The sequence below is a fragment of the Spinacia oleracea genome, chromosome 4, assembly GCF_020520425.1.
Source record: "Spinacia oleracea cultivar Varoflay chromosome 4, BTI_SOV_V1, whole genome shotgun sequence".
NCBI lineage: Eukaryota > Viridiplantae > Streptophyta > Magnoliopsida > Caryophyllales > Amaranthaceae > Spinacia > Spinacia oleracea.
In genome coordinates this window covers 125,195,943-125,268,031 of record NC_079490.1, presented here as the reverse complement: position 1 = coordinate 125,268,031, position 72,089 = coordinate 125,195,943, and the positions used below count along the sequence as shown (strand labels likewise).

At 36.8% G+C, this 72,089-nt stretch overlaps 1 protein-coding gene across 3 annotated transcripts; it reads left to right on the top strand.

The window, feature by feature from the left end:
• Nucleotides 1-24,744: 24,744 nt before the first annotated feature.
• On the top strand, nucleotides 24,745-43,209 carry LOC110793695 (acetyl-CoA carboxylase 1). Of its 3 annotated transcripts, none has more exons than XM_021998598.2 (32): nucleotides 24,745-24,936; nucleotides 29,956-30,379; nucleotides 30,629-30,835; nucleotides 30,922-31,083; nucleotides 31,295-31,387; nucleotides 31,521-31,616; nucleotides 31,807-31,980; nucleotides 33,027-33,120; nucleotides 33,215-33,402; nucleotides 33,500-33,550; nucleotides 33,633-33,672; nucleotides 34,271-34,395; nucleotides 34,489-34,605; nucleotides 34,723-34,797; nucleotides 34,882-34,938; nucleotides 35,046-35,150; nucleotides 35,680-35,766; nucleotides 35,843-36,034; nucleotides 36,115-36,303; nucleotides 36,461-36,571; nucleotides 36,704-36,790; nucleotides 36,880-37,056; nucleotides 37,454-37,531; nucleotides 37,649-37,771; nucleotides 37,953-38,222; nucleotides 38,313-38,632; nucleotides 38,859-39,096; nucleotides 39,227-39,561; nucleotides 39,655-39,868; nucleotides 40,313-40,489; nucleotides 40,661-42,817; nucleotides 42,882-43,209. In XM_021998598.2, the coding sequence occupies exons 2-32, from the start codon at nucleotides 30,032-30,034 to the stop codon at nucleotides 42,936-42,938; spliced, it is 6,744 nt and encodes a 2,247-aa protein (XP_021854290.2). In that variant the 5' UTR covers nucleotides 24,745-24,936; nucleotides 29,956-30,031; the 3' UTR covers nucleotides 42,939-43,209. The 3 variants fall into 3 exon arrangements, with proteins under 3 accessions (XP_021854290.2, XP_056683536.1, XP_021854288.2); XM_056827558.1 differs by lacking the exon at nucleotides 24,745-24,936 and adding an exon at nucleotides 28,401-28,556; XM_021998596.2 differs by lacking the exon at nucleotides 24,745-24,936 and adding an exon at nucleotides 29,112-29,448.
• Nucleotides 43,210-72,089: the final 28,880 nt, after the last annotated feature.

The window sequence follows — 72,089 nt, the reverse complement described above, 5'->3', positions numbered from 1 at the left end:
GCGGTTCAGTATTAATTAACAAGTTAATAATTCAGTGAGATCAAGTGAGCTGAATGCCTAGCTAGAGGCCGCTTCGGTTCAAGTGGAATTAATGATATTAATCCACAGCTTACTCTTGACTGAACCCGTAGGGTCACACAAATAGTACGTAAACGGATCAAGTATTTAATGGCATTAAATACTCTATCTATGGATATTCGGAATCGACGGATCTTGGTTTCAGTGGGAGCTGAGATCGTCACAAGCAAGAAATGAATACTCCGGAAACGATGATATTGCCGGAAACGGAAATATGGATCGTATCGGAAATATAAATATTATCCAAGTCGTAGATGTTACCGGAAACGGAAACATGGTACGTATCGGAAAATATTATCGGAAATGGAAATGTTACCGGAATCGGAAATATTGCCGGAAACGGAAATATTGTCAGAATCGGAAATATTATCGGAATCGGAAAATAATTCCGGAAACGGAAATATTAAATATTTGTTCGAAACGGAAATTGATTCCGGAATCGAAAATATTAAATATTGTTCGTATCGGAAATGAATTCCGGAACCGGGAATTTTATCGGAAGCGTATCGTACGAATAAGCATCGGACGAGGCCTGCCGGACGAAGGCCCAGCACGAAGCCAGGCCATCGCCCAACAAGCAATGGCGCGCCACAACACAGCCCAAGGCTGCGGCAGGCCTACCGCAAGGCAGGCCCAGCGCGCAGCTTAGGCCATGGCAGCCTCGTGGGCTGCGGTAGCTCGCATGGGCTTCGTGGGCGTGTGGGCTGTGCGCGGGCATGGCCTGCATGCTTGCGGGTTATGCTCGTGTGTGTGTTTGTGTCCATGCATAATTCCTAAAACTATTAGGATTTGATGTATGATTAAATTCCTATTCCTATTAGGATTATTTAATTAAATAGAGTCCTTGTAGGATTCTAAGTTTAATTAAATCGTATCCTCCTAGGATTCCAGTTCCCTTTCCAAACCTCTATAAATAAGGGCCTAGGGTCATAATTTATACGAACGATTGAAGTATTCAAAGGGTAAGTTTTTGAAAGAAAATTTAGCCGCACTCTTGCACAATAATAACCGAAATTCCTAAGCACCTTGAGGGCGATTCTAGTTGGTCAATCTTGAGGCGGATCCGGACGTACTGTGGACTATCTACGGAGGGACGACACTTGGAGTCCTAAAGACTTGTTCTTGTTCGGTTCGGGCGCAGCTAAGGAAGGCACGCTACAAAGTGTATGCATCTATACTATGCTAAATGATTATGTGTAAATAATATGCTTTCCTGGCTTTATGGTTTTTCCGCATGATTTATGTATTGTCATATGTATCATAACCTAACACGCCGTGCCCAGCCCCTCGTCGTGAGCCACCACCTACCAGTCGGCTGAACCTCTCTCCTCTTTCGTTCTTGGTTATTTCTTAAACCCTAAGTAACTAATTATTTTAAATTAATTATAATTGTTGATTTAAATTATGTTCTTGATATTAAATTCATAATTTTTATGGTTTGAACATGATTTTCAGATGTTGGTTGAGTTTATAAACGAATTAATTTCAAGTTTTGGTTGATTGAATTATAAGTTAGGGCTTATTATGATTTATTAATTTGAATTATGTTTCCTTGGATTAAAGCTATGGGTTTTGTGATTTAAGTTATAAATTTAAGATTATATGAAATTTATAATAAAGTTATTAATTTTCAGATTATGTAATTGCATTGAAATATTGGTTTTGATTGTTTAAAGTATGAAATTCAAGGTTTTTATGATTATTAATCATGATGAGTTGAGTGTGGATTATTGAATTGATTGTTTTGAGATACTAGGAACGTAGATTGACCATGGTGAAGCTTTTAAATGAATTTATATTGCTGAAAATTTTAAGTACGATGTTTGCAAAAGTTTTTAACGAATTTCAATCACTAATTCAATAATTATGATGCTAGGAAATCAAATGTTTAAGTTTTGATATTGGGGAAAGTTCTAAATATGTTTAGGATGCATTTAGAATGCTCTCTTATGGTTATCAATGAGTAGGAATTGATTGGGAATATTTGTTGGTTGTTTTAGGCGGAGAATTCTCTTTAGGCGACTTTTGAAAGTGTTAAAGTGGCCTATCAATTTGTTTATACAAGGTACGTACATACCCGCGTGCTTGGAATGTGTGCTAATTGTTGAAATCATGTTGATATTATTGTTGAACTTGGTGATGTTGATATTATAGACAAACTTGGTTATATGGAATGTGCATGTTTAATACTGTTGGACAAACTTATTGAACTTGTTTTGCACTAAGAGAACTGTAACATGTTGGTTTGGATTATTGGTACAAACACGTTGGTTGGGAACACTAGATTATTCTATATGATTGGTTTGGATCAATTGGTTGTTGTTCCCTTTTTAGGTTTTCACTACTTTATGAGGGCCGAGGACCTTGTTTAGTAAGTTGAAACTTTATACCCATATACAGGGTTGATCATGGTTAAAGGAAAGGTTGGGTAAATTGGAATGAGTCTTGATTGATGCCTTTATGATCACGTACTTAATTCCAAGATAAAAACAGTTGTGAACGAATGTGGATTATATGCCTTATGTGACTGTTGAGTCATAACAGAGTATCAATTTGTAAATCATGTAAAGTGAAACTGAGTAGCAATAGCTTTAGACTGTGCGTTGCGATTAGATCGTTTTGAAATTTTAATTTGAAATTTTCAGTTTACGTAATTTTAATTAATTTTAAAATTAATAATTTAAATTATTTTCTTGGATTTTAATTTTGAATACTGTAATTATAATAAATTTTATTTATTGTAATTATTTTACTAAAATTAAAATCATGAATTAATTTAAATACGACTGAAATTAAATTAAACTTTTTGGATTCAATTATAAATTTATATGAGCTTTAAATTTTAATTAAATTTGTATGTTTCCGGTTAGACTAGAAATACATTTTTATGTTTAAAATTAGTAAAGCATATGAATTTATTGGTTTAAGTGGGAGCCCTTTTTAGTCATATACTCTTGATTAGGTCTACAAATCCTTAAGGTTAAAACAACTTGATTAGAATTAATAAGGACTGAATAATTGTAGATTATTGGTGCCCTTGATTAATTGCTGCAAATGTTTATGTGATGCATAATGTGTTTTACTAACCAGCTATGTGGGCCATTCATGATAATGAATGGGTGAATGGTATATATTGTATATGTACTGTTTTGCAGGTTATGAAGTGACTAGTATGGCCCAAATAGGATAGAAAATATGGTCTGCGTACCATTAATTTGAATGTAATTGGTCTAAAGTACCAAAGTTGTTTTTCAATTCAAATATGGTCTGCGTACCATCAAATAGTTGTAATTAGTTTTAATTATAGCTTATCCTATTTGAAGAAAATGGTTCCTCCCATGGAGATTTTCAAGACGGACTTTGAAGTTAAAGCTTCAAGATGAAGTCGGGCCATACTAGATCACATTTATCTTATGCATGCTTTAAGTTATTTATTGCTTTAAATATGTCTTAATTATGCATGAGATTGTGGCTTAATTATGTTGCATGATTAAGGATTTTAGTTCACTTAAAATCTAACCAACATAGTAAGAGCCTTAAGTTCCAAACTTAAAAATTGAGTTAAAAGGTGCCATGCCAAAATATACACTTGCTTGGATATCCTTTACATCAATCTAGTAATAGTTTTCGCTCAGCGAGGTGTTACTTATTGGTCCTAAAGGGGCAAGGTACACAAATAATTGTGAGTACATGTTAGTTTTGGTGAAACTCAACGATATAAGTAAGGAGTCCTTTTATGTCATGGCAAAATCGATAGGTTTACCTAATAAGTTCTTAGACGTACCTATCAACCAAGAATAGTTTCTAGACTATTAGCAAAAGGCTTTTGCTTACCTAAAATGTTTTAGAATTGAGTCGACAAACTGTGCTTAATTCTTCAATGGTTTTAGGATCTTGGAATCATTTTATTCGCACCTGCCGGAACAATAAATTCGAATAAAATGCTAATAACTTATTTTAATTGCATGATTGCTTTAATTTTCAAGTTATTATTCATGATAAATGTTTAGACTTTGCATGCTTCAATGTATGTTTTAATTATTGTTTATAATTAAATATCTTGCACTGCGGTAAATCCTTTTAGAAAGGTAACAGTAAATTTCTTCGATTGGTAGTGAATCCAAGAACGATTCACGGAAATGAGAGAAAATGAGCAATTTAAAATGTACGTTTCTTTTAGCGACTTTTATGGTTGTTTTCGAATATCAAAATCGAATGGCAAACCAATTGGTGCTTGTGAATTCAAAATACACTGTAGTTTTGAGATCATAAAGCATTGAGCTTAAACGCTCAGCTTTACCAATGGTTAACAACCTAATATCTTTGTCCATTTAATTCTCGAATGAGTCTAGTCCCTAGACATTCGAATAGATCGATGCTTAGAGAACTTTAGAAGCTTCTGGTAAGATCATCTAGTTGAAACAGAATATTCAACATAAATTAAATGGAAAGAACCTTGTTGGAGTGACATTGGACATGTCTAACAAAATATAAAAGTCAACACTAGAGAATTCAATTCTTAAGGCTATAAGAAAGGGTACAAGAAATAGGAAAACAAAGGAACAGATGAAAGGAATTTACAATTCCGTTTCTACCTGTAAGTTTATGTTTAAAGAAAAGTGACCTAGCAATCAAACTTCCTTGGTATCATATACCGCTTGAGGTTCTTACTTCGGTAATAACTCAAACAATGGAATCTAGGATACACTAATGACCTACAAGTGGAAAATGAAGCATGGAAATGCTACATTAGTTGTAGGGTCATCTAGTTTGTTTTAAGTCCTTTCAAAGGCTGGAACTTAATGGCTATTTTGTTCCATAATCAGCATACCTAAATTTCTGTTTCAAACACAGAAAGACTCACATTCAAGAAAACAAAAACAATGTTTGTTTGTTTATTTGAATGAAATGGTCAATTACGGGTTGAGTCAATATGCTTGATTAAAACAAACAACTCTTTAACAATAAAACTTTACTAGGTTCAAATCAACCCCTTGATTTGAGTTCCACTAATCTTTGGCATTGTTGCTTAGACCATATCAACAAGTTAACATTCAAAAGCTCTATTTTGATGGACTTTTGAAAGTTGATTGATTTCTAGATAAATTTAAGACAACTAGTCTTACTTGTTGAAAGTAACAAAAGATATGAACTATTGTTAGAACGCCTAGACGATAGAGTTCAAAGCTAAAGAAAGATTTTATGACTTTATTATTTCACATGGATTTGAGTGAATATAGGTTTATTTACTCAAATGTGATATAAGTTGAATCTGTTTGGCTAGTTCAAAGATTCAGAAGTATAAAATCCACTTAGCAAGAAATCATAAAGATCTAGGTTAGATCATGTTGATGATTACTTGAGACCAAATATGATCATCAATGATTGTGTGTTGTAATTTCACAATCTAGCTCCATAAGATATGGCATATCTACGTTGGAATGATCGAAGTCAATTAGTACTTGATTCGATCAATGATGAATCATAAAGACTTTTCCTATAATTTCTAAAACAAAATGCTCAACTACCACCAAACTAAACCAAATTCGTCAAAGCTATTGAAAAGTAATTTCAGAATATCTTTTCATAATATATCTAAAGAGTTCCTAAACTCAGTGGGAGCTTAGTGTTTGTTATTCAACAAACTAAGGCCCAAGTATAGATATATGTTTCATTGTGATTTATTCAAATGAGACACAAGGGTATTGTTTCTACCACGAATTTTTGAGAACATAATGTTTGTTTGCTCGAAATAATGTCCTTTTGGAGATTCGTTTCCAAAATGACAAGTGGGAGAAAATAGACCTCGAAAGTCTTCGAGGCGAACAACAAACATAAACGGACATTCCGGAGGCTTTTCGAAGTGCTTCAGAAAAACCGAACTTATTCTTTAAGGACTTTAGAAGTGGCTTTAAAGAATAGACATCTCTTAGAAGACTTTACAAGTGCTTCAAAGAGAATAGAATATTCAAAGGACTCTCAAAGTGCCTGTTGATATTCTATTGTTTGATGTTCTATACCCAAGTAGGCATAGAGTTCAAGTCACTGGAACTATGAGATTCTTCTATTAGATAGTAAAGAAACATAGAGTTCTGGTCAATGAAACTATGAGATTCTTCTATTAGATAGTGAAGAAACCTACAACTTGCAGTCAAACTATTATCATGTAGATTAATGAGTTTGTGACTTGTAAGAAAGCTATGACGAAACCTAGATTCCCTAAAATGGTTAGAGGCCATATATAGACTCAAATGTTTTAAATGGTTAGAGGCCATAAAACGTACTCAATGCTTTGATGACAAAATTGAAATTTTGTTGATTTGCAAGAATAGGTTCACACCTATTGGTTGCAAGTTTGTTTTAAGGATAAAAACCATCAAACATGAAATTGTGTTCACACACAAAGCGAGATTAGTTGCTAAAGGTTACAAGCAAATTCATGGTGTGAATTGTGTTGAAACCTCATGCATAATCGTAATGCTCAAGTCTATAATTCAAGCAATGATTGCATATTGGTACATATAGCAATTGGATGACAAAATGTATTCCTCAATCAAATGTTGGAATAAACTATGTACATGGTATGTCATAGGATTTGTGGATCCAAATAAATGCTTGAAAGAGAAAGCTAGCTTATAAAATCTAAGTACAGATTTAAGCAAGCAATTGGGAATTGGAATTATATTTTAATGAAGCTAATAAGTATTTTAGTTTCATAAAATATACATGATTCTTATAGATATATAAGAAGTTTAGTGGGAGTACATAAAAACTTAATTGGTCCTATGTGTATCACACACATATCTCTCTATTGTAAAATAACATTCAAATGCTAATGACTTAGATTTGAGATTATTCATCAATGATGGACCATGGCGAAACTTAGTACATACTGGGTATTAAGATCTATTTACAAAGATCTTATGATATTGTTTTGGATTAAGTAATGGCATTTACTAAATCAAACACGAAAGTCTCCATTGGAGATATTCGACCCATGTGAATAAATCTAAGTAAAGGATGTTTGAACTATGTATAAGCATTTACTAAGTTAAACATCAAAGAGTCTAAATGAGATTCTTAACCTATATTATATGTCAAAGAATTTAGCTGAATTTAGTATCTACTGAAACTAGATAAGCTAAAGTTACATGAATAGAATTCAATTGGGAGTTATTCTGCAAAAGAATTTATCATGTATGATATAATATGAGGATCGCCAAAAACGTATCGTATGACTTTAGGCATGACGAACATATACCAATCTCTATTGATCTAAGTGAAGATCAACTAGATTGAGATCAAGAATACTTATGGTACTTGAAAATGTACATAGGAATAGTTCTTGATTCAAGGAAATAAAGATATGCTAAATATTGATGCTACACGCATAAACACTGGCAAAGGATCAAGCAAGACCCTTTGGAGTTAACCATTGATAAGGACGAGCTATAGAGCATCGTGTTTTGAAATGGCAACATGGATTGGAGACCATGAGTTGTTGCGTGGGATATTAAAATATTAATTTCTATGTTCTAAGATACAGCTGGAAAGTATTCCACATATATGTGAACTGCTTGGATAAGTAATTCCAAACAAAGCATCACTAGCAACCTATAAAGTTGAAGTAAAAGTACTTATTGCCTAAGAAGCAATAAAACAGGGCTGTTTATGTTAAAGAGTTCTTCACTGAACTTGGGTAGATCACATGTCTGCTGGCTTGATGGTTCTTCATTGAAAAATGCGTAGAACCACTCTTGAAGCAAGAAAAGACTAGATCACAAAATAAACATACTCAAAAGATCTTATCATCTATCTCGAAGAACATTCGATGAAAAGGACATTAAGATTGGCAAAGCATGATAACTAAACCTATGCAACAAGTGAGAAACAACACTCACATTGTAGCACTGGAAATCAAGCATAGCTTTGAATTCCATGAACTGTTTTAGAAGATGGGTTTGAGGCCCATGGTGGTAAAACATTGGGGTTGAACATTTATCATATATGAAATGAATTTTCATATTCCATTTAATCTTGGTTTAGTATTAAATGATGAGTCCCTTCAATTTGACGATATATTCAAGATAGACTGTCAGGACCAGTCCTGTGACTAAGAAATGTCTATCAAGTGAACTTGAATGTCAAAGGTTGAAAATGGTCCCTAGTCGGAGTTTTCTATAAAATTGGACGCATAGAAAACGTTAGACGACTAGAATGCAAGATGACTAGTAGTTCTGTTTCTTGAACTGTGTGGACATGGCAATGTCATAATCATTTGCATAGATACTTACTTTGGGAAGACTAGTATCGGACAAGACCTATGAAACTTTACTGTAAGAGATGAAAATCTGTCATAAGTAAATTTCATTAAAATTATTAGACACTAAATCCTCAATACCTGAGTGATTTGAGATTACTTGTTTGAGAACTGGTTGCTTTGACGTTGACCAACCGTCGCACCGTAAAAGGAGGCTATAAAGGCAACGCTCAGGTAATCACCTATCAAACGAAGTCTAATCTCAAGATCGCAAGATTGGGATTGTCCTCCCATAAATCGGGATGAGATGCTTAAAAGTTGTACAAGGCCACTCGGAGAGCTAGAAACTGTGAAATGCATGGCCGTGCTCGGATGAATCATAGGCTATGATTATCTGTTTATTTGATCAGTTGAACTCTGAAACCGAGAAACACCTCTGGACATAATAAGGATGACAACTCTTACCTTATGTTCAAGAGCAAGCATCGAGCGACAAAAGAATTAGGAAATGCACACTTGTCCCTAAGGACAAGTGGGAGACTGAAGGAAATAATGCCCTTGGTCCAAGTATGCATTCTATGTTAAGTCTAATAAGTGCGGTTCAGTATTAATTAACAAGTTAATAATTCAGTGAGATCAAGTGAGCTGAATGCCTAGCTAGAGGCCGCTTCGGTTCAAGTGGAATTAATGATATTAATCCACAGCTTACTCTTGACTGAACCCGTAGGGTCACACAAATAGTACGTAAACGGATCAAGTATTTAATGGCATTAAATACTCTATCTATGGATATTCGGAATCGACGGATCTTGGTTTCAGTGGGAGCTGAGATCGTCACAAGCAAGAAATGAATACTCCGGAAACGATGATATTGCCGGAAACGGAAATATGGATCGTATCGGAAATATAAATATTATCCAAGTCGTAGATGTTACCGGAAACGGAAACATGGTACGTATCGGAAAATATTATCGGAAATGGAAATGTTACCGGAATCGGAAATATTGCCGGAAACGGAAATATTGTCAGAATCGGAAATATTATCGGAATCGGAAAATAATTCCGGAAACGGAAATATTAAATATTTGTTCGAAACGGAAATTGATTCCGGAATCGGAAATATTAAATATTGTTCGTATCGGAAATGAATTCCGGAACCGGGAATTTTATCGGAAGCGTATCGTACGAATAAGCATCGGACGAGGCCTGCCGGACGAAGGCCCAGCACGAAGCCAGGCCATCGCCCAACAAGCAATGGCGCGCCACAACACAGCCCAAGGCTGCGGCAGGCCTACCGCAAGGCAGGCCCAGCGCGCAGCTTAGGCCATGGCAGCCTCGTGGGCTGCGGTAGCTCGCATGGGCTTCGTGGGCGTGTGGGCTGTGCGCGGGCATGGCCTGCATGCTTGCGGGTCATGCTCGTGTGTGTGTTTGTGTCCATGCATAATTCCTAAAACTATTAGGATTTGATGTATGATTAAATTCCTATTCCTATTAGGATTATTTAATTAAATAGAGTCCTTGTAGGATTCTAAGTTTAATTAAATCGTATCCTACTAGGATTCCAGTTCCCTTTCCAAACCTCTATAAATAAGGGCCTAGGGTCATAATTTATACGAACGATTGAAGTATTCAAAGCGTAAGTTTTTGAAAGAAAATTCAGCCACACTCTTGCACAATAATAACCGAAATTCCTAAGCACCTTGAGGGCGATTCTAGTTGGTCAATCTTGAGGCGGATCCGGACGTACTGTGGACTATCTACGGAGGGACGACACTTGGAGTCCTAAAGACTTGTTCTTGTTCGGTTCGGGCGCAGCTAAGGAAGGCACGCTACAAAGTGTATGCATCTATACTATGCTAAATGATTATGTGTAAATAATATGCTTTCCTGGCTTTATGGTTTTTCCGCATGATTTATGTATTGTCATATGTATCATAACCTAACACGCCGTGCCCAGCCCCTCGTCGTGAGCCACCACCTACCAGCCGGCCGAACCTCTCTCCTCTTTCCTTCTTGGTTATTTCTTAAACCCTAAGTAACTAATTATTTTAAATTAATTATAATTGTTCATTTAAATTATGTTCTTGATATTAAATTCATAATTTTTATGGTTTGAACATGATTTTCAGATGTTGGTTGAGTTTATAAACGAATTAATTTCAAGTTTTGGTTGATTGAATTATAAGTTAGGGCTTATTATGATTTATTAATTTGAATTATGTTTCCTTGGATTAAAGCTATGGGTTTTGTGATTTAAGTTATAAATTTAAGATTATATGAAATTTATAATAAAGTTATTAATTTTCAGATTATGTAATTGCATTGAAATATTGGTTTTGATTGTTTAAAGTATGAAATTCAAGGTTTTTATGATTATTAATCATGATGAGTTGAGTGTGGATTATTGAATTGATTGTTTTGAGATACTAGGAACGTAGATTGACCATGGTGAAGCTTTTAAATGAATTTATATTGCTGAAAATTTTAAGTACGATGTTTGCAAAAGTTTTTAACGAATTTCAATCACTAATTCAATAATTATGATGCTAGGAAATCAAATGTTTAAGTTTTGATATTGGGGAAAGTTCTAAATATGTTTAGGATGCATTTAGAATGCTCTCTTATGGTTATCAATGAGTAGGAATTGATTGGGAATATTTGTTGGTTGTTTTAGGCGAAGAATTCTCTTTAGGCGACTTTTGAAAGTGTTAAAGTGGCCTATCAATTTGTTTATACAAGGTACGTACATACCCGCGTGCTTGGAATGTGTGCTAATTGTTGAAATCATGTTGATATTATTGTTGAACTTGGTGATGTTGATATTATAGACAAACTTGGTTATATGGAATGTGCATGTTTAATACTGTTGGACAAACTTATTGAACTTGTTTTGCACTAAGAGAACTGTAACATGTTGGTTTGGATTATTGGTACAAACACGTTGGTTGGGAACACTAGATTATTCTATATGATTGGTTTGGATCAATTGGTTGTTGTTCCCTTTTTAGGTTTTCACTACTTTATGAGGGCCGAGGACCTTGTTTAGTAAGTTGAAACTTTATACCCATATACAGGGTTGATCATGGTTAAAGGAAAGGTTGGGTAAATTGGAATGAGTCTTGATTGATGCCTTTATGATCACGTACTTAATTCCAAGATAAAAACAGTTGTGAACGAATGTGGATTATATGCCTTATGTGATTGTTGAGTCATAACAGAGTATCAATTTGTAAATCATGTAAAGTGAAACTGAGTAGCAATAGCTTTAGACTGTGCACGTCTAAAGTGACGGACAAACAGGAGTTGGGGTTCATGGTGGTAGCCCATGGCCTTTTCTGGGACCGGATTGATCACCGTGTCCTTTTTTTATTTAAACGTTCCTCGATATCGCAGGTCACTGAGGTTATGGAATCGCGCCCGTACCTCGTCTTCCTTAGTGAAGACTTCTGGATGGACAACTCGGTCCATTGTCTATTTCAACCAAAATAATATTATTATCATAAGTCTAGCCTAGTCTAGTCAAGTATGGTCGTCAAATTATCATGCTTTGTCTGCCCTTACTTATGTTCATTAGTATCATGTTAGGGTTCCTTTAATAGTATCATGTTAGGAATATTATTGTTTAGTATGTAGTACTCAGCTTTGCTGATTACGTGCTTTGTTTGTGTGTGTTGATCATGGCTATGCCTTATTGATCCTGTGATGACCCATCTTTGGTGAGCAGTCTCTAAGGATCAATAAGCGTTGCCCATCTACAGGTTTGAAGATGATGCATCATTGGGATCGGAATTAGAGAGCTTGTAGTTATATTTGCTTATTTAAATGATTTGGTTTGTTAACTTAATTTGAAATCTGTCGTACAATTCGTATTTCCTTATTCCAGTTAATTGGTTTTGGACCTAATATGTAATAAGATTATTTATGAACCTAAATGTTAGTTTTATGTTTTCCGCTGCAAAATTCTGAATAAGCCGTTACGTTTTCACACGGGCGATAATACTTTGATAATTCCCTACAGTTATATTTAAAAAGGGATATTTTAGAAAATGGGAATTGTCGGGGTGTTACAAAGTGGTATTTTTGAGCTAAAGGTTTTACTCACATTTCGTGTCTACCTTTTTTTAAAAATTTTAGGCACCTAACTAACTAATTAGTTACATAAAAAGAATTTCGTTGAAGTAAACTACAACTAGTGAATAAATTGAAAGTTATTAGTTAGAAATGTTTGAATTTATTTTAAAATTAACTCTGGAATTACATGCTTTGAAATACGTTCTTGTTTGTGTGACTTCATGTATTTCGTTTTTTTTTTAAAAATTAACATTTTCGTAATTATAAAATAAAAAAAATAAAAAAAAAACTTTTACTGCTGCTACAGTACCCTAGAAAGAAAAAAAAAATAAAAATTGTATTTATTTATTAATTATTTGTCGTTTAAATAATTATTCGTTTAAACAAATTAATTCTTATAAGTCATTCTCGTTTTATTCTTTTATGCTTCAATGTTTGATATACTATGTTTATTTTGAGAGATGGGTAGCATAGGAAAGGGCATATAGAATAGAAACATTGTGTCTGCATTATGTCAACATGATTGTACTTTTGTGCCTGCTAACTGTCGTGTCTTTCCTATGCTTTGCCATTAATACATATTCTTAATTGTTGTGTATTGTGGGATCATACGGTAAGCGAGAGTACTAATTACTAACATAGAAACTATGTTTAATTGTTATAGATCACTAATCATGTCTGGCATACAAGGAAATAGAATAGGGAGCAATTCTAACCCTATTGTTCTAAGCGATGATGAAAATGAAATGGATTACGAGTCTAACATTAACAGTTACACCAGCCATGAACTTGTTCTACGTCGAGCTTTAAGAGCAGGAGAACCTGATAGTGATGATGAAGCCCTTCGTGAATTTGATCGTGCTAGAGGGCAAACTAGGGTCGATATTTATCAAGCTGTTTTGAGACCTGAAAGCGATTCGGAGCCTGAGTTTGAGCATGAATTTGGGTATGAGTTCGAACATGAATTTGAATTTGAGTTCGAGCATGAATTGGAGGTCGAGCATGAATTTGAGTTTGAGCCTGAACTCGAGCCTGAACATGAACCTGAACCTGAGCCTGAGCCAGAGGAAGCTAATCATCAACTTCAAGGTCTACGAAGATCCTCTAGGCCAAGAAAAGAAGCTTATTATTTTGATATGGATGACGATGATGAACTTAAATATGAGTTATTCACCCTAGAAGGTTATAGCGAATCAAAGGACAAGTCTGATGATGTTTCCCTTTAGCTTTGCTTACATATTTAGTTGTGTGTGAGAAAAATGTTGGACAATCCGCCCAACCATAGTTTATGTTTATATCGTAGAACCTTTTTTACTTTATTTTGAGAACAGGTGTGTGTTAATATTTAGGATTGTTATTGACATTCTTCTGAGGAATAAAAGTTAGATTATTGACTATCTAAAAGATCAAGGTTTATTACGGGCACGCAAGGGGGAATGTTTTATTCTATTCTACCTTATTTTTCGTGATGTTTGAAGTTATTCCCTGTCTCTCGGTTGAATGTTCTGCATGATTGTCCATTTGGTGTGAATTTTGAATGTTGATGTGATATTGCATTACTAGAGGATAATATAAGTAAAGTTTGAACCTGAATTAGAGTATATGGATTTCAGGTCGCGCTCTAGGATGGCCAATAATAGTGACCTGGCTGCTGCTATTCGCCTCTTGGCGGAAAAACTAACCCAGGAAAGAACTGAGCGCCCCGATTCTGCAGGGGACATGTTTGAAAGGCTTGCGAAAGTTAAGCCACCATACTTTAAGGGGCAGGCAGACCCCACCTTCCTTGAAAACTGGATCAGGGAATTTGAGAAACTATTTGGGGCGGTAAACTGTCCTGAGCATATGAAAGTAGGCCAAGCTGTCCTCTACCTGAAAGATGAGGCCGACCTTTGGTGGAGGGAAAATGGGACTAGACTAAGTACTGCTGAGGGATTCAATTGGGATTCTTTTATTGTTGCCTTAAGGGGGAAGTTTTATCCTCCTTTTATGAGGAAGCAGAAAGCCCAGGAGTTTATCAACCTTAGGATGGGGAATATGACCATTGCTGAATACTACAGTAAGTTTATAGCTTTGTCGAGGTTTGCACCTGAGGTGGTAGCTACTGAGGAACTAAAGGCTCAGAGGTTTGAGCAAGGGTTAACCGATGAGATCCAACTGGGATTAGGCGGGGAAACCTTTACGTCCTTAGACATTGTGTATGGGAGAGCTGCTCATATTTATGGCCTGCAGACCAGGAGAGACAAGAAGAATGTTATTGTTGGGGATAAAAGGAAAGAGTTTAATGCTGGGGGAAGTCAGGGGAACTTCAAAAGGAATAGAAATGGGAATGGTAATGGTAATGGTAATGGTAATGGTAATGGTAATGGTAATGGTAATGGTAATGGTAATGGTAATGGTAATGGTAATTTCCAGGGAAGAAACAACCAGGGGAATAACTATAACAACAGAAACCAAACTGACAGAGTGTACCACTGCAGGAGGTGCAACAACAACCACCCTGGGAAGGATTGTAAGGGGGAATTGGTAATTTTCAACTATTGTCATAAGAAGGGACATAGGGAGTTTGGGTGCTTCACAAAGCAGAAGAGAGAGAAGAATGGTAGTGGGAGTAGTGACCAAGGGAAACCAGGGTTTAACCATTCGGGGAACCAAGGTTCGAAGCCTGCTGGGGCACCAAACAACCAGGGAAACCAAAACAAACCTGCCAATGGAAACAACAATAACAACAAGGCTCCCGGAAAGCTGTTCGTAATGAGTAGAAATGAAGCTGAACGTTCTGCAGACGTAGTTTCGGGTACTTTCTCTATCAACTCCTTACCTGTTAAAACATTGTTTGATTCAGGGGCAACATATTCTTTTATTTCGACCTCTATTGTTAAAAATTTGAAGTTAGTAGATTTTGAGGCAATTGAATTACCTGTTAGTATGCCTAATGGTGCAACAATAAGGTGTACGAAATTATTTAAGAACTTGCCTTTGAAGATAAAAGATTGCACTTTTCCATCTAATTTGATAGAATTTAGTTTGGGGGACCTAGATGTGATTCTGGGGATGGATTGGCTAAGCTTATACAAGGCCAGGATAGATTGCGAGATTCAGAAAGTAAGCCTAAAGAACCCTACTGGGAAATCAATATCATATAGACGTTTTGGGAAGTCTGGGAACTTTGGGGTGATCTCCGCATTACAAGTGAGGAAACTGGTCAATAAAGGGTGTGAACTATTTTTCTGTAGTGTCCAAGATGTGAGTAAGAAAGTTGGGGTAAAGATAGAGGATGTCCCAATCGTAAGAGAATTTGTAGATGTATTTCCGGATGAGATTCCGGGTATGCCACCGGCTAGAACCCTTGAATTTACCATAGAGTTAAATCCCGGAACCGCACCTATATCCAAAGCACCTTATAGGATGGCACCCCCAGAAATGAGTGAGTTAAAGACACAATTGCAGGACTTGTTCGACAAGGGGTACATTAGGCCTAGTGCATCACCGTGGGGAGCTCCAGTATTGTTTGTCAAAAAGAAAGACGGGAGTATGCGGCTATGTATTGATTATAGGGAGCTGAACAACGTAACAATAAAAAAACAAATATCCTTTGCCTAGAATAGATGACCTGTTTGACCAGTTGAACGGGGCAAGTGTATTCTCAAAGATTGATTTGCGTTCGGGATATCACCAATTGAGGGTAGCTGAAAAAGACATTCCTAAGACTGCATTTAGGACTCGTTATGGCCATTATGAGTTTACAGTAATGCCTTTTGGGTTAACCAATGCACCCGCCATATTTATGGATCTGATGAATAGAATTTTCCATGAGTTCCTAGATAAGTTTGTGGTGGTATTCATTGATGATATTCTGATCTATTCGAGGAATGAAAAGGAACATGATGAACATTTGAGGGTTATCTTAGAGACGCTTAGGAAGAACCAATTGTATGCAAAGTTCTCTAAGTGTGAGTTCCGTCTGGAAAAGGTAGCATTTTTGGGGCATTATGTGTCAAAAGAAGGAGTCTCTGTGGATCCTGCCAAGATCCAAGCTGTGAGCGAGTGGCCTACTCCGAAGAATGTGTCTGATATTCGGAGTTTCTTAGGGCTAGCTGGGTATTATAGGAGATTTGTGAGAGATTTCTCAAAGATAGCAAGACCCATAACCAACTTAATGAAGAAAGAATCAAAATTTGAGTGGAGCGAAAAATGTGAGGAAGCCTTCCAAATTCTAAAAGAGCGTTTGACCTCAGCACCTGTTTTAACCTTGCCTGATGGGAATGAAGGGTTTGAGGTATATAGCGATGTGTCGAAGAATGGGTTGGGGTGTGTATTACAGCAAAATGGGAAGGTGATTGCGTATGCGTCGCGTCAATTGAAACCGTATGAGGCCAATTACCCTACCCACGATCTAGAGCTAGCTACAATTGTTTTCGCTTTGAAATTTTGGAGACATTACCTCTATGGGGCAACGTGTAAGATCTTCACAGACCACAAAAGCCTAAAATACATTTTCACCCAGAAAGATCTCAACATGAGACAAAGAAGATGGTTAGAGTTGATCAAGGACTATGATTTGAACATCCAGTACCATGAGGGGAAAGCAAACGTAGTTGCCGATGCATTGAGTAGGAAATCTAGCCATAGTATGAATGTCTTGGTAGTGCCTGAAGAGTTGTGTCGAGACATGCAGAGACTTAGCCTGGAAATAGTAAACCCTGGGGAAACCAAAGCAAAACTGAGTGCATTATCATTGGGGTTGTCTATATTCGAGGAGATTAGAGAAAATCAAGCTGGGGATGAGTACTTAGAGAAAATCAAAGAAAAGATGGGTCAAGGGAAAGAAGTGGATTTCAAGATTCATGAAGATGGTAGTTTGAGGTTCAAAGGGAGATGGTGTGTACCACAAAAGTGTGAAGAACTCAAGAGACGTCTTATGGATGAGGGGCATAATACTCCATATTCTGTGCACCCTGGGGGTGACAAGTTGTACAAAGACCTGAAGCAAATCTATTGGTGGCCTAATATGAAACGGGAAGTTGCCGAGTTTGTGTCTAGATGCCTAACCTGTCAGAAAGTCAAAATAGACCACAAAAGACCCATGGGGAAAGTTCAACCTTTAGAAGTGCCTGGATGGAAGTGGGATTCCATTTCTATGGATTTTGTTACTGCCTTGCCTAGATCAAAGAACGGAAATGATACCATTTGGGTTATTGTGGACCGTCTAACAAAATCAGCCGTGTTTATTCCGATCAAAGAGACATGGAAAAAGAAACAGCTCGCAAAGACTTACATTAAGCATGTAGTGAGGTTGCATGGGGTCCCAACCGATATTATCTCAGACCGTGATTCAAGATTCCTCTCGAAATTTTGGCAAAAGGTCCAGTTGAACCTTGGGACAACTTTGAAAATGAGCACTGCTTTCCACCCTGCAACCGATGGTCAGGCTGAGAGAACTAACCAGACTATGGAAGATATGTTGAGGGCTTGTGCGATTGACTTTAAGGGTAGTTGGGAAGACCATCTAGACTTGATCGAATTTTCATACAACAATAGCTACCATGCAAGCATTAAGATGGCACCTTTTGAGGCACTATATGGGAGAAAATGTAGAAGTCCCACCTGCTGGAATGATTTCAGTGAAAATATAGTCTTGGGAACGGAATTCATTGAGGAGACTGTCAGGAATGTGAAAATAATTTAGGCTAGAATTCAAGCTGCCCAGGATAGGCAAAAGAGTTATGCTGATTTGAAAAGAAGAGATGATGAATTTGCAGTAGGTGATAAAGTGTTCTTGAAAGTATCACCAACCAAGGGTGTGATGAGATTTGGGAAGAAGGGCAAGCTAAGTGCCAAGTATGTAGGCCCATATGAGATTCTGCAACGAATAGGGAAAGTAGCATACAAGTTAGCCTTGCCAATGGAGTTCGAAAAGATGCACGACGTGTTTCACATTTCCCAACTAAAGCGCTATATCCCTGATGAGCGTCATATCTTAGAGCCTGAGAGAATCCAGATTGATAGTAGCCTCACATACGAAGAAAGGCCTGTGAAAATCCTTGATAGAAAAGTGCGTAGTACACGCAATAAGGACGTCAGCATAGTGAAAGTGCTTTGGTCGAACCACGAGTACGAAGAGGCAACGTGGGAAGCCGAAGATGACATGAAGATCAAGTATCCAGAGTTATTTTCTGAGGTGAGTTACGAGGGCGTAACTCGTTTTCTTTAAGGGGGTAGAATGCGATAGAAATTCGCGCTTTTTACCTATTTTTATGATATTTTATGCATTTTATGCTTATTTCTAGCAACCTTTACATGTTGATGCAAGTAAATAGATCCTCCGCATAAGAAAATGTGTTCTTGAGTATTGCAAGTAACGCTTGGTTGGCAAAAGAGTGCACAAGAGTGGCACAAAGTACTTCTACAATAAGAATAAGTTGAAAAGTTTGGAAAAATATGTGAATTTCCGTGTCAAGTTTCGGGACGAAACTTCTTTTAAGAGGGGTAGATTGTAATCCCCCGTAATTCTATTATATTTTATTTATATATTTTAACGTATATCTAATATATTTAAATGTAATTTACGAATTTTAGAAATGAATATGTAATTAAAATATAATTATGTTATTACATTTTGAATATTTTAAATGATTTATGAAATCAAAATTGATTTTTGAATTTTACCTTAAAACGAATTCGGATTTTGGAATCACGTTCTATTGAAATTAGAAAGCAAATCCTAAATTCTAGATTCTACTCCTAGCCCAATTGGGCAAAGCCCAAACCAATATACCCAACAAAATACTCTTTTCTCTCCTCTACTCTCACGTGAAACCAAAAGAAAGAAAAAAAAAAAAAAAGAGACCCTCCTCCTTCAACCTCACGTACTCCCAGCCGTCCCTCTCCCTCTCTCAGCCGTGTGCCTCCACGCCGTCGTCCCAGCCGCCGACCACCACGCACGGTAATCTCAGCTCTCTCTCTCCTCTTGCAATCCTCTTTCTCTCTTCCTCTGTTTTCGGTCTTCCCTCCCCCTCGTTTTTGTTTCGTGCTTCCCTTAATGCTTGCGTGTTCTCAGCCCCGCTCGCGCAGCAGCCACCGCACGCCGCCGCCGTGCCCAGCCCCTCGTCGTGAGCCACCACCTACCAGCCGGCCGAACCTCTCTCCTCTTTGGTTCTTGGTTATTTCTTAAACCCTAAGTAACTAATTATTTTAAATTAATTATAATTGTTGGTTTAAATTATGTTCTTGATATTAAATTCATAATTTTTATGGTTTGAACATGATTTTCAGATGTTGGTTGAGTTTATAAACGAATTAATTTCAAGTTTTGGTTGATTGAATTATAAGTTAGGGCTTATTATGATTTATTAATTTGAATTATGTTTCCTTGGATTAAAGCTATGGGTTTTGTGATTTAAGTTATAAATTTAAGATTATATGAAATTTATAATAAAGTTATTAATTTTCAGATTATGTAATTGCATTGAAATATTGGTTTTGATTGTTTAAAGTATGAAATTCAAGGTTTTTATGATTATTAATCATGATGAGTTGAGTGTGGATTATTGAATTGATTGTTTTGAGATACTAGGAACGTAGATTGACCATGGTGAAGCTTTTAAATGAATTTATATTGCTGAAAATTTTAAGTACGATGTTTGCAAAAGTTTTCAACGAATTTCAATCACTAATTCAATAATTATGATTCTAGGAAATCAAATGTTTAAGTTTTGATATTGGGGAAAGTTCTAAATATGTTTAGGATGCATTTAGAATGCTCTCTTATGGTTATCAATGAGTAGGAATTGATTGGGAATATTTGTTGGTTGTTTTAGGCGGAGAATTCTCTTTAGGCGACTTTTGAAAGTGTTAAAGTGGCCTATCAATTTGTTTATACAAGGTACGTACATACCCGCGTGCTTGGAATGTGTGCTAATTGTTGAAATCATGTTGATATTATTGTTGAACTTGGTGATGTTGATATTATAGACAAACTTGGTTATATGGAATGTGCATGTTTAATACTGTTGGACAAACTTATTGAACTTGTTTTGCACTAAGAGAACTGTAACATGTTGGTTTGGATTATTGGTACAAACACGTTGGTTGGGAACACTAGATTATTCTATATGATTGGTTTGGATCAATTGGTTGTTGTTCCCTTTTTAGCTTTTCACTACTTTATGAGGGCCGAGGACCTTGTTTAGTAAGTTGAAACTTTATACCCATATACAGGGTTGATCATGGTTAAAGGAAAGGTTGGGTAAATTGGAATGAGTCTTGATTGATGCCTTTATGATCACGTACTTAATTCCAAGATGAAAACAGTTGTGAACGAATGTGGATTATATGCCTTATGTGATTGTTGAGTCATAACAGAGTATCAATTTGTAAATCATGTAAAGTGAAACTGAGTAGCAATAGCTTTAGACTGTGCACGTCTAAAGTGACGGACAAACAGGAGTTGGGGTTCATGGTGGTAGCCCATGGCCTTTTCTGGGACCGGATTGATCACCGTGTCCTATTTTTATTTAAACGTTCCTCGATATCGCAGGTCACTGAGGTTACGGAGTCGCACCCGTACCTCGTCTTCCTTAGTGAAGACTTCTGGATGGACAACTCGGTCCATTGTCTATTTCAACCAAAATAATATTATTATCATAAGTCTAGCCTAGTCTAGTCAAGTATGGTCGTCAAATTATCATGCTTTGTCTGCCCTTACTTATGTTCATTAGTATCATGTTAGGGTTCCTTTAATAGTATCATGTTAGGAATATTATTGTTTAGTATGTAGTACTCAGCTTTGCTGATTACGTGCTTTGTTTGTGTGTGTTGATCATGGCTATGCCTTATTGATCCTGTGATGACCCATCTTTGGTGAGCAGTCTCTAAGGATCAATAAGCGTTGCCCATCTACAGGTTTGAAGATGATGCATCATTGGGATCGGGATTAGAGAGCTTGTAGTTATATTTGCTTATTTAAATGATTTGGTTTGTTAACTTAATTTGAAATCTGTCGTACAATTCGTATTTCCTTATTCCAGTTAATTGGTTTTGGACCTAATATGTAATAAGATTATTTATGAACCTAAATGTTAGTTTTATGTTTTCCGCTGCAAAATTCTGAATAAGCCGTTACGTTTTCACACGGGCGATAATACTTTGATAATTCCCTACAGTTATATTTAAAAAGGGATATTTTAGAAAATGGAAATTGTCGGGGTGTTACAAAGTGGTATTTTTGAGCTAAAGGTTTTACTGACATTTTGTGTCTACCTTTTTTTAAAAATTTTAGGCACCTAACTAACTAATTAGTTACATAAAAAGAATTTCGTTGAAGTAAACTACAACTAGTGAATAAATTGAAAGTTATTAGTTAGAAATGTTTGAATTTATTTTAAAATTAACTCTGGAATTACATGCTTTGAAATACGTTCTTGTTTGTGTGACTTCATGTATTTCGGTTTTTTTTTTTTAAATTAACATTTTCGTAATTATAAAATAAAAAAAACAAAAAAAAAACTTTTACTGCTGCTACAGTACCCTAGAAAGAAAAAAAAAAAAAAAAATTGTATTTATTTATTAATTATTTTCTCGTTTAAATAATTATTCGTTTAAACAAATTAATGAGGGTAGGTTTTATGCAAAGACTCTATATTGAAAAGCATCATGTAGTCTTCAAAATTTAATGGAGGCTCAGATGTATTTTCAAGAATCAACTTCAGTTTCTTGATTCCTTTCTCTACAAATTCATAAGTCTTCTAGTCCTATGGGCTTTGCGGTTGTTCATTTTCATGTATTACCCGGTTTCTCAACTGTGACACATTACAAAAGTAGCCATTTTAAAGACATAATGAAATATGAACTTCCCTGAGATGTGTTCAACATAAATGCATATAGCAGATCTGGAGATGGAGGGGGAGGGGATAAGCAGTTAGCACGTACGAATAAAGCTCTAGAGGTGGGTTATACAACAAGCGAGAACATCAAGTAGATAAACTATAAGAAGAGTACGTTAACCAAATACAAACATAATCTTGATAGGATATGTGGTCCAAATCTCTGTTAATAATCTCTATAAGAAATAATCTCTACCTGGAGAGAGTCAGATAAACTTAATAGGCTAATGAGACGATTCTTATAATCTTGATAGGCTAATACAAACATAATCTTAATAGACTAATTAGGCGAAGTCTCTTTTAATAATCTCTACTTAGATAATCTCTTTTGATTTACACACCCAAATTATTAAAATAGTTGATGAGACAAGATCAAACATACCCCCCACCCCCACCCCCACCCCCGGCCACCTTTTGAATTGTTTGTTACTCGACTCTTTTCAATTCTCATTTCCTTGACCCGAAACCTTCTTTAATCTAACTAAATTGTTAAATAAGTGCATGAATTAGACTAAAACTTCATTGTTTGGCTTTCACCTTAGACTGATATCACATTCATCATAGTTAGTCAAAAGCAGATCAAATCAATAGATTATGTTAGATCAAGTATAAGATACTCAAAACAAGAAACATCATATTCTAACCTCGAACAAAATTATATAATAATTAATGTTGTGCTTTTATTCACTTGGCTTAATATTACCTAAACTTATTTTATTTGTGAATTCAACTTGACTTATGGTCGTTAACCTATATTATACTCCCTCCGTATTTATTTAAGGGATACACTTGGCTTTTCCGGCCGTATTTATTTAAGAGATACACTTGCCATTTTTGGTAACTTATCAACAGTGGCGGATCCAGGATTTTACGGATACTGTGTCACCACCGTCCACAAACCTCAAACCAATTATTAACTAAAATATAAATAACAAATTGTATTTCATAAAAAAAAATTATCCCTGATATAAATAAATATACATATTAGAACTATATATTACCCCACTTCGTATTAAATTGTACTTCAAAATTAAGCAAATAAATATGGACAAAAAAAATCTGAAAGATAGGTTCACAAAAAAAAATCAATTTTTTTTTGGTGCGAATAAGCCCACAAGGGCGGGGATACAAGTTAATTATACAAACATGCGTACAAAAAAACAAAAAACTAAATAAATAAATAAAACAACAGTTATTGGGAATCGATCTCTCGACCTAGGAAATTGTCAAGTTAATCTACTTGCCATCTGCATTCACCGCAACAGCAACAACGTATTTGTGATACTTTTTTGTACAGATATTTATATAGACACGTTAACTATGAGGTTTTAATCCAAACAGCAAAGTTTTTTTTTTTTTTTATAAAATAATCCAGGATGACATACAGTAGATCCGCCAATGCTTATCAACCCCACCATCTAATTAAATAATACATCTAATATACCATATCACCCACCATCCTATTAAACAAATAATTTCATAAACCCACCCCACCCTCCACCAACCAAAATGACATGGTCCACACATATTTAATTATTAAAATATCTATTCAACCCCACTTGCTTTATTATTTTATTTCATTCAATTATTCTTCTTAATACCCGTGTCCGACCAAGTGTATCTCTTAAAAAAATACGGAGGGAGTATGAATTTAGTTTTCCTTAACTAAGCTTCCACAAATTTATTTTTTCTTAAAGTCTTAAAACTTATCTTATACGAACTGGCTAATAAAACAAAAAAAAATTATCGCACTTTAGTTACTTGACTAGATTACAGTTGATTAAATTTCTTCGGAAATTTGGCTATTTTCGGCCCTTCTGGTTTAATTATTTATGTGTTTGTCTTCTAATTCAATATAACTACATCGTTTGAGTGTAGTAAGTTCCCCTATAGTGGGATTAGTGAGTGTAGTAAGTTCCCCTATGGTGGGATTAGTTGAGTATTTGGATTCTAGTATTAGTATAGTTTTGGTGGAGTATCGTCGTGAATTCGGTTCGTTGATAAAGAATTATACGAAATTGAACCACTTATCAAATTTTCAAATTGACTTTAGATGAATTGGATGGAAACCGTCCTCTCGGCTACAACAAATTGTTAGATCGTCTCTCCGAAAAGGCTGTATGTTCCAGCGATATGTGCGAGAGATGTCCCACAGTGCAAGATCTTCCCAACGATGGTAGTTTTGATGAAGGAATACCGCTTTTTGATTCAATTTGTTATGTATTTGTTAAATTCGATTTCTGTTGTAAATGTCGTATGACTTTTTATTAATGAATTGATTTTATATTAAAAAAATAATTACGGTTGACTAACGTACCCTCACAAAAAAAAAAAAAAAAAATTAAAAGGAATGAAGGTAGGTGAAAGGTGGGCAGTTGCGAATGCCACGTGACTGGGTGGATCCAAATAAATGGGGGTCGTTAATTGCATGAATTTGAAACCCAAACCAAACACCTCTCTACCCCGCCCAGGCCCATTTCTTCAATGTACTCGATCTCATCTTCTTCATCTTTCTATCATCTAATTAAGCTTCTTGTTATTACAACTCTACAGAAATGATCTTGCATTTTTCGGATCAACGATTTTAATCCAAGAACGAATTCAAGTGCTCCATTTTCCTTTTTTTATTTTATCAACGGTATCACGGTATGTACGTCTGTTACTCAATTTTATTTCTTTCATTTGATTTTGGAGTTTGAAGCGTGTCTTCATTCATTAACTTTTGTTTTCTCGTCTTACTCGTACAGTCGTACTTAGATGTTCGTGTCACGTCAAACATGGATTGATTTATGTCCTAGTTTTTATACTTCAAATACTTCCTCTTTTATTTTATGTTTTCATTTACAGTAAGAAGAGATGTAATAAATTAATGAAAAGGAAACTAATGTAGAAATAACTATTATTTTTGCTTCTAGGATAGTCATAATTTTCTATCTAATGACTGCCATGCTTAAATCAAAACTAATTATCTGTTTGTATCGGTTTAAAAATTGCTTTCCAAAGTTACCGTCCACGTAGTTTAGGAATTCACTTAAATAATAAAAACAAAAAATTGGTAACTTTTGTGTATGACCGCCTTACCGGAAAGACCACTTTGATTGCTTAACTAATTGATTTCATTGTTTAACTAATTAGTTCTAATGCTTTACTAATTAGTTTCATTGTTTAACTAAATGATTTCAGTGTTTAACTAATTAGTTCCAGTGCATAACTAATTGATTTCATTGTTTAACTCATATGATACCAATATGGACTTTTGTGTAAGACCGCATTATATAAAAATTTGTATAAAAATAAATTAGAGTTCCTTTTATTTTTTAATCTCAATAATTACTACCTCCATTTCAAAAATTATTTGCACAAATAGTAAGACAAACTAGAAAAAGTGTGTAAAAAGGTGGATAAATATAATAAAGTATGAATAAAGTAAGATATATGTAAAAATATGAGTAGGTATAAGAAAAAATGAATAAAGTTAGAGAATGTGAGTGTAAAGTGGTAAATGTACTGTGGGGGTAAGAGGGTAATATAATAAATTTTCATGTCAATAATAAAGTAAAGCATAGTGTAAAAAACATTATGAAACGGGCTAAAAATGAAAGTGTAAAGATCATTTTTAAACTGATGTACTCCGTAGTATGTTATACAGAGTATTAAAAACTGATAAAAATTTAAAATTATTTTTTGTTGACCTTATTATAGTATCAACGGTTTTAACTTTTAAGCATGGAATTGATAATGTCATTAGTGAGGCAAAACCATTTATATCTTTAACAATTTTATTGTAGAGACAGTTTTTTTAAAAGGACTTCTTATCATCATATACATGAATAGTATTTTAGAAAATAGTTTTTAAACCGAAGGAAAAGGAGAAATAATTTTGGTTTAACCAATTCTCTCAGGGAAATTCTTCTGTTATAAGATTACTTATTTTATTATACTCCTTAATTAATAATAATAATAATAATAAAATAATAATAATACCAATATCTAAAAAATACTTTTATTTTGTCCTTCTATTGTGTTTTTTTCATTTGTTTTTGCTGTAGTGTTCTTTCATTTGTTTTGTCTCGCCCTCTCTTTTCCACCAACAAAATTAAAATAAATAAATAACAAAATAAAATCAATTAATTTAGGTTTGAATCTAATATATATATATAAAGGGGAGTTTTTTGGAGAGATTTCGGAGCGCCACGTATGATTTCCACGTCATCTTATTTTATTAACTAATAGATAAAACACTTAATATGATAAGAGGTAGATTCTAACAAACCACTTAATATGATAATATGATAAGAGGTAATTTCAACGTATACAAATATCTTATTATCTTATGAATATGATAAAGATAAGGAGATTTCAACGAACGTTTATCCTACTTCTAACTCCTCCCACGTTTTGTACATATATATGTCACTTTTATTCTTTAAATTACCATGACTTTCCAATATCTATTGTGAAATAGAGTGAGAGAAAAGATTTTCCCTGATGTAGGTTTTCTTGGTTCTTAGAGAGTTAGAGGTCATGCATTCACTTGGTATTGGGGGCAGGGGAGCCATAGTTACTTCATCCGGAGAAACACCTGCAACTTTCATACCCTTAAAAACCATAATTGCTTGACTCCATCTGTCACTCTTGGCCAAACCCATTATCAAGGTGGTGTATCACCTCTATCAGGCATTACATCAAACAGTTGGAGGGCATTACCTAACATACTAGATTTCACATAAGCACCAAGCATAATATTACTCGAAATCGGATCCAATCGAGAACACGAATCGAATAGAGCTTTAGCAACACCAATCTGATTACACTTAAGATACATACTAATCAAACTGTTTTGAATAAAAACGTTGGAATCAAGACCTGATTTTAAGATTAGGGAATGAATTTGCTGTCCTTGAAAAACTGCTTGCAAAGAAGAACATGATTTCAGAGCAGAAACCAATTCCAGCTCATGGTCAATGCTTTCTTTATTTGAATTTCGGCTTCCAATTTGAATCGTCATTGAATTGAATCGTCATTGAATTGAAGAAACATGAGAGATTGGTTTTTGCTTCCGATAAAGTTTGAAGAGATTTCGTCGAGAAATGAGATACCATGTCGAATTTGATGAAGAAAGAGAACAACATGTTAGAAATTGCCGAACTGATTTGGGTTTGAGAGGTAGAATCATGAGACGCGAATCATGAGAAGTGAGAAGCTGTTAATTTTTTTTAGTGAACCAAGTACTACGCCATATAGTTTTCACACCATCAACAACATATGGATAAATTTATTGAATCTAAATTTATTAAGTATATAATAGAGTTTTATTTACATTAGACCTTTGATATTTGGATCAATTTACATAATACGAAGTATGAACATATGATCATAATGTTTTATTTACATTAAATATTTGCAAGTAAGACAAAAGTTTGTTGCCTGAAACGCCTCAGAATCAAAGAAGAAAAATAAATAGAATAGCAAATACAAAGTGTATACTTCGTATAATGATTTTCTTTAGATCACAATGAATATCTCACTAGAGGTTTCCCCATTATTGAACTAACCATTTTATAAGTTAGATTTTTCAATGAGTGTAATATTTTAATTCTTAAGAAATTTTTTAAATTTAAATTGCAAATTAAATCGTAGTTCCAGTTTGAATAGGGACCTAATTTAAAATTTTTATTATAGGCATGATTTATAAAAACACCAATGTATAGATGATGATATAATAAGACAAATATGTACGAAAATTGACAAACCCGTGCATCGCACGGGCTTCAAACCTAGTACTTAATTACTTCGTAGTATTGTTTTTTTTTTTAACATACTGTAGGTAACAAAATTAGGGTTTAAAGTGTAAAGAAGATTTAGTCAGCTAGAGAACTATTGTAACTCCCAAAAAGTAGTAAACACTCACTTGAGATTTTGACCCTAACACTTTTGTATTTCACAAACACTATAATTACTACAATCAATTCCCTCTTTGCTGGCATTTACTCACACATTTCCCTGTTTCTTGCTCATTACGAGTAGTTCTCAAAAAAAAACCTTCAATTTTCATCGACATTTTATTTTGTTGTTCTTTGATCTTGTTGATTCCCCCCAAAAAGAAAAAAAAAAATTATTGAAAGATTAAGGGTTTAGAGATTAGAGATGTTACCAACCTCGCAACATTGTGATGTTGGTAATCTTTCATTCTCAAAACCTTCGCAATATTCGGTTTTATCACAATGTGCTAAGGGGATTAGGAATTTTCAAATCAAGAAAAAAAGGTATTGTCTACGTCTTTTAATTTTTAATGTGTTACATATAGATTATGTACGATGAGTGATGTATACGATGGTGTGATATAAGATTTCATTTGTGCAGTGTGCTACTTTAGCGATCACAAGAATTGATTTTGTTTTGATGGGTTAGGTTTGATGTGTACGAGGTGTAAATGCGAATTAGGTTTTCCGGGCAGTAGTCAAAATAATTGATTTTGTTAATATTGTTTTTATGAGTTGTTATGTTTAAGGAAGTTGTTTTTTAAATCAAGCACTTTACAATGTGAGAGTGACCTAATTAAATATGTCACATTCATAAATTTGTTATTTATGATGGTAAAATTCCATCAAATGTTAAAAATCTTAATATTTTAAAACAATTCAATCGGATACACAACCCATCATGTAAATCGTACGAGCTTGATAACTAGTTCGACAGGAAAGGGGATTAATGGTATGATTATTATGATTTTGAAAGCGGTAGTTGTAGCATAAAAGAAAGGAGGAGGGATAATGGTAGCTGAAAGGTGGGCAGTTGCCACGTGCAGTCCCAAATTAATTGGGTCGTTAATGAAGTGAAAGGCATCCTGCGCCTCAAACCAAACCAACCCCCCATTACATTACAAACACTCTTCTTCAATGACTTTGGATCTTCTTAATTTCAATTATAAATACTGCATAAAAACATCATCTTTTTACATATATGATTCTTCAGTACATATATGTTGTACATTATATTATACGATCCTTCCATTTGATTCAACAACAAAATAGCACAAATTGTCAATTCTGATGAATATTTAGTTTCCCAGTTGCCCATTTCACCCCTTTCATCAACGGGTTCATTGTTGTTGGTTCATGCAGTCGACCTCATCCTTTTTGCGAATAAGGCTTTCTGGTTTGTTGTTACTGATTTTTTACTCCCTCTGATTCGAGTTTTCGGTTCGAATTTGTTAGTGTGTAGTTGAGCTAACTTAGTGTAGAATAGTGTGAATTGACTAGAAAATCTGATTGATATTGGTAGCTGGCTTTGGTTGACTGACTTTTCTTCTTACTTGTGTTTTTATATGTGTAGTCCAAATTGGACCTCAATTGCTAGTTTTTTTTTAATCTTCATTTTCTGACTCTTGAATGATTTCATCTTCTATGATTCTATTTAAATCAATTATTCATCTTCTATGATTCTATTTAAATCAATTATTTGAATATTGCTTTTTTGCAATTTCTCCTGTCTTTTGGTTAATTGGTATGCAATATTTTTCTGTTAATTTTCTTTGTTGTTGGGGAAAATTGAAATTACCCAGTTGAGCAGTTGAATTATTATTGATAGTTTCAGTGAATGATGATATGTTTAAAATTTAGTTCAAATTAAGAAATCAGTATTTGTTTAAATTGGTGTGATTAGCATTAAGAGGCGCAGTGGACTGGTATTTGGGCAATACCAAGCAGGGGTTGGTGTTTTAACCAAGGAAGATACAAAGATGGCGACTTTAGTGAGAACTCTTGATTACCTCAATGGAGCAACTCTACCGAGGAATTCTACAACATTGCCCATGGTTGATGAGTTCTGTTATGCCCTTGGAGGGAAGAGGCCAATCCATAGTATTTTGATTGCAAACAATGGAATGGCAGCTGTCAAATTTATAAGAAGTGTCCGGACATGGGCTTACGAGACATTTGGAACTGAGAAGGCTATATCATTAGTAGCCATGGCTACTCCAGAAGATATGAGAATCAACGCAGAGCATATTCGGATGGCTGATCAGTTTGTTGAAGTCCCTGGTGGGACTAACAACAACAATTATGCCAATGTGCAGCTCATTGTTGAGGTACTTTTTTTATGTGCTGTAGTAGCATTGTCCTCAAAATAATTCCTAATTAATTCTGTATTATGAAAATACACATTAGCCAAGGTTTAGGAAAATTGAAAATTGAAAATTCTTGATCATTATATTTGCTTCACTTTAATATGATAACTGTTTGTTTGTCAAGTGAAAACTTACTTTAAAATATATGGAATTTAGGAAATGATGGTAAAAGTTTGTGAGTAGAACTTTATTTTTTCTTTATTCTTTCAGATGGCGGAAATCACACATGTTGACGCTGTTTGGCCTGGTTGGGGACATGCGTCTGAGATACCTGAGCTGCCAGATGCACTTACTGCCAAGGGGATTGTATTTCTAGGACCCCCTGCTGTATCTATGGCCGCTCTTGGAGATAAAATTGGTTCATCATTGATTGCTCAAGCTGCAGATGTTCCGACTCTTCCATGGAGTGGTTCTCATGTATGTATCATGTTTCTTGCAGTCTTCACAAATTTTCTGATTGTTGGGAGTTTGGTCATCACATTATATGAATCCCTATCTTTCAGGTAAGAGTTCCTGTTGAAAGTTGCCTAGATACAATTCCTGATGACATATACAAGGCAGCCTGTGTTTTTACCACAGAGGAAGCAATTGCTAGCTGTCAAGTTGTTGGTTATCCTGCTATGATTAAGGCTTCTTGGGGTGGTGGAGGGAAAGGAATAAGAAAGGTGCGTTCGCTCTTGGTGATGATGTACAATAGAGAGACCAGTAGCAACTTCTCCTGTTTTCAACTCTTTTAAATGGATGTATATGTAGGCTTAATTATGTACAAATGCTTGGAAATACTACTAGTTAAAGACTTTGAGTCCCCTGATACATTTTCAACTACTGCCCTTCCCACGGATTTTCATGTAGACACATGGGCTTTTTCCTTTTCAGGTTCATAACGACGATGAAGTAAGGGCGTTGTTCAAGCAAGTGCAGGGTGAAGTTCCTGGCTCACCGGTATTCATAATGAAGGTGGCTTCACAGGTTAGATACTCTACAACATAGATGCGATAGTGAAGTAGTCTTGTATCACAACGACTTAAATATGTTCTTGTTCTGTATCCTGGTATTGTTTATAAAGTTTCTTGTTTTGAGAAGGTATTTTTATGTCTTGCAGAGTCGACATTTAGAAGTACAGTTGCTCTGTGATCAATATGGCAATGTTGCCGCATTGCACAGCCGTGATTGTAGTGTTCAAAGGCGGCACCAGAAGGTCGGTTCCTGACTCCTTAGTAGATCATTGATAAACTTCAAATCTTTTCCTTTAATTTCCCATATCTGACGTAGTACATATGCTTCTCAAAGAGATTTGTTACATTTTTCTGTAAAAGTGTATTTATGTCTAATGAATTGTTAGACAAGCTTGGTTTTGAATGTTTCTGTCCATCATATCAATTGATCAGATTATCGAGGAGGGTCCGATAACCGTAGCTCCACCAGAAACAGTGAGAAAACTCGAGCAGGCAGCTAGAAGGTTGGCCAAAAGTGTAAATTATGTTGGAGCAGCAACTGTTGAATATTTGTACAGCATGGAAACTGGCGAGTTTTACTTCCTTGAGCTGAACCCTAGGCTACAGGTATGGAGCATCCTGTACTTAACATAAGTAGTTATTATATAGAAACATGAGTTTAATTAGTCGGTTTATTAGTCAACAAGGAATTTTTTTATCTAGGCGAGTGAATAGATTGACCTTTAAATAAACAACGATTAATTACTAGTGCTATAAAACAAGCTCGTATTTTATCTTTGTTACCTTTCTTAATAATGAGAAACAGTTTGAAAGAACCGAGTCGACTAATAGAACTGCTAATTTTAGAACTAGAAATAAATAATAGACTTATTCTTTATTTAATCGATAATGGAATTGAATTCAAATCTGAAATCAAGCACATATTGGGGTTCTGCTCTAAAAAATCTGATAATCTAGAAGAATCGAAATTTGAGTGTCACGTCGTAAGATACTATAAAAATTGGAATTTTTTTTTTTGAATGGATTTGTTAATTTTTATTTATTTATCGTATTTTATCAGACTAATTTCAACTTTAATACTCCCGGAGAATAAACTCCGCGGAACTTCATTTAAATAATTTCGAGGTATTTTTTGCAATCTTCTTTTTATGGTCTCATTATAAATCATATAAATACAATTTGGATTTAATATAGCTATTTGTGCAAGTATTTTACGATGAAGAAGCAACTGTCTCTTGTACAGATCGTAATGTACCCCCCTTTTCCATCTTCAATGTACGTGAAATCATGAATAAAGAAAGAAAATACGGTAATGATCGGGGATAGCAGGTTCCAGTATTGCGACCTTATTTCATCTAGACTCGTCGTTTTGAATGTTCCACAATGCCCTGGTTCAGGGCATGTTTTGTTGAACTGCTCTGGGTTTTTATTCATTCTCGTCTTCCAACTTATGTGAGCCATGCCTTGTGAAGTTATATACAGCTGCATGCCTGCACCCGCATATTAGTCACATAGAAGATATTATGTCCTACAGTCTGAAGTCTGAACAATATCTATTATAATTTGTACACTCCTTATTTATTGTTAGAGTATCATATTCATGTAACTGCATTGTATTCAATTTTCATTTTTTTTGCATTTGCTAAATATAGGTGGAGCATCCTGTTACTGAGTGGATTGCTGAAGTAAATCTTCCAGCTGCTCAGGTTGCAGTTGGCATGGGCATTCCTCTTTGGCAGATTCCTGGTAAATGTCCTGGTCCCTTTCTATACATTTTAACTTATGTATTTACATCTAGCTCTCTTTTGTGAGTTCACTTGCTTGCGCAATTTTAAAATAGAAATTAGGCGATTCTATGGGAAGCCACATGGTGGGGGTTATGATGCTTGGAGAAAAACAGCACTCGCGGCTATTCCTTTTGATTTTGATAAGGCACAGTCTGTGAAACCAAAAGGTCACTGTATTGCTGTACGTGTGACAAGCGAGGACCCAGATGATGGGTTCAAGCCTACAAGTGGGAAAGTACAGGTTAGACTGTCTTGGTTTTTATCATACTTTCAGAATCTATCCTCTTGCTTTCTTTGCGATTGTATTGAAGTTTTTATATCATGGGTGTCTTAATTAGGAACTGAGTTTCAAAAGCAAACCAAATGTGTGGGCCTACTTCTCTGTTAAGGTACCTTTTTTCTCAAATTTCGAAGTCATCCTTTCATTGATTCTATCATGAGCTTGATGATGATCAAATTTTGTTATTGCAGTCAGGAGGAGGCATCCATGAATTCTCAGATTCTCAATTTGGTAAGTCAAAGGTTCAACTTATAATATTTTTTTTCAAGGTTCGCACAGATATGATGCATTGGAGGTGTGGATAATGAAATTTTGATAGTGAATTGACTAATACTGATCCCTTTTAACAGTGACACACTTTAAATTAAAAGTAGGCGATTCTTTAACGGATATAGACCTAGTTGATGTACTTGTAAAGTTGTAATCTTGTATATCTCAGTTTCAGAAGATATAACCAATCTGTTAACTAAATTTTTGCGAATTTGTCTAAATAAATGAATTCTTTGGCCAATTCATTTATGAATTGGTGGAAATTCTAGTTTACTGGTGTTTTTTTTACCACAAATGGATGGGGTCTATACTACAGAAAAGAGAGAAGAAAGGTTATTATCATGGTGTCACAGTAGATGGTAGATGTATCTGAATATGTCTTTTTCATAATGAGATGTGTGTAAACTTATAAAGCATGTTTTATGCAGTCTGCGTTTCTACAAAGAGGATTTTTTATAAAAAATCTCCTGTATCTGATTATGTTGTGACTTAGTTCTAGGTTTTTAAGTTCATGTGGTTCATAGTTTATCAAGGTTAATATTATTCAACTTCTTTGCAGGCCATGTTTTTGCATTTGGTGAATCGAGAGGCATGGCCGTAGCAAATATGGTTCTTGGCCTGAAAGAAATTCAGATTCGAGGAGAAATTCGCACGAATGTTGATTATACCATCGACCTTCTAAATGTGAGCCAGTACTTAGTTTCCAACATTCTTCCATCCAATTCACTAGTAAATGTCGAAGTTTTCATTCTAATATTTTCTTTTTCTTTCCCGCAGTCTTCAGATTACAGAGATAACAAAATCCATACAGGTTGGTTGGATAGCAGAATTGCAATGAGGGTCAGAGCTGAAAGGCCCCCCTGGTACATCTCTGTCGTGGGAGGAGCGCTATATGTATGTACCGCGTATTAAAAGATTGATTTCTTCCAAACGCTCCATCTGCCATATTTTTGTTTCCTTTGTATTGACTAATGTTAAATGACATTTGCATTTCCTTCTGAGCATCTCCAGAAAGCTTCTGCTAGTAGTGCAGCTACTGTTTCAGAATATATTGGCTATCTCGAGAAAGGTCAAATTCCTCCAAAGGTATGTAAAATACCGAGGCGGTGTGATTTACTTATTCTATGTTTCTTTCAGTAGTTTACATTAGTTCTGTTGTGGCAATTGCAGCATATATCACTTGTCCACTCGGAAGTTTCTCTAAATATTGAGGGGAGCAAATACACTGTATGTTTCATGCTATTCTACCTTGTTCATGGGGATTTTCAGTTTATAACTGTTGCACTATTGAACATTTTCCTGTTGTTTACCATAAAATTCTTGCTACTTCTCAGATTGAAATGGTGAGGGGTGGTCCTGGAAGCTACAGATTAAAACTGAACGAGTCAGATATTGAGGCAGAAATACATACATTAAGAGATGGGGGTCTCTTGATGCAGGTAAGAGTTTTTTATTAAAAAAAAGTTGATTTATCTACATGGTATATGGTGCTGATATTCATAAGAGAGAATAAGCCTGGGATGTGAAAAGCATAAATAACCTGTTCCTATCAACAGCAAATAACAAGCAGATCGTACATGGTAGTTCAGTCGAGAGTTTGAAACATTAGATTTATATTTATTCTATTGAATCTGATAGCAGGACCATATGTCTTGTTCTAAGACTTCTTGAAAATTTTGAAATTAAAAAACTGACACTTCTTCTGCGAAAGAGTCTCAATGCATTCCTAATGTTTTAGCATATAGCCTGTAGGTAGTCATGCCTATTATAATGCCCCTAGCCTTTCTCACATTTTTCGGGATAATGTTTCTCATCAGTTATAAGTAGACTATCTTCCTCATAAGGCTTATGTTACGATGGTGTTGGAAACCTGAGAAAGGCCGTTTCATTAATTTAAATGCTAATTTCAATTCGCTTGATTTTGATTAGCTGCGGTTTAGCTATTTTAATCCTTAAAATGTCATGCAGTTGGATGGGAACAGTCACGTGATATATGCGGAGGAAGAAGCAGCAGGAACTCGTCTTCTTATTGATGGACGAACTTGTTTGCTTCAGGTATCATTTTTTGCATAAAAGATCTAAATTTTTATGATGCTTAAACTGGTATTAACTTTTCCTTTTCCATATTTAGAACGATCACGATCCTTCAAAGTTAATCGCGGAGACACCTTGTAAGCTAATGCGGTATTTGGTACCAGATAATAGTCATGTTGATGCAGATACACCATATGCTGAAGTTGAGGTTATGAAGATGTGTATGCCTTTGCTTTCCCCTGCATCTGGTGTAATTCAGTTTAAGCTTTCTGAAGGTCAAGCTATGCAGGTAAGCATCATTTTGATTGTAAATATTGTAACTTAAGCAAATATTGTGAAATTGACTCTATGCAAGTGCTTATTGTGTAGGCTGGTGAGCTTATAGCAAGACTAGAGCTGGATGATCCATCTGCTGTAAGAAAAGCTGAACCTTTCCGGGGTAGTTTTCCTCTCCTGGGACCTCCAACTGCAATATCAGGAAAAGTTCACCAGAGATGTGCCGCGAGTTTAAGTGCAGCTCGGATGATTCTTGCAGGCTATGAACACAACATAGATGAAGTATTTTTTTACGAATTCATTTATGTTGTTATATTATTGATTGTCTCTCCAAATTTCTAATGTCTAGCCTCTGAAGGGGTTGATGCAGGACCTTAAAAAGTAATGGTGTGTTTTTCCTTTCTTATGTAAAAGATTTTTTTACCTGTTTGTTTCTTAGGTCGTTCAAAGTTTGCTGGTCTGTCTTGATAGTCCTGAACTTCCTTTCTTACAATGGCAAGAATGCTTGTCTGTCCTGACAACCAGGCTTCCCAAAGAGCTTAGGCATGAGGTATGTTTCTACATTATACCTTTTTAGTCACGCTTGTAAACAACTGCAGTCTTTATCTGTCGTTTTTCTTTTCTTTTCTGATGCCTATTACTGACCATATGTCCGCTTGTTCTGTTTCCTTGGACTTTTCAGTTGGAATCGAAATATAAAGATTTTGAAGGAATTACCAATACCTATAGCATTGAATTTCCTGCGAAGTTGTTGAAAAGTGTTCTTGAGGTCATCCCCTCACTTTGCTACCCTTCTGTAAATAATTCATTCTCTGAGAGTTTCTCGCATCAGTAATATGTTTATTATATTCTTCACAGGCACATTTGAGCTCATACCCTGAGAAAGAGAGAGGTGCTCAAGAAAGGCTTATTGAGCCTCTAATGAGTCTTGTAAAGTCTTATGAAGGCGGGAGAGAGAGCCATGCTCGTGTTATTGTTCAGTCTCTGTTTGAAGAATATTTATCAGTTGAAGAGTTGTTCAGTGACAATATCCAGGTTTGTTCATCCATGAGTGAATATTGATTTGTTGGCATTAAGTAAGCATTGGGGTTTGGTGTCGAGTTCACACTCTATGATTTTCAAACCTGTTCCATGGTTTCTTTCACTATCAGTAATGGCTATGTTCCAACTTTTTTTTTTGACAAATTAAGTGTGAACTGAACCTTCCCTAGAGGCCAGCCTAAATGTTGGGAATTCATCCTATGTGGCACCTGATGAAGAAACGATTTGTTTCTTTCTGTTTGAAGAAATGGTTGGGCAAGTACTTGGGTTATTGGCTTGTAGTGACATTGCGTCTAGCGTCAATGCATAGACAAACTTAAAACCAGAAGTGTCAGTTCTATGAATTAAAAAGCACTTTATTAGTTTATGATCATGTTGTTTACTTATCCAGGCTGATGTCATTGAACGTCTCCGCCTTCAGTATAAAAAAGATCTCTTGAAGATTGTTGACATGGTAGTGTCACATCAGGTATGCAGAGAACTTCAGAAATTGTCACTTCATATATTTGTAGTTTTGGTCCTTTTATTTACCCTAGATTCTTCTGCACACTTGTTTATCACCTATCCTATTCTTTTGGGGTTTCAGGGAGTTAAGAATAAAAATAAACTGATCCTACGACTCATGGAACAACTGGTTTACCCAAATCCTGCTGCATACAGGGAAAAACTTATCCGTTTCTCGCAACTGAACCATACGATGTACTCTGAGGTTGGTGATCCTTCAAGTTATGCTTATCTTGGCACATCATACCCATAGCTATTTATTTTCAAAGAATAGTCACTGATTTTAAGACTGAAATTCTCACTTCTGTTTTAGCTATCTAATGATGTATATTACTCTGATGTTTGGAGTGTCAATGAACTAATGCATAATCCTCCAATAATTGCAGTTGGCACTCAAGGCTAGTCAATTGCTTGAACAAACCAAATTGAGTGAGCTCCGTTCTAATATTGCAAGAAACCTTTCCGAGCTAGAAATGTTTACAGAGGATGGAGAAAACATGGATACTCCTAAAAGAAAAAGTGCTATTAATGAACGTATGGAGGCTCTTGTGAGTACTCCGCTTGCTGTTGAAGATGCTCTTGTAGGTTTGTTCGATCACAGTGATCATACACTACAGAGGCGGGTTGTTGAGACCTATGTCAGGAGGCTTTATCAGGTGAATCCATATTTCAATATTTTGAATTTGACTGTTATGTAATAAATCTACGTAAGCTTACTCCTGTTTTCTTTCCGATTCTCTTTTCAGCCTTATCTTGTCAAGGGAAGTGTCAGGATGCAGTGGCACAGATCTGGCCTCATTGCTTCTTGGGAGTTCATGGAGGAGCACGTTGAAAAAACTAACGACTCTGATGATCTTGAAAAACACAGTGAGAGAAAATGGGGGGCCATGGTTGTTATTAAATCTCTTCAGTTTCTGCCAGCAGTGATTACTGCAGCGTTGAGAGAAACAACTCAGAACTCTGAGGAAACACTTTTGTGTGGCTCTTCAGAACCAACCAGCCACGGCAACATGTTGCACATTGCACTTGCGGGGGTGAATAATCAAATGAGCTTGTTGCAGGATAGGTATAAAAAACATCTGTACTTGAAAAGTTCTTCAATAGTAGCACCGTGCTTCAATGCTTTCATGCATGTTGAACTTGAATATTTTATTCACCTCTAATAGATTGTTTCTCAGTTTCCGACCTTCACTGAATTTCTTGTGCCTAAGGGGTTGAGTGGATTTTCATTGATGAAAAACAATTTTAATCTTATATTAATAACTTGTTATTTGTGTTTTTTTAAACTGCAGTGGTGATGAAGATCAGGCTCAAGAGAGAATCGATAAGTTGGCCAAAACTCTGAGAGAAAAAGAAGTCAGTTCAGGTCTTCGTGATGTCGGTGTTGGGGTGGTTAGTTGCATTATACAAAGAGATGAAGGGCGAACGCCAATGAGGCATTCATTTTATTGGTCAGAAGAAAAACTTTACTATAGTGAGGAACCTTTACTGCGTCATGTGGAACCTCCTCTATCTATATATCTTGAACTGGTATAAGGCGCTCAACTGTCTTTCTTATGCTTGTCATTTTCCTTCTCTTTTACGGAGTATTAATTTGAGGATATAATTGTATAGTCACTGTCTCACTGATGCCTTTTCTTCTTTCTTTTTTTCAAATCAGGACAAGCTCAAGGGCTATGAACATATCAAATATACTCCTTCCCGGGATCACCAATGGCATCTCTACACCGTCATGGACCAGCCACGCATCCAGAGGATGTTTTTGCGAACACTTGTTCGACAACCCATCTCTGAGTTCTCAGGGATCGAACTAGGAGCTCTTCGAACACAAAGGCCCATATCTTTTACATCAAGAAGCATCCTGAGGTCTTTAACAGCTGCAATGGAAGAGTTAGAACTTAATGCACACAGTGCTGCCTTGAAACCCGATCATGCTCATATGTACCTTTATATAGTTAGAGAGCAACAAATACATGATCTTGTGCCATATAATAGGTATCTATTGATCCGTTCCTCCTTTTTCTTATTTTTTTAGTAATTGACGCAACTTACTCTTATTGGAGACCTATATCAACCTATTGTTTACAGGGAGGTGAATATAGATGACCAACAAGAAGAGGCAGCTGTTCAGGTCCTTTTGGAAGAGCTTGCGCGTGAAATTCATAGCTTGGCTGGGGTTAGAATGCACAGATTAAATGTTTGTGAGTGGGAAGTGAAGCTTTGGATGTCATCTTCTGGGCAAGCCAATGGTTCTTGGAGAGTCACAGTTACTAATATGACTGGTCATACCTGCTCTGTACATGTAAGTTTGATTTTTTCCTGTCTTTTATAATGCTAGAATTACGTAACATGTTGACAGAATTGCTAGTTGATTGGTAACTGAAGGAAGCAAATTTAGCGCAGTCGTTCTTGGCAAGTCCTGACTGATATCTGGTAGGAGTTTAGAATGGAAAGATAATTCACTATAAATGCGATGACTTGTATATGTGAAATCCGCTGAAATCGTCAAATATATAGACACATCATGCATCTTAAGTAACCTGTTCTGTTTCAGAAAATAATATTATATGGTTGGTAAACGTAGAATTCCTAAACTATAGTAGCATATAATAGCAGAGTTGATCCAGTTAGTACTTCTATATTGGTGCTGATCAAGCTAAATAATAGTTTCTTATGTTTGTTGGATTAATACCATGTACACGGTAGTCTTGAGTTTGATGAATGTTATTGCATTAATGATATCCAGGTTTACCGCGAGTTGGAGGATAACAGGCTACACGAAATGGTCTACCATTCTGTATCTGTTCATGGACCCCTTCATGGAGTACCTGTGAATGCACCCTATCAACCTCTAGGGATCATCTCCCGTAAGAGACTTCAGGCCATGAAAAGCAGCACAACTTATTGCTATGATTTCCCATCGGTATGAAATTTCAAAACCTGTTTTTTCCCATTCTGTAGTTCTGTTCATTAAAAATGCTAGGGTATCGTAGAGTTGTGGGTTACAAATTCATCCAGGTTACTGTAGCTTGTGGCAGCATTTAATCTTTGTTACAGGTCAATGGGCTTACAATATCGTTGTCGTTGTTTTCAGGCTTTCTCCACTGCCCTGGAGCAATCATGGGCATCTCAAGCTCCAGATGTGAAGAAACCTTCTGACAAAGTACTTTTGAAAGTAAAAGAGCTAGTGTTTGCTGATCCAGAAGGCACCTGGGGTACTCCATTAGTTCCGATGGATCGCGAACCTGGTCTTAATGATGTTGGCATGGTGGCCTGGTCCATGGAAATGTCAACTCCTGAGTTCCCTGGTGGAAGGACAATATTGGTTGTAGCAAATGATATTACTTTCAGGGTTGGATCTTTCGGACCAAGAGAAGATGCTTTCTTTCTTGCAGTTACAGATCTTGCTTGTGCCAAGAAACTTCCTTTAATTTATTTGGCTGCTAATTCAGGGGCTCGACTTGGTGTTGCTGAAGAGTTAAAATCCTGCTTTAAAGTTGGTTGGTCCGATGAGTCAAACCCCGAGTGTGGGTTCCAGTATGTCTACTTAACTCCTGAAGATTATGGTCGTATAGGGTCATCAGTTATAGCCCATGAATTAAAACTCGAAGATGGTGAAAGTCGATGGGTTATTGACACTGTTGTGGGTAAGGAAGACGGATTAGGTGTTGAGAACTTATCAGGAAGTGGAGCTATAGCCAGTGCCTACTCAAGGGCTTACAAGGAAACATTTACTCTAACTTTTGTGACAAGCAGGACAGTTGGTATTGGTGCTTATCTTGCTCGTCTTGGAATGCGTTGTATACAGAGGCTTGATCAACCCATAATTCTGACTGGCTTTTCTGCATTAAATAAACTTCTTGGTCGGGAAGTTTACAGTTCACAAATGCAACTTGGTGGTCCAAAGATAATGGGGACAAATGGGGTTGTGCATCTGACGGTTTCTGATGATCTTGAAGGCATATCAGCTATTGTGAAGTGGCTGAGCTATGTTCCAGCTTATTTAGGTGGTGAACTTCCAATAACACGCTCTTTAGACCCTCCAGAAAGGCAGGTTCAATATCTGCCTGAAAATTCCTGTGATCCCCGTGGTGCTATATCTGGTGTTGTTGACCCTAAAGGTAAATGGCTTGGTGGTATTTTTGACAAGGATAGTTTTGTTGAAACATTAGAAGGCTGGGCAAGAACAGTTGTCACAGGAAGGGCTAAACTTGGAGGGATTCCTGTTGGTATAGTTGCAGTTGAGACACAGACTGTGATGCAAGTTATCCCAGCAGATCCTGGTCAACTCGATTCTCATGAGAGAGTGGTACCACAAGCAGGGCAAGTATGGTTCCCAGATTCTGCAACCAAAACAGCACAAGCCTTGTTAGATTTCAACCGGGAAGAACTTCCACTTTTTATTCTGGCTAACTGGAGAGGCTTCTCAGGTGGGCAAAGGGACCTCTTTGAAGGTATCCTTCAGGCAGGATCCACAATTGTTGAGAACCTTAGGACTTATAACCAACCTGTTTTTGTTTATATCCCCATGATGGGTGAGCTTCGTGGTGGGGCATGGGTTGTTGTGGATAGTCGGATTAATCCAGACCATATTGAAATGTATGCTGACCGGACAGCTAAAGGAAATGTACTTGAGCCTGAAGGAATGATTGAGATCAAGTTTAGAACCAACGAATTACTTGAGTGTATGGGAAGGCTCGATCAAACACTAATCAGTCTCAAGGAAAAACTTGTTGAAGCCAAGGGCACTAATTCCTATACTAATATTCAACTTCTGAAACAGCAAATCACAGCTCGGGAGAAGCAACTTTTGCCTGTATATACTCAGATAGCCACCAAATTTGCTGAATTGCATGATACTTCTCTAAGGATGGCTGCCAAAGGAGTTGTCAGGGAAGTCCTGGATTGGAAAAATTCCCGTTCATTCTTTTACAAGAGATTATACAGGAGAATAATGGAGGAATCACTTATCAAGACTGCTAGAAATGCTGCTGGTGAAGGGTTAACCCATAAATCTGCCATGGAAATGATTGAGAAATGGTTCTGTGAGTCTGATATTGCAACTAGAAAGGATGGAAGTGCTTGGGATGATGATGAAGCTTTCTTCAGGTGGAAGAACAATCCTGCTAACTATGAAGAGAACCTAACAGAGTTGCGCGTACAGAAGGTGTTTAATCAGTTGTCAAATATCGGTAACTCAGCATCAGATTTGAGAGCTCTTCCTCAGGGTCTTTCTGCCCTACTTGAAAAGGTATTCCTAATTTTTTTATTTTCTTTTTCTAAATCAATGTGTAACATTTTTAAACTGAATGCAGGTGGATTCATCGAGTCGAGCACAACTTGTAGATGAACTCAGGAAAGTGCTCACCTGATGTGGTGAACAAGTGTTGTTGAATCAGGAAATTTTGCCAGGTGATGTGCGTGCAACTGGTGCAGTAACTCCTGTGTCGTTTCCTTGAATTGTATATAAAGGAAATCTCATAATTCAATTGGGCAACTCATTGTAGTTTATGGTTTGCCCCATTTTGTATCAATCTTTGTAATAATTTTATTAACTTTTTATTATTGATAATGCTCGATCTAGATGTTCAAGCTTTTCGGCTGAGGATTCAGTTAATATTAATCCCTCGTCTTCTGCTGTCATTATTTGGTCCCAAGACGACCGGCCTCGTTGGGATTAAATGCCATTATCTATCGAATAAGCAAAATCAAGAACCTTTTTATTTGTATAAACCAAATTACATCAATCCCCCTAATAAAAGTCATACATGGAGTATTATTAATAAGTTTATAAATTGTACTTGGGGAATATTTTTATACACGAGATACTTTTAATTATAGAAACTACTTAGGGAATATTCTTTAAAAAAAAATAAAAATAAATTGTATTATTGCTGTTGCATGGAAATAGATATTATTTATAAACTCTAGATTATTAATCAAATGCACACGTTTGTAAACTTGATTACTATTTTAATGATGTAAAATAGAGAAAATAAAATGACGTAATGGAGACGAAATAAAGTGTTAAAAGGTGGTCTTTACAAAATTTGGAACGGTCTAAACCAATTAATTAACAATGTGAGACGTTTACTATTTATCATTAGAATCTTGTAACCACTAACCACTTGTATATTTGTACCTTTATACGGAGTAACGAGCCGAGTAACGAGCCTTGCTCTAGTAAGGCTCAAACGAGGGACTAAATTGTTGTTAAAGACTGTTCACTCTTAAAATTAGTTAATAACAAATCATCGGAAATACGATAATGTATATGTTTTCTTCAATCGTCCATTGAATAAGCAAAATCAAGAACCTTTTATTTGAAAACCAAATATCTCGTGTTCATGTACGAGATGTTTTAAATTTTAGAAATTACTTACGGAGTACTCCTTTTTTATTTAAAAAAAAAAAAGAAATTTGAATCATTATTACTGCTTGGAAACAGATTTTATTTATAAATTGCAAAATTAGTATTTGTAGATAATTATTTTAACACAAATTATTTTTTAAAGGTGGTGCACAATAAATATTGACGTCAGAGTAAAAGTTAAATCAAATTGCTAAACCAAAAGAGGATTGGGGGTTAGTGTCAAATATTGTGTAATCTCGTATCATTCTCATTAATCACACACGTATATATAGTACAACTCAGTTACCTAAACCCTAGGTACACATTAGGTAACATACCATAGTTAGGACTCTACAGAATATTCACATAATAATATCTAATATCTTAACATATCTTAACACCCCCCCTCAAGATGGAGCATGTAGATCTCGAATGCCCATCTTGTTAAAAAAAAACTCAAATTGCGCCTTCCCCAACGCTTTGGTGAAGATATCTGCTAACTGAACCTTCGTCGACACGTACGACGGACTGATGATCCCTTCCTTGATTGCATCTCGAATGAAATGACAATCTGACTCGATGTGTTTTGTCCTTTCATGGAACACCGGATTCTGTGCAATATGCAACGCAGACTGACTGTCGCAATACATCCTCATGCCTTGGTCGTGTGTCACCCCCAAGTCGCGTAGTAGTTGTTTCAACCACTTCAACTCACACGTCAGAGCTGCCATCGATCGATATTCTGCCTCAGCAGACGACCGAGAAACAGTATGTTGTTTCTTGGTCTTCCAAGAAACTGGCGACATACCAAGTGACACAAACCATCCAGTCACCGACCGACGCGTCATTGGACACCCTGCCCAATCCGAGTCGCACCACCCCTCCAACTGCAACGCACTGTCCGACCGAAGTAGTATACCTTGACCCGGACACTTCTTCAAGTATCTCACTACTCGCAAAGCTGCTTCCCAATGTGCCTCCTTTGGTGCTTGCATAAATTGAGATAGGACATGTACAGAGTAGACAACGTCTGGTCGCGTGACAGCCAAATAAACCAGACGTCCGATCAGACGCCTATACTGCTCACCGTCCGACAGGTCTGGCCCGTCTGCCAATGCCAACCTATGATTCTGTTCCATGGGAAAGTCCACAGGCTTTGCTCCCAACAATCCGGCCTCTGAGATGATGTCGAGGGCATATTTTCTCTGACATACATAGAACCCTTGACTACTTCGTGCCACCTCTAACCCAAGGAAGTACTTCAGAGCCCCGAGGTCTTTCATTTTAAAACACTCCTTCAAGTATGCCTTAAAACTCTCAAGCGCAAACTTGTTATTGCCTGCGATAATCATGTCGTCCACATAAATGAGCACACTCAGCTGCAACGTACCTTTAGACAGAGTAAAGAGCGAATAATCGGACAGGGACTGTCGAAATCCATAGTGCGTCAATGCCGTCGACAACTTCTGGAACCAACATCTAGGTGCTTGTTTCAACCCATACAACGACTTTCTCATTCGACACACTTTGTCAAAGTGATTCTTCTTGAATCCAGGAGGAATCTTCATATAGATCTCTTCCTCCAAGTCACCGTGCAAAAACGCATTGTGGACGTCCATCTGATGCACGTCCCACTGTTTGACAGCTGCGACAGCTAGGAAAGTTCGAACTGTCGCCATCTTCGCGACGGGAGCAAATGTCTCATTATAATCCAACCCTTCCTCCTGATGATTCCCTAAACATACCAATCGAGCCTTCAATCTCAACAAATTCCCATCCTCATCACGCTTCTCAGTATACACCCATTTACTCCCCAGTGCTTTCTTCCCTTCCGGCAAATTTTCCAACGTCCATGTCCCCTGTTCCTCCAACGCGTCGATTTCAGCAGCCATTGCCTGATGCCACCCCTCATGTTGCATCGCTTGTTTAAAACTCTTAGGAACTTGCCCTTCTTGCAATGCTGCTATATAATGCCTGTGCTTTGACGAAAAACGCTCATAATTAACAAAATATGTGATAGGATAAGGAGTACCTGAGGGTGGTGACGCCGTAGGTGTTTTGTCGGAAGTACTATATTTCTCCCGTATTGTATGTATCACACAGTCTTTCAGCTTTGTCGACGGAAACTTCACACGCTTCCCCCTTCCTAACTCCGTATCCTCCACACACTGCCTTGTCTCACTCTCATCACTACCCGTCGTCTCATCTACACCTGAGACGACGTCTGATTCACCTCGACTAGGTGTATCATGTTTTTCCTCCCTCACAGTCGACAAGACCTCCTCCGTGTCACCCGCAGGCGACGACACCTCCTCTGTGGCACCTGCAGGTGACGACACTTCCTCATTGTCACCTGCAGGCGACACCTCCTGAGTACATCCAGTCCCACTCTCATCCAAACCCCACTGGTCAAGCACCCCACCACCATCATGCATTGCAGGCAACATAGTCGACGTGTCTGCGAATGGAAACGTCCGTTCATGAAATTTTACATCCCTTGAGACAAAGAACTCGTGTGTCTCCAGGTCGTACAGTTGCCATCCCTTCCTGCCAAACGAGTAACCCAGAAACACACATTTGCGACCACGAGACGCAAACTTATCCCCTTTACTCCGGAGATTATACGCATAACACAGACACCCAAATACCCGGATAGACACATACGATGGTGGTTTTCCAAATAACATCTCATAAGGGGTTTTATTGTCAAGGACCGGTGTAGGTGTACGATTGATCAAGTGACAAGCAGCCAGAATACATTCCCCCCAAAATTTTATAGGAAGATTCCCTTGAAACCGTAACGCTCTCCCAACATTCAAAATTAATATGTTGGTGCTTCCTCTCGACTCTCCCATTCTGTTGAGGTGTCCCAACACATGACGACTCAAACAGAATCCCATTTTTAAAGAAATAACCTTGCAAACAATTAAACTCAGTACCATTGTCACTGCGAACAACTCTCAGGGATCGATTAAACTGACATTTAATCATGGCAACAAAATTAAGAAACGACGATTCAACTTCCATTTTATTGCACAATAAATAAATCCACACACCCCTAGAATAATCATCCACAATGGTAAGAAAATACTTCGCCCCACTCGACGAGGGTGTTTTGTAAGGCCCCCATAAATCAAGATGAACAAGGTCGAATGGGCGACTTGCACGACTATCACTATTTGGAAAACTCTCCCTACATTGTTTCGCCCGTGGGCATACATCACAAATGTTTTTATTATTCCTAATCTTATGACTCACAGGAGGAAGTAACTGCAACACTTTTTCCGACGGATGCCCCATACGTTGGTGCCACAAGTCGACCACACACTCCACTGCTAGCACACGAACCCTTGGAGCCCCACGGAAAAAATATAGTCCTTCCTGTCGATCACCCACGCCAATCACCATCCTCGTCGAGCGGTCCTGAAGAACACACATTTTGTTAGTAAATTGAGCAGCACAATGTAATTCGTCACTTAATTGAGTTACAGAAATTAAATTGCAGTTCAATTTAGGCACAAATAGAACGTTATCGAGCACAAAACCATCCTCCAAGACTACCGAACCATATTGATTTGAATTTGCAGGTTGACCATCTGGTAACACAACCTGTTGATTACTCGATGTTTTGATATTTCTCAGAATTGAAATATCACCCGTCACATGACGTGAGGCCCCACTGTCAACAATCCATCGTAAATCAAGATTACCTTGCAACTTGTTTGGTGGTCGTGATAAGATGTCAACAATTTGTTGGACTTGCTCCTTCGTCACACCAACAAGCTCATGATTGGTTGTCGTCACTGCTCCCTGCGATCCGCCTCCACTCGTCACAGTGGTTGTCGCCCCTGCTTTGGTATTACTCACGGCATTGGCGCGAGCGACACCACTGGTCGACGACGCTGCCCCACGAGCTCCTCTGCCTCCTCTAATCGACGTCCTGCCTCCTCGACCAGGCCCTCTACCACCTTGTTTCTTCTCATCCCACCATTCGGGAAAACCAATCAGCCGATAACAAGTTTCTTCCTCATGACCCTCACGATTGCAATGACCACAAAATCTGTCACTCGCATCTCCCGACCTCGACCGACCCTTAGTCTCGACCTTGAACGCCATGACACTCTCCTTACCTCTCGTTGCCTTGGCGCGCATGGTCTCGGTATTCATAACCGTCTGGTATGCCTCGTCGAGGCCTGGCAACGGCGATCTTGCTAACAGTTGTGCACGAATGGCTTCATAGTGATCGTCTAGGCCAATTAAGAAATAGTACAGATGATCTTCATCATGAATGTCCCCCACCTGCTTCGCTATGTTGCACGTGCAACTCGCACATATACACCTTGGAACTCGTGCATACTGTACGTACTCCTTCCATACCTTCGACAAGCGGCCATAGTACTCCATGACGCCCTCAGACGTGCCCTGCTTGCAGCCACTCAGAGCCATCTTAATATGGCAGACCCTAGTTCCCGACACGACGCAGTACCGCGTCCTCAAATGACACCACAACTCGTGAGCAATATCAAAATCTTCCAGATTCGAACGCAAACTCTCGTCTATGGTGTTTGTGATCCAAGACACCACCATCGAATTGACCGCAATCCAATGTTTCATCTTCGTTGCGTCCGTAATGGATTCCTTCACAGAACCATCAAGAAATCCAAATTTGAATTTTGAAATCATCGAGCGACGAACGGCTTTGGCCCATTCATCGTAGTTCGATGCTCCTCTTAGTTTCACAGGGGTGATAACAATACCGGGACCGTCGTCTGACCCGAGATAGTAGTCTAGGTCGACGGTGGCGGCGATGACCTTTGATGGTGCCTCCTCATCGGAACTCATGGTGATACTTAAGGAATGGTTAACTCCTAATCTCGATACTCAACAAGCGAAGAAATTCGCTGTTCTCAATACTCGGCTACACTCTCTCAGATTATTGCGGAAAAAAACTAGGATTTTTAACCTAGGCTCTTGATACCATGTCAAATATTGTGTAATCTCGTATCATTCTCATTAATCACACACGTATATATAGTACAACTCAGTTACCTAAACCCTAGGTACACATTAGGTAACATACCATAGTTAGGACTCTACAGAATATTCACAGAATAATATCTAATATCTTAACATATCTTAACAGTTAGGGATTAGGTGCGTCGGAGCTCTAAATCGTGCCTATATCTTGAAATTGTGGAGGATGGTTCATCAAGAAAACAATTTGGCTATTAGAGTGCTCAAGATAAATACTCCAAATCAAACAATCCATTCTGGGCTTTCTCATTTGTGGAAAGGTATGAGTAAAATGTGATATATTTTTAGGATAACCTTTAATTTGTGGGTATTAGAGATAGAAATTCAGTTAATCTTTGGGAAGGCAATTGGATGGGGGATAGTCGGACAGGTCCCTTAAATAGAGGAGAGATAAGTTGACAGTGAGCCACTTGGTGCAAACATGGGATGTGAGATTTTTCCTATATTTCCTTTTATATCCCGGATTGTGGTGAAAAACTTGTGTGTTTCGGTCCCTCTCCAAAACATATTTCAGACCAAGAAGATTTACTGTTTTCAAAATTATCTTATAGGTAAATTTGATTTTAAAAATGCATTGTCAATCCTCCAATCTCAATCCTCTTCCCAAGTTTCTTCTTGGAAGTGGATTTGAAAGACGGACACAATCCCACAAATTAGATTTATCATTTTTCTTGCATTTCATGATTGATTGCCTCATAAGCATACTCTCTTCATAAGAGCATGTACATTGGAGATCTTGGAGTGGCTCTCCAAGTAGCTCTCCAACAAGAACTGTCTCTTGGCCAACATTGGGGCTCTTGAGTGGTTCTTGAGGGGCTCTTGAGTAGCTCTTCATGGAGAGCTACTTCAAGGTAGATCTTGCCCAAGAATCCTGCAAGAGTTGATTCTTGTTGAAAAATGGGAAGTAACTTTGAAATGTGGATAGTAACTTTGGTTAGAAGGACAAATGATTATGGACCACCAAATGGTAAAAAAGATATTGGAGAGCTCACTTGAGTAACCAACTAATGTTGGGTATTTTAGGAATGAATTCTTGAGTGTGTCTTGTAGAGAGATAGTGGTAGAGAGAGAGAGTGAAGAGCTCTCCAAGATCTCTTTTAAAGAGGCAACCAATGTACATGCTCTAAGACATCTTAATCCAAGAAACATTTGTGCTTGGTGTCAAATGGAACCCGAGAACACTCTCCATATTCTTCGGGATTGTCCATGAGCAAAATAGATTTGGTATCATCTAGGTGTTGATAACTCATTTTTTACTCCCCTGAGGAAGCCTATGGCTACAGTTAAATCTTACCTTTCAACTCACCCTTTCGGACACCAACGACACCCTCCCATGGAAAACATTCTTCCCTTTAATTATTTGGTCCATTTGGAAAAGAAGAAATAACATCATCTTTAATCAAACTAGTTGTTGCTTTTGGTGCTAAGCTCCTTGTTTGTGAGTTGTCTTTCTCCCCTATTCTCATGTTGTTTTTTGCATCCTCTTGTTCACATTGAGGACAATGTGTTGTTTAGCTTGGGGGAGGATATTTGTCATCATCAGTTTGCGCATGTTAGTTGCACTTTAGTCTAGTTTTATTGTTTAATAGGTGTTGTGCGCTTTGTACCACTCACTAGGGGTGGGAGTTTACGTACAACGAAAAAAAATGTATTGCTTCCTTAATATTAATGTTTCTTTCTAGTTGCATTTCATTTTCATTCGTGCGCCTTTGTGTCCTGCATTCGACTTTCAAACCGTGTTCGGGCTTTATTTGACTCTCTTGAGCTTCTTTTGAACTTAGATATGATATCGAAATTCAGTCGGTTGTGCTATACATTGATAACTGCTTAGCATTGTGTGAAACAATTGAATGGTACGCGGTAAGATGTTGGTCTCGCGTCAAGAATAGCTAGCCAATTACCTTGTAGGTCACCTTACTATGTGTTTGTGTGATTGATGTGACTTGTTATCGTATGATTTTGGCTTGAGATTCATTAGTAGTTCCGTTGCAACTCACGTATGCCGCGTAGGGCAGAGGCCATTCTTTTAGGAAGCCTTTAGAAGAAATTAGAAACATCAGTTCCTGCCTTTCACACCAATGTTGTAGCCTTGTCCGTTTATTCTGTAACTCCACAAAATTGAGCCCTATTTGCCCCGTTGGTTTCTTGTCCCGAGTCTATCTTGGGGGAGCTTCGGTGTTCGTAATGGTTTCATTAGTGTTGATTGATTGGCACACTAAGCCAATAGTTCAGAGTTCGAGGCTATATTTGTATTTGCGGTTCGGAAATGGTGTATATAATTGTTGGCAGCCAAGCTTGTATTAGTTAGCATTTTTATATAGTTTTGTACTTAGTTTTCGTCATTTTATTTCGCAAAAAGGATATATATACGCAAAAAGGATATATATATATATATATATATATATATATATATATATATATATATATATATATATATATATACAAAAATAGAAAAAATATTGAAAAAAAAAATGAAAAGAAAAAAAAAGAAAAAAAAAAGAAATTCAAAAAAAGAAATTAGATTATGTTATTCATTTTGTGTACGGTTTGAAGACAAGGAAAGGGGAATGAAAAGATCATTGACATTATATTATGTTCTTCCTCTTGGTTATAACTTGGTTGATTGTTCGTGTTTCATGGTTCGATGGAGTTGGATTTTCGGCCTTTGCACGCCGACACATATAGTTCACCTTTGCTCCCCAAGTTGGACCTTACTCTCACTTTTTCCCAAATTATATCCTGCGCTTTCTTTCTACCTAGCCCCATTACAAGCTTATTATAAAGACCTCTTGATCGGCATGTTTGTTTTGTGATTGCGTGAATTTTTTTTCTTGCTATTGTCATCTTACCCTATGTTGCATCATATATTTATATTCTACAAGGTATGCGGCGACGACTAGCTTGATTGAGAACAATTTGTGGCAAAGCTTGGTTGTTTCAATTGTGGATCATGATGCTTTGTGGTTCTATTTGTATCCGAGCTAGATTTCTGTCTCAATAACTTTGTTTGATTGTTTGCTCGAGAGTTGAATCGGTCTTGCCATGGTTAAATGAAAGTCACGTGCGTCTCATTTCTTTGTCTTTAGTTCAGTGTTGCTTGGGGACAAGCAACAGTCTAGCTTGGGGGAAATTGATGAATCACATTTGTATAAGGTATTTTAGGCGCATTTAGGTTGCATTTCTAGGCATTCGTCACGTTTTATTTGCATTTAAGGTCGTTTTTGCATAAGTTGTCGCTATTGTACTCTATTACGCGTCGTTTGTGTTTTCCTTAATATTTCAGGTGATTCTATGGTCATTTGGTTGCATTCGAGTGTTTAGGGTTAGTTTGAACGATAAAAGAACGATATGTTGACTCGAGGATCATTACATGCCTCTTGGGATAAATTTCGAGTCAACAACGAAGCTAAACGCTACTTTTCTAAGCATCAAAACTGACAAGCGTTCACTCTTTTGATAATATCTCAAGTTCTACAGATCGGAACGAGACGATTTTGATTGTCTTAGAAAGTAGACTGAAAGAGCTTTCCAACTATGGGTCACACGGCCTTAGAGGACCTCCGGATCAAGAGTTATGGCGAAAACAAGTGTGACGATGCTGCTGCGGCAACGCTACGCCCACCATCTTCACGAGCACAATAGTTCCCAGCGAGGGATGGCTCGACACCAGCGAGGGATGGCTCGACGCCAGCGAGGGATGGTGCGCGAGATCCCTCGCTGCCTCGCTGCCTCATTGCTTCGTTGCTTTGCTTTGCTATACACTTCACCAGGCCAACGAGGGATGGTGCGCGAGATCCCTCCCTGCCTCTGCCTTGCTTATGCTTTTACATGCTTCTTCGGGCCAGCGAGGGATGGCTCGCTAAGATCCCTCGCTGCCATATTTCGCCCCATATTATCCCCTTGTCCGTCCAACTTGGTCGTGCTCGGGTTTTGTCGCCACGTCATCGTTCCATCGACCCATCATTGACGACTTTTTTTATTTCTTATTTTTTTTACATTTATTTTAGAAAAGAGAAACTATAAATACTTAAGGGAATTAATTTATTTCCCTCATGCTTTTATTTTCCTAGAATTCTTTTTACGTTCTTTTTCTCTCCTTTCATGAACCCTAATTTTTCTTCATACTCCATTGATGTAAATCTTTAAGGTATTATTTTTTTTTATCTCTTTATTTTGTTTATTGCTTTTAATTATGTTTTCATTGTTAGATTTAATTTTCATAATTTATTTCATGATTGAGTAGTTTCCTTTCTAGGGTTTGGGAATCCATGTTTATATGATAAATCTTTATTATTGTTGATGGTTTGATTATTCATTGATATTTCTGGTTGATTAGGTTTTATATTGTTAATCTTTGCAATCTGATCAATTGTTTGATTAAATTATGCTAATGAGATTTAGAATCGAAAGATCGAATTTTAGCGGCTTACCTACAACTAGCAATTCTGATTATGTTAGCGACCGTACTGCATATGTTGAATTGAGAGCGTTAAGACCCGACCGTAGGATTAACTCGTGATCTAGATACTCTGAATACTTGAATTGTTGATGATGCTTTGATTGATTTTGAACTATAAACATGGTGAACCATTGCCCTAGATCTTTTAATTTATTTTCCTTTTTATTTTATTTTAAACCTTCAATCCTAAATTTCGTGACATTGTTAGTTTCACCGTACTTCGAAAGCTAGATTTAAATAGCCATCTCTCTGTGGATTCGACCCTACTTACCCTGCTATATTATTAGGAGGATTCGTTAGGATTTTATTTTTGACAGGTGTACGACAACCTGTCAGTCAACTATGTTTTACTAAATGTATTCAACGTCCGTTCCGCCTTGAAAAACGGTTTCTCAGAACCGCCATCTCCCCTGAAGCCTTTCATTAATAATAAAAACAACATTGGGCCGAGACAATTTGGTGAGGGAACAAGTTGCTTTCTCCTTTGATGTGATTTCTTATTGAACTTATAGGAAGAGGGCAAAAAGGAAGATAATCATCACATATGATCATGATGAAATCAACATGCTGGTCAATTAATGACAACACTTCATCTTTACAATAATGTACCATTCCCAATATAATTTATGGTTGACAATAAACAAGCGGCGACAACCATTACCTCCCTGCTTCAGCGAAGTAGGAATCGGCCTTGGCGAAAGGTTTGACATACCCATTTATTTTCTTTCCAACTCCACGATAGTATTTGAGACATTGGTGGAGGGTCTAAGCGACGACACCATTTTCATGAAGCCAAGGGCGTCCAAGTAACATCTTATAAGACGTTTTTGTTTCAATAATTGTAATGTTATGACAAATATAAACAATATATTTCATGCGGAAAAACCATAAAGCCAGGAATCCAAATTAATTGCCACATAGTCAATTAACATAATTAGGATACATACAATGTGATGCATGCCTTCCCTAGCTGCTCCCGAACCGAACAAGAACAAGTTTAGGACTCCAAATGTCGCCCCTCCGTAGATAGTCCACAACACGTTCGGATCCGCCTCATATTCAATTAACTAGAATATTATCTAAGGTTTTATGTGCTCTCAGAAAGCTTATTATTAATTTTAGGCAAATTATTAAATTCCCTCTTGAACTTAATGTATGTGAATACTTATTGAATTTCATTATAAATTGTGATCATGAACCACATATTTATAGAGTGGAAATAACGGAGTTTAAATTCTACTAGGATTCCAATAACTAAATCCATTAGGATTCTAGTTAAATTATATCATTAGAATTTTACGTTTAATCAAACACCTAAGTATTTCAAATTTAACAAAATATCTAATTTGAGTAGAATTAGGAAAACGAGATTACTTCACAAGGAAGTAATCCTAACCGGCCGAGGGAATGGCCATGGCACGCATAATCCACCCCTTTGCACAGCCCGCAGCACGCAGGCCCAAGGGCGTTGTTGCTTGCTCGCTGGCCCAAGGGCGCTGGCAGCATGCACGCGGCCCACTGGGCGCTGCTGCTGCTCGACCTGCTTGCTCAGCCTGCTCTACGCGCGCGTGGGCTTGCTGGGCGCTGGGCCTGGCTTCGTGCTGGGCCTTGCGTCTTGCAACCTCGTCGTCGATCGTTTCGTACGTTGCGCTTCCGATTCGCTTTCCGATTCCGGAATTCGTTTCCGATTCGAACAAATATTTAATATTTCCGATTCCGGAATTTATTTCCGATTCGAACAAATATTTAACATTTCTGATTCCGGAATTTATTTCCGATTCGAACAAATATTTAATATTTCCGATTCCGTCAATATTTCCGATTCCGAAAATATTTCCGTTTCCGGCAATATTTCCGATTCCGGTAATATTTCTATTTTCGGTAATATTTTCCTATACGTACCAGTTTCCGTTTCCGGTAATATTTCTGATTCCGGCAATATTTCTATTTCCGATAATATTTTCGATACATACCATGTTTCCGTTTCCGGCAACATCTACGACTTGGATAATATTTATATTTCCGTCATGATCCATATTTCCGTTTCCGGCAATATCAACATTTCCGGAGCATTCTATATTTTGCCTTTTGACGATTTCAGCTCCCACTGGAACCGAGATCCGTCGTTTTCGAATGTTCATAAATAGAGTATTTAATTCACTTAAATACTTGATCCGTTCACGTGCTATTTGTGTGACCCTACGGGTTCATCGAAGAGTAAGCTGTGGATTAATATTATTAATTCCACTTGAACTGAAGCGGCCTCTATCTAGGCATACAGCTCACTTGATCTCACTGAATTATTAACTTGCATATTAAATTAATACTGAACCGCATTTATTAGACTTAGCATTGAATGCATACTTGGACCAAGGACATTTTTTCCTTCAGTCTCCCACTTGTCCAGGACAAGTGTGCATTGTCTAATTCCTTTGTCGCTTGATGCTTGCTCATGAACATAAGGTAAGAGTAGTCATCCTTATTATGTCCAGAGGTATTTCTCGGTTTCAGAGTTCAACAGATCAAATAAATAGATAATCATAACCTATGATTCATGTGAGCACGACCATGCATTTTTCAGTTTCTAGCTCTCCGAGTGGCCTTGTACAACTTTCAGCATCTCATCCTGATTTATGGGAGGACAATCCCAATCTTGTGATCTTGAGGTTAGACTTCGTTTGATAGGTGATTACCCGAGCGTTGCCGCTATAGTCTCCTTTTACGGTGCGACGCTTGACAACGTCAAAGTAACCAGTTCTCAAACAAGTAATCTGAAATCACTCAGGTATTGAGGATTAGTGTCTAATAATGTAATGAAATTTACTTATGACATATTTTCATCTCTTACAGTAAAGTTTCATAGGTCTGTCCGATACTAATCTTCTCAAGTAAGTATCTATGCAAATGATTACGACATTGCCATGTCCACATAGTTAAAGAAACGGAACTACTAGTCATCTTGCATTCTAGTCGTCTAGCGTTTTCTATGCGTCCACCTTTATAGAAAACCTCCGACCAGGGACCATTTTCAACTTTTGACATTCAAGTTCACTTGATAGACAGTTCTTAGTTACAAGACTGGTCCTGACAGTCTAACTTGAATATATCGTCAAATTGAAAGGACTCATCATTTAATACTAAACCAAGATTAAATAGAGTATGAAAATACATTTCATATATGATAAATTTTCAACCCCAGTGTTTTACAACTATGGGCCTCGAACCCATCTTTAAAACAATTAGTGGAATTCAAAACTATGCTTGATTTCCAGTGCCACAATGTGAGTGTTGTCTCTCACTCGTCGCATAGGTTTAGTTATCACGCTTTGCCAATCTTTAATATCCTTTTTCATCGAATGTCTTTCCAGATAGGATGATAAGATCTTTTGATTTTGTTTATTATGCGATCTAGTCTTTCTTACTTCAATAGTGGTTCTACGCATTTTGCAATGAAGAACCATCAAGTCAGCAGACATGTGATCCACCCAAGTCCAGTGAAGAACTCTTTAACGTAAACAACCCTGTTTTATTGCTTCTTAGGCAATAATTACTTTTACTTCAACTGTTTAGGTTGCTAGTGATGCTTTGTTTGGATTTACTTATCCAAGCAGCTCACGGATATGTGGAAGACTTCCCAGCCGTATCTTAGAACATAGAAATTAATATTTAATTTCCCACGCAACAACCCATGGTCTCCAATCCATGTTGCCATTTCAAACCACGATGCGTATAGCTCGTTCTTGCCAATGGTTAACTCCAAAGGGATCTTGCTTGATCCTTTGCCAGTGTTTATGCGTGTAGCATCAATATTTAGCACATCTTTATTTTCTTGAATCAAGAACTATTCCTATGTACCTTTTCAAGTACCATATGTTTTTCTTGATCTCAATCTAGTTGATCTTCACTTAGATCAATAGAGATTGGTATATGTTCGTCATGCCTAAAGTCATACGATATATTTTGGTGATCCTCATATTATATTATACATGATAAATTCTTTTGCAGAATAATTCCCAATTGAATTCTATTCATGTAACTTTAGCTCATTCAGTTTCAGTAGATATTGAATCCAGCTAAATTCTTTGATTTATAATATAGGTGAAGAATCTCACTTAGATCCTTTGATGTTTAACTTAGTAAATGCTTATACATAGTTCAAACATTCTTTACTTAGATTTATTCACATGGGTCGAATATCTCCAAATGGAGTCTTTCATGTTTGATTTAGTAAATGCCATTACTTAAACCAAAACAATATCATAAGATCTTTGTAAATAGATCTTAATACCCAGTATGTACTAAGTTTTGCCTTGGTCCATCATTGATGAATAGTTTCAAATCTAAGTCATTTGAATTTGAATGTTATTTAGAGAGATATGTGTGACGCACATAGGACCAATTGAGTTTTACGTACTCCCACTAAACTTCTTATACATTTATAAGATTCATGTATATTTTATGAAACTAAAATACTTATTAGTTTCACTAAAATACAATTTCAATTCCCAATTGCTTGTTTAAATCTGTACTTAGATTTCATAAGCTAGCTTTCCTTTTTCAAGCATTTATTTGGATCCACAAATCCTATGACATGCCATGTACATAGTTTCTTCCAACATTTGATTGAGAAAGATGTTTTTTCATCCAATTCCCATATGTACCAATATGAAATCATTGCTTGATTTATAGACTGGAGCATTACGATTTTGCATGAGGCTTCAACACAATCCACGCCGTGAATTTTCTTGTAACCTTTAGCAACTAATCTAGCTTTGTGTATGAACACAATTCCATGTTTGATGGTTTTCATCCTTAAAACCAATTTGCAACCAATAGATGTAAACCATTCTTGCAAATCAACAAAATTTCAATTTTGTCATCAAAACATTGAGTATGTTTTATGGCCTCTAACCATTTATAACATTTGAGTCTATATATGGCCTCTAACCATTTTAGAGAATCTGGGTTTCGTCATAGCTTTCTTACAAGTCACAAACTCATTAATCTTCATGATAATAGTTTGACTGCAAGTTGTAGGTTTCTTCACTATCTAATAGAAGAATCTCATAGTTTCTGTGACCTGAACTCTATATTTCTTCACTATCTAATAGAAGAATCTCAGAGTTTCAGCGACTTGAACTCTATTCCTACTTGGCTATAGAACATCAAACAACAGAATATCAACAGACACTTGAAAGTCCTTTGAATATTCTTTTCTCCTTGAAGCACTTGTAAATTCTTCTAAGAGATGTCCATTCTTTAAAGCCACTTATAAAGTACTTAAAGAATAAGGGTTCGGATTTTCTAAAGAACTTTGAAAAGCCTCCGGAATGTCCTTTTATGTTTGTTGTTCGCCTCAAAGACTTTCGAGGTCTATTTTATCCCACTTGTCATTTTGGAAACGAATCTCCAAAAAGACACTATTTCGATCAAACAAACATTATGTTCTCAAAAGTTCGTGGTAGAAACAATACTATACCCTTGTGTCTCATTTGAATAAATCACAATGAAGCATATATCTATGCTAGGGCCTTAGTTTGTTGAATAACAAACACTAAGCTCCCACTAAGTTTAGCAAATCTTTAGATATATATATATATATATATATATATATATATATATATATATATATATATATATATATATATATATATATATATATATATATATATATATATATTTCTTTTTGAAAAGATATTCTGAAATTACTTTTCAATAGCTTTGACGAATTTGGTTTAGTTTGGTGGTAGTTGAGCATTTCCTTTAGAAATTATGGGAAAAACTTTATGATTCATCATTGATCGAATTAAGTACTAATTGACTTCGATTATTCCAATTTAGATAAACCATATCTTATGGAGGTAGATTGTGAAATTACAACACACAATCATTGATGATAATTCTTGGTATCACCAACATGATCTAACCTAGATCTTTATGATTTCTTGCCAAGTGGACGATTTTATACTTTTCTATGAATCTTTGAACTAGCCAAACAAATTCAAACATATATCACTTTGAGTAAATAAATCCACATTCACTCAAAACCATGTGAAATAATAAAGTCATAAAATCTTTCTTTAGCTTTGAACAATATTGTCTATGCGTTCTAACAATAGTTCACATCTTTTGTTACTTTCAACAAGTAAGACTAGCTTGTCTTGAATTGATCTAGAAATCAATCTACTTTCAAAAGTCCATCAAAATAGAGCTTTTGAATGTTAACTTGTTGACATGGTCTAAGCAACAATGCCAAAGGTTTGTGGAACTCAAATCAAGAGATTGATTTGAACCTAATAAAGTTCTTATTGTTAAAGAGTTGTTTGTTTTAATCAAGCATACATGACTCAACCCGTAAATGACCATTTCATTCAAATAAACAAACAACCATTGTTTTTGTTTTTCATGAATGTGAGTCTTTATGTGTTTGAAAACAGAAATTTAGGTATGCTGATTATGGAACAAAATAGCCATTAAGTTCCAGCCTTGAAAGGACTGAAAACAAACTAGATGACCCTACAACTAATGTAGCAATCCCATGCTTCATTTCCCACTTGTAGGTCATTAGTGTATCCTAGCTTCCATTGTTTGAGTTATTACCGAAGTAAGAACCTCAAGCGGTATATGATACCAAGGAAGTTTGATTGCTAGGTCACTTCTCTTTAAACATAAAATTATAAAGAGAAACGGAATCGTAAATTCCTTTCATTTGTTCCTTGTTTTCCTATTTCTTGTACCCTTTCTTATAGTCTTAAGAATTGACTTCTCTACTGTTGACTTTTATACTTTTGTTAGATATGTCCAATGTCACTCCAACAAAGTTCTTATCGTTTTATTTATGTTGAATATTTTGTTTCAACTAGATGATCTTTCCAGAAGCTTCTAAAGTTCTCTAAGCATCGATCTATTCGAATGTCTAGAGACTAGACTCATTCGAGAATTAAATGGACAAAGATATAAAGTTGTTAACCATTGGTAAAGCTGAGTGTTTAAACTCAATGCTTTATGATCTCAAAACTACATTGTATTTTGAATTCACAAGCACAAATCGGTTTTCCATTCGACTTTGATACTCGAAAACAACCATAAAAGTCGCTAAAAGAAAGTAAGAAACGTACATTTAAATTGCTCACTTTTTCTCATTTCCATGAATCGTTCTTGGATTCACTACCAATCAAGAAAATTTACTGTTACCTTCCTAAAAGGATTTACTGTGCAGTGCAAGATTTTTAATTATAAACATACATTGAAGCATGCAAAGTGTAAACATTCATCATGAGTAATAACTTGAAAATTAAGGCAATCATGCAATTTAAACAAGTCATTGGCATTTTATTCGAATTTATTGTTCCGGCAGGTGTGACTAAAATGAATCCATGATCCTTAAATCATTGAAGAATTAAGCACATCATGTATTTAGACTCAATTCTAAAATATTTTAGGTAAGCAAATCCTTTGTTAATAGTCTAGTAACTATTCTTGGTTGATAGGTACGTATTAAACCTATCTCATTTGCCACGAGATAAAAGGACTCCTTACTTATATCGTTGAGTTTCACCAAAACTAACATGTACTCACAATTATTTGTGTACCTTACCCCTTTAGGATCAACAAGTAACACCTCGCTATGGCAGAAAACTATTACTTAGATTGATGTAAAGGTTATCAAAGTAAGTGTTATTTTGGCATGACACCTTTTAACTCAATTTTTAAAATTTGGAACTTAAGGCTCTTACAATGTTGGTTAGATTTTAAGTGAACTAAAATCCTTAATCATGAAACATAATCAAGCCATAATCGCATGCATAATTAAGACATATTTAAAGCAATAAATAACTTAAAGCATGCACAAGATTTAAATGTGATCTAGTATGGCCCGACTTCATCTTGAAGCTTCAACTTCAAACTCCGTCTTTGAAAATGGATTAGAAACTCCGTCTTGAATTTCACCATGGGAGGCGCTATTTTCTTCAATTAGGATATGCTATAATTAAAACTAATTAAAACTATTTGATGGTACGCAGACCATATTTAAAATAAAACTTTGGTGCGTTAGACCAATTTTACATTCAAATTAATGGTACGCAAACCATATTTTCTATTCTATTTGGGTCATACTAGTCACTTTCCATAACCTGCAAACAGTACATTTACAATATACCATTCACCCATTCATTTATCAATGAATGGCCCACATAGCAAGTTAGTAGAACAAATTATGCATCACATAAACATTTGCAGCAACTAGTTAAAGGGTTCCAATAATCTACAAATTATTCAACCTTATTAGTTCTAATCGAGTTGTTTTAACCTTAAAGGAATGTAGACCTAATCAAGATTTAATGACTAAAAGCTCCCACTAAAACCAAGAAATTTACATGCTTTACAAATTTTAAACATAAAATTGTTTTCCTAGTCCAACCGGAAACTTACAAATTTTAATTAAAATTTAAAGCTCATATAAAATAATATTTAAATCCCTTTATTTTATTTTCAGTTGATTAAAATTAATTATTTTAAATTTATCAAGGTTTTAATGTTAGTAAAATAATTATTACAAATAATTTATCATAATTAAATTAATCAAAATTAAATTCCGAGAAAAAATTAAATTACGAAATTAAATTTAATTAAAATCGTTTTCAACCGAAACATAAACTAAACGACCCAAACGTACCAAGGCAAGGCCTTAAGCCGAAGCCCAAGCCTCGCCCAAGCACCAACATCCGCAGCGCCATGGGCGCGTGCATGAAGCAGCGCCCAGGCCCGCGTTGCTGTGGCCGAGTGATGCACCCGCAGCGCAATAGCCCATCCTGTGCCTGCTGCCTGCTCGTGGCTGGCTGCTCGCTGGGTCGTGGCTTGCGCAGCAGCACGCGAGCTCCCTTGCTCGTTTGCTGCTGCCTTGCCTCGTGCCTAGCGCTACGATGCATCGCTGCCCCTTTTTGCTCGACCATCCACATGGCACAGGCCATTGTCTGCCGCGCATGCCTTGCTTGCTCATTTCCTCGTACCGCATGGGCGACGAGCTCCCTTGCTCGTCGTCGCATGCCTGCACTATGCAACACCCCTTAAGGGTAACACTTAGCTTCCATTGCTTCGTGCGTGCAAGATTGGTGATCGGTTTTATAAAAGTTAATAATTTTTATACTTTAATTTAATCGACAAATTAATAAATCATATTAATTTCATTAAATTTGGGCAAAAATCGAAAATTTATTATTAAAATTAATTTCCGATTACATTTATTTTTATGGATTTAAATCTAGGTCATAAAATTTTAAAACATTTCAATTTTAACAAATTTTATGCTGGTTTTTAATCATAGGATCCTAATTAAATTGCTAATTAATTATGAAAATCAAAACAAATTCTAAATTATTCGAATTTCAACAAATTAATTACAATTAGAAATTAGGTTGTATAATTAACAAGATTAGGCTCTAAAATTTGTTAAACATATATAGTAGGTCAATCATAGATTCAAGATTTACATATAAGATTCGCAAATATTTAATTTAACATCATAAAAATTACAAATTTTGCATTCGGAAAACTAAAACCTTCGAAAAGTCATAGTTAAGCTTCGAATTTGGGAATTTTAGGTTCGGCGACAAATCTTTGATTTTTGTCAAAATTTTAAAACGTCGTTTACATGCGAAATTCACTATAAAATTATAAGATTCCGACCATTATTGACAAAACTGCCGAAAAATCCTGCGAACATATAATCAAATAGCCGCACGAATTTGCAATTAATTACATACACGAAATTAATAACCCCTTTAATTCATTGCAAATTTATAAAATTTAATCCATGTTAACTATAATTGATTATAGAATTAATTAGAGGCTCGTGATACCACTGTAATGTTATGACAAATATAAACAATATATTCCATGCGGAAAACCATAAAGCCAGGAATCCAAATTAATTGCCACATAGTCAATTAGCATAATTAGGATACATACAATGTGATGCGTGCCTTCCCTAGCTGCTCCCGAACCGAACAAGAACAAGTTTAGGACTCCAAATTTCGCCCCTCCGTAGATAGTCCACAACACGTTCGGATCCGCCTCATATTCAATTAACTAAGGTTTTATGTGCACTCGGAAAGCTTATTATTAATTTTAGGCAAATTATTAAATTCCCTCTTAAACTTAATGTATGTGAATACTTATTGAATTTCATTATAAATTGTGATAATGAACCACATATTTATAGGGTGGAAATAATGGAGTTAGAATTCTACTAGGATTCCAATAACTAAATCCATTAGAATTCTAGTTAAATTATATCATTAGAATTTCACGTTTAATCAAACACCTAAGTATTTCAGATTTAACAAAATATCCAATTTGAGTAGAATTAGGAAAACGAGATTACTTCACAAGGAAGTAATCCTAACCGGCCGAGAGAATGGCCATGGCACGCACAGCCCGTCCCTTTGCACAGCCCGCAGCACGCAGGCCCAAGGGCGCTGCTGCTTGCTCGTTGGCCCAAGGGCGCTGGCAGCATGCACGTGGCCCACTGGGCGCTGCTGCTGCTCGGCCTATTCTGCGCGCGCGGGGGCTTGCTGGGCGCTGGGCCTGGCTTCGTGCTGGGCCTTGCGTCTTGCAAGCTCGTCGTCGATCGTTTCGTACGTCGCGCTTCCGATTTGTTTTCCGATTCCGGAATTCGTTTTCGATTCGAACAAATATTTAATATTTTCGATTCCGGGATTTATTTCCGATTCGAACAAATATTTAATATTTCCGATTCCGAAATTTATTTCCGATTTGAACCAATATTTAATATTTCCGATTCCGGAACTTATTTCCGATTCCGGTAATATTTCTGTTTCCGGCAATATTTCCGATTCCGGCAATATTTCTATTTCCGACAATATTTTCGATACGTATCATGTTTCCGTTTTCGGCAACATCTACGACTTGGATAATATTTATATTTCCGTCATGATCCATATTTCCGTTTCTGGTAATATCATCATTTCTGGAGCATTCTATATTTTGCCTTTTGACGATTTCAGCTCCCACTGGAACCGAGATCCGTCGTTTCCGAATGTTCATAAATAGAGTATTTAATTCACTTAAATACTTGATCCGTTCACGTACTATTTGTGTGACCCTACGGGTTCAGTCAAGAGTAAGCTGTGGATTAATATTATTAATTCCACTTGAACTGAAGCGGCCTATAGCTAGGCATACAGCTCACTTGATCTCACTGAATTATTAACTTGCATATTTAATTAATACTGAACCGCATTTATTAGACTTAGCATTGAATGCATACTTGGACCAAGGGCATTATTTCCTTCAACTGCCTCACCCAGATCAAGAACAATCTTCCCATCCTTAGGAAGTTGCATAATCTTCTTCTTAAGAGTCGTGCATTTTTCGATAGGATGACTCACCAACCTATGATATGGGAAATACTTAGGATTGGAAGTTCTTCCCATTTGTTCAGGTCGCTTGGACTTAGGAAGTTCTATGACTTTGTTTTTAAGCAAGTCATCCAACATGCCAAGCAAGTCTGAGTCTGGGAAGGGGTACTTCTTAGCCTGCAACTCTTTCAAAGTAGGCTTGTCGGTCTTTGAAAACCTGGAAGATGAGGCTTTGTATTCCTCCTTCGCCTTTCCGGAAATCTTGATAGGCGTTGAACTAGTAGTTACTCACATAGTCTCCTTAGTCAGAATTTTGAAAGGTTTCTTAACCTTAGTGTATTCCTTCCTCTATTTCTTTGCTTCTGAAGAAGTCCCCTTTTTCTTGTTGTTGAGTGAAATCTCCATATCATAAGCCCTCGTTGCCAGCTCCTGAAATGATCTTGGCTTTATACCCTGTAAGATATAAATTAAAGGAGATCCTAGTCTATTCCATTGATGCACATTTCGACAGCAGAAACTTCAGTCAGACAATCTTTGCATTCCAGACTCAATGCGCGCCAACGGTTGATGTACTCAAGGAACGGCTTATCCTTCCATTGTTCATTTTGCGTTAGCTCTATCATGCTAAATATGCGTTGAGTGCTAAAGAACCTTGTATAAAATTTTGTCTCCATTTTATCCCAACTATCAATGGATTGTGCAGGCAGACCAGTGTACCAATCAAAGGCAATCCCTTTGAGAGAACGGACAAATTGCTTAGCGAGCAAGTCGTCTGTTGTACAACCATTGTTGCATGTCTCTATGAAGTGTGAGACATGCTGCTTGGGATTACCCTTCCCATCAAATTGGTTGAATTTTGGTGGATGGTAACCTATTGGCATTCTCAACTTGTCAATTCTCTTTGTATAAGGTTTCACATAACGCTGATTGTTGTGAGATCCTCCTCCCAGTTCACTTTTGATAGCTTTGTCTATCATGTCTTGTATTTTTTGAGCACTGACCTTGACAGAGCCACCTGAGTGACTACTAGAGTCAGAGCTATCACAATCACTCTCAGAACTCCCGTCACTTAAAATGGCGTCCGTATGACGTTTGTTAAGCTTCTTAGTTAGATGCTTGATTTTAGCATCTTTTTCTTCTTCGTCTACCTTTAGCCGTTCGAGAAGAACCCTCATCTCAACAAGTTGCTCCTCCACAGTTTTCTCATTAATCACCATTACAGACGTGTGTCTACATGTGAGAATTCAAAGGGGTCTTCGAAACCAGGTGGCTCTTTTAATGTCGCAGTTGGGGAAACACTACCAGCTTCAGAGTTGTTCTCTCCGTCATAAAAGTCAAAGAGTGGGCTAATGCATGTGGATGACCATCTTGTCAGAATCCCCAAGAAAGTTCTGTTTCAATTTAAGAGAAGCAACAGGATGTTGTTCCGGTTCAGCTGGACACGTTGAACCGAATACAGGGGTTTCACGCGACCTTTGAGAGGAAGGCGTGACAAACACCTTAGGAACTGAGGGAAAAACATGGCGTTTGCGCGCCTTGGTAGGAACGCATGCAATTTGCAGATCTGGTACAGCAGAGGCAGTATTCTTCTTCCTCATTCCTCTTGTAATGATACCAATGTTTTGGAACATTGCAGTCAATGCTGCAGCTCGCTCCTGAAGTGTGACAGGTTTTGTTTGAGTGCACTCGAAGGAGAGCTTATAAAGCTTGTGTTAGGTTATGATTCATATGACAAAACATAAATCATGCGGAAAAACCATAAAGCCAGGAAAGCATATTATTTACACATAATCATTTAGCATAGTTTAGATGCATACACTTTGTTGCGTGCCCTCCCTAGCTGCGCCCGAACAGAACAAGAACAAGTCTTTAGGACTCCAAGTGTCGTCCCTCCGTAGATAGTCCACAGCACGTCCGGATCCGCCTTAAGCTTGACCAACTAGAATCGCCCTTAAGGTACTTAGAATTTTCGGCTATTGTAGGCAATTATGTGACTGAATTGTTGCTCTCAAAAATCACTTTGAATACTTGAATACTCGATATAAATTATGAGCCCTTAACTCATATTTATAGACCATGGAATAAGTAATCGAATCCTACTAGGATACGAATTAATTAAATTAGAATCCTAGTAGAATTCTTATTTAATTAATTTATCTTTTAGGATTAGGAATTTAATCTTTAAACAAATCCTATACTCTTTAGGTTTCGTATGTGAACACAAACTCTACACGAGCATGACCCGCAAGCGTGCAGGCCATGCCCGCGCACAACCCACACGACCGCTCGGCCCACGCGAGCTACAAGCCCACGCGAGCTGCAGCAATGCTCGCAGCCCACTGCTCGCAGCTGCGCGCTCTGCCACGGCCTGGCCTTGCGCTGGACCTGGCGTGGCCTTGGCTGTTCGTGTGGCGCGCTTGGCTTGCTGGGCGATGGCCAGACTCCGTGCTGGGCCGTCGTCTGGCAGGCCTCGTCCGATGCTAATTCGTACGATACGCTTCCGATTAAATTCCCGATTCCGGAATTTATTTCCCATACGAACAATATTTAATATTTTCGATTCCGGAATTAATTTCCGTTTCGAACAAATATTTAATATTTCCGTTTCCGGAATTATTTTCCGATTCCGATAATATTTCCGACTCTGACAATATTTCCGTTTCCGGCAATATTTCCGATTCCGGCAATATTTCTATTTCCGATAATATTTTCCGATACGTACCATGTTTCCGTTTCCGGCAACATCTACAACTTGGATAATATTTATATTTCCGATACGATCCATATTTCCGTTTCCGGCAATATCATCGTTTTCGGAGTATTCATTTCTTGCCTGTGACGATCTCAGCTCCCACTGAAACCAAGATCCGTCGATTCCGAATATCCATTGATGGAGTATTTAATGCCATTAAATACTTGATCCGTTTACGTACTATTTGTGTGACCCTACGGGTTCAGTCAAGAGTAAGTTGTGGATTAATATAATTAATTCCACTTGAACTGAAGCGGCCTCTAGTCAGGCATTCAGCTCACTTGATCTCACTGAATTATTAACTTGTTAATTAATACTGAACCGCATTTATTAGAATTAATATTATATGCATACTTGGACCAAGGGCACTATTTCCTTCAGTCTCCCACTTGTCCTTAGGGACAAGTGTGCATTTACCTAAATCCTTTGTCGCTCGATGCTTGCTCTTGAATGTCATCCTTATTATGTCCAGAGGTGTTTCTCGGTTTCAGAGTTCAACTGATCAAATAAACAGATAATCATAGCCTATGATTCATCCGAGCACGGCCATGCATTTTACAGTTTCTAGCTCTCCGAGTGGCCTTGTACAACTTTTAAGCATCTCATCCCGATTTATGGGAGGACAATCCCAATCTTGCGATCTTGAGATTAGACTTCGTTTGATAGGTGATTACCTGAGCATTGCCTTTATAGCCTCCTTTTACGGTGTGACGGTTGGTCAACGTCAAAGCAACCAGTTCTCAAACAAGTAATCTCAAATCACTCAGGTATTGAGGATTTAGTGTCTAATAATTTTAATGAAATTTACTTATGACAGATTTTCATCTCTTACAGTAAAGTTTCATAGGTCTGTCCGATACTAGTCTAAACAAAGTAAGTATCTATGCAAATGATTATGACATTGCCATGCCCACATAGTTCAAGAAACAGAACTATTAGTCATCTTGTATTCTAGTCGTCTAACGTTTTCTATGCGTCCAATTTTATAGAAAACTCCGACCAGGGACCATTTTCAACTTTTGACATTCAAGTTCACTTGATAGACATTTTGTTATCTTGAATATTTCGTCAAATTGAAGGGACTCATCATTTAATACTAAACCAAGATTAAATGGAATATGAAAATACATTTCATATATGATAAATGTTCAACCCCAATGTTTTACAACCATGGGCCTCAAACCCATCTTTAAAACAGTTCATGGAATTCAAAGCTATGCTTGATTTCCAGTGCTACAATGTGAGTGTTGTCTCTCACTTGTTGCATAGGTTTAGTTATCATGCTTTGCCAATCTTAATATCCTTTTCATCGAATGTTCTTCGAGATATGATGATAAGATCTTTTGAGTTTGTTTATTATGTGATCTAGTCTTTCTTACTTCGATAGTGGTTCTACGCATTTTGCAATGAAGAACCATCAAGTCAACAGACATGTGATCCACCCAAGTTCAGTGAAGAACTCTTTAAGTAAACAACCCTGTTTCATTGCTTCTTAGGCAATAATTACTTTTACTTCAACTGTATAGGTTTCTAGTGATGCTTTGTTTGGATTTACTTATCCAAGCAGTCCATAGATATGTGGAAGACTTTCCATCTGTATCTTAGAACATAGAAATTATTATTTTAATTTCCCACGCAACAACTCATGGTCTCCAATCCATGTTGTCATTTCAAAACACGATGCTCTTTAGCTCGTCCTTGTCAATGGTTAACTCCAAAGGAATCTTGCTTGATCCTTTGCCAGTGTTTATGCGTGTAGCATCAATATTTAGCGTATCTTTATTTCCTTGAATCAAGAACTACTCTTATGTACCTTTTCAAGTACCATAAGTTTTTCTTGATCTCAATCTAGTTGATCTTCACTTAGATCAGTAGAGATTGGTATATGTTCGTCATGCCTAAAGTCATACGATACGTCTTTGGCGATCCTCATATTATATCATACATGATAAATTCTTTTGCAGAATAATTCCCAATTGAATTCTATTCATGTAACTTTAGCTCATTCTAGTTTCAGTAGACACTGAATCCAGCTAAATTTGTTGACATATAATATAGGTTTAAGAATCTCATTTGGATCCTTTGATGTTTAACTTAGTAAATGATTATACATAGTTCAAACATCCTTTACTTAGATTTATTCATATGGGTCGAATATCTCCAATGGGGTCTTTCGTGTTTGATTTAGTAAATGCCATTACTTAATCCAAAACAATATCATAAGACCTTTGTAAATAGATCTTAATACCAAGTATGTACTAAGTTTCGCCTTGGTCCATCATTGATGAATAATTTCAAATCTAAGTCATTAGCATTTGAATGTTATTTCACAATAGAGAGATATGTGTGTGATACACATAGGACCAATTAAGTTTTATGTACTCCCACTAAACTTCTTATACATCTATAAGAGTCATGTACATTTTATGAAACTAAAATACTTATTAGCTTCACTAAAATACATTTCTAATTCCCAATTGCTTGCTTAAATCTGTACTTAGATTTCATAAGCTAGCTTTCCTTTAAAAGCATTTATTTGGATCCACAAATCCTATGACATACCATGTACATAGTTTACTCCAACATTTGATTGAGGAATTGTTTTGTCATCCAATTGCCATATGTACCAATATGCAATTATTGCTTGATTTATAGACTTAAGCATTACGATTATGCATGAGGTTTCAACACAATCCACGCCGTGAATTTGCTTGTAACCTTTAGCAACTAATCTAGCTTTGTGTGTGAACACAATTCCATGTTTGATGGTTTTTGTCCTTAAAACCAATTTGCAACCAATAGGTGTTTAATATATTCTTGCAAATCAACAAAATTTCAATTTTGTCATCAAAACATTGGTTATGTTTTATGGCCTTTAACCATCTAAAACATTTAAGTCTATATGGCCTCTAACCATTTTAGGGAATCCAGGTTTCGTCATAGCTTTCTTACAAGTCACAAACTCATTAATCTATATGACAATAGTTTGACTGCAAGTTGTAGGTTTCTTCACTATCTAATAGAAGAATCGCATATCTTCAATGACCTGAACTCCATGTTTCTTTTCTATCTAATAGAAGAATCTCATAGTTTCAGTGACTTGAACTCTATGCCTACTTGGGTATAGAACATCAAACAATAGAATATCAATAGCCACTTGAAGGTCCTTTGAATATTCTGTTCTCCTTGAAGCACTTGTAAAGTCTTCTAAGAGATGTTTATTCTTTAAAGCCACTTCTAAAGTCCTTAAAGAATAAGTGTTCGGATTTTCTAAAGAACTTCGAAAAGCCTCCAGAATGTCCATTTATGTTTGTTGTTCGCCTCGAAGACTTTTGAGGTCTATTTTCTCCCACTTGTCATTGTGAGGGGGTCGAAAAAAGCGCGAGGCTAATGCGTGACCTTGTCCCTCGTGGGTGTGACGATTTTTTTTATTCAATCAAGTGTAATTGGATTTCCTGTGAGTATACACCCAATTGACTAGTAATATAGGAGTCGCCGTTCAGTTTTTAACAACAATGAGAAAAACTGACAAAACCCGGTTATCGTGACATAAAGGGAGTGCAATTATGTTTGACCACGACGGCCGTAGGTTCCCTTGTGATCCCTGGTGTGGGGATCTCTCAATATACACCTGCAAGGTAGAGATTGAGGGTTCGGGGGACTGTAACTACCGAGAGGAGTAATTCGCTCGTCGATAACTCCAGAGGCAGGATATCCTTACTAGCTCAGCATAAATAATTGAAGGGACATACGTTAACTATTAAACTAATCTGAGTTGATTTTAGCAATATGCAACATATAATACTAATTCGATCGTGATTATCTGATTTAAATAGCATTAAGGGACCTAGCATGATAATCCGATTTCCCAAAAATATTATATTTGTTAGGCGTGATAGAACAATCATATTAGGTTAGTTTAACAGTTCATAAAAAGGGCGAGGAAAGCAGTTAAATCATCGAAAAGGGACACATTACGACGCACCCTTAAGAGGTGCGTCACGGTTCTCAGAAAACTAACCACTTTGACTTTGCTATTTCTCCTTTTTATTTAACGAATCTCGATTATGGGACAGGATACGTTCTGTTCGATTTATGGATCGATTGCGACAGAACGCGTGAACAGTTTCGCAACGAGAGGCTTAGGCTAAGGGGTTTAGAGTCAATACTCAGAGTATATTATGGGTTGTTGTGTGTTCTTTCACGTCGAAACTAGGGGCCTATTTATAGGGAAGAGTTCGTGGAAAGATAGAATTGCAGAGTTCTAATCCATAAAGAATTAGGAAAAAAACACGTCCCATGTAATTTCGGCGCCCAGCTCTGGGCGTCAAAGATTTCGGCGCCCAGGGCTGGGCGTTGAAAATAGAGATCCCTGTAATTTCAGCGCCCAGGGCTGGGCGTCAAAGATTTCGGCGCCCAGCTCTGGGCGTTGAAAGTGATGTCTGGGCCGAATTCTTTGTCAGATTCGGATTCTTGAAATCCGTAGAGTTTGAGATTAATTCGAGTCTTTTAGCGCGTATCAATTTCATGACGGAATGCGTCTGG

Bases quoted from the DNA above. Each gene is read 5' to 3' on its own strand.
- LOC110793695 (XM_056827558.1), top strand. From the start codon at position 28,438: ATGTTACCAACCTCGCAACATTGTGATGTTGGTAATCTTTCATTCTCA. The intron at 34,939-35,045 runs GTATGTTTCATG...GCTACTTCTCAG, and splicing joins TTGAGGGGAGCAAATACACT to ATTGAAATGGTGAGGGGTGG. The intron at 38,633-38,858 runs GTATAAAAAACA...TTTAAACTGCAG, and splicing joins ATGAGCTTGTTGCAGGATAG to TGGTGATGAAGATCAGGCTC.